The 70,143-nt window shown below is 43.9% G+C and overlaps 1 protein-coding gene across 1 annotated transcript; it reads left to right on the top strand.

Moving 5' to 3' along the window:
* Positions 1–10,674: 10,674 nt before the first annotated feature.
* On the top strand, positions 10,675–40,260 carry ARSF (arylsulfatase F). Its single transcript, XM_059385312.1, has 10 exons — positions 10,675–10,820; positions 19,094–19,243; positions 20,548–20,669; positions 23,165–23,287; positions 25,892–26,315; positions 29,324–29,460; positions 34,532–34,666; positions 36,365–36,527; positions 39,410–39,531; positions 39,893–40,260. Exons 1-10 carry the CDS (start codon positions 10,675–10,677, stop codon positions 40,258–40,260), a joined length of 1,890 nt encoding a protein of 629 aa, XP_059241295.1.
* Positions 40,261–70,143: the final 29,883 nt, after the last annotated feature.

Raw genomic sequence — 70,143 nt, 5'->3', positions numbered from 1 at the left:
CAGAAGCCCAAATATGCATCACTGGTTTGCCCACCTTGAAAAAACTCTTCTGTTAAAATCTGGGTGTGGGGAGGAAGGGGAGAAATGGGTTGTGCAGAACGGTGTAGAGGAGCTTCCTGGGTAGACACGTGCTCCTTGATTTGATATGTATAATTCTTTGAGACAGTAGGAGCTCTGTTGTAACTCTGATTTCCATCTACTTTATAAATAGCTTTTATTTCTTGCTGGTTAGAAAGATCTTTGCACGTGACTAGGACCATCCATGGTGAGTTTACCAATCTTGGGTTGGAGAGATACATTCTTAGAAAATTGAGATGGATATGGCTACAGGTGGTAAATTAAAGACAACAACAGCAACAACAACAACAACAACAACACCATTCTTGCATCTTTCATGCAACCCTTGGGAAATACTCGATATCTTTTGTGAGCAATCTGTGCCCTCCTTAATACCCACCACCGGGCTCACCCAACCTCCTGCTCTTGTCCCCTCCAAAACCTTCAGACTGTTTCTCAGAGTCCACAGTCTCTCATGGTTCACCTCCCCTTCCGATTTCCCCCAACTCCCTTCTCCTCTCCATCTCCCCATGTCCTCCATGCTAGTTGTTATGCTCCACAAATAAGTGAAACCATATGATACTTGACTCTCTCTGCTTGACTTTTGTCACTCAGCATCATCTCTTCCAGTCCCGTCCATGTTGCTACAAAAGTTGGGTATTCATCTTTTCTGATGGAGGCATAATACTCCATAGTGTATATGGACCACATCTTCCTTATCCATTCGTCCGTTGAAGGGCATCTTGGTTCTTTCCACAGTTTGGCGACCGTGGCCATTGCTGTTATGAACATTGGGGCACAGATGGGCCTTCTGTTCACGACATCTGTATCTTTGGGGTAAATACCCAGGAGTGCAATTGCACGTTCATAGGGAAGCTCTATTTTTAATTTTCCATTTGTTTTACTTTATTTAATTTTTTAAAAATTTAAGAACATTATTAGGGTTTTTGAGGGCTTGTTTTTTCTTTGTTTGTTTTTTTGTTTTTGTTTTTGCTTCATGTGATTGTAGATGTTAAAAACCATTTCTGCTTAACTCAGTTATCAATACAATTGTTAGTGGTCTAGAACGCATCAAAATGCATATCCACATATTGTCTGTTCTGACAATGTGTACAAGCGAAAGCTGATATTTTATACAGGCATATTCACTAACGAGAACGAGTTGGATTTTTATTCAGTGAATTCCTCTATCTGTGCGTGAATATTACTGATTCCAGAGTGAGATGGTGTACAGAATCACTTTTCTTCGTGGTTTCTTTCTTTCTTTCTTTCTTTCTTTCTTTCTTTCTTTCTTTATTTCTTTTTCTTTCTTTCTCTTTCTTTTTTTTTTTAACGTTTTAAGAAAACCTTTTAACAAAAGAAACGGATGGAGTTGAAGGAGGAAATTTGTCATTCTACAGAGGGTCATGGAATGACTATTCAGAGCAGCAGGTTAGCTATATTGGGATCTGATGGGTCTAAAGGAACGAGATTAAGGGGTTGCAGATGGGAACAGGGAGGGGGGAGATGACAGTAGGAGAAGCAGGCAGCAGATTTCCAAAGAGGCAGACAGAGTAGTCTGTTTGGCGGATGGGAGGGAGGCCGTGTCTCACTGGAGGTCAGTGTGCAAGAGCCTTTGTTTCCCTACTAGCAGGCTGCGGCCCCCAAGCATGACGTGGGTTTCTCTCCAGTTCTGTCAGCAGTCAAGTCAAAGGAGATCCGGAGGGACCTCTGGATCCTTGGGACCCAGATGTTTCCAGATGGTACCCATTGCAAACCAGGAGCTGCCATCCATGGCTCGGGCACAAACTCACCCAAAATGGTGGGCACTGAGCTGTCTCCAAAAAGATTTTTAATTCAACTCTCATGGCAGTCAGGCATTGCCTGCTTCTGTTTCAGTGAAATCAAACAATCCCAAACTCACCTCCATTGGCATAGGACGCGATCTCAGAGCTGACCGTTTTTTTTTTTTTTTTTTTTTTTTTTTTTTTTTTTTTTTAGGACATTTTCTTCAGGATTACTAGGATGCTTTATTGAGGATTGTGGAATGATTATGGTTTGGAGGGAACAACAGCATAAAGCTAGGTGTCAGCTAAGGTCTTTACTGGTACAGCACCCGGGACATTCTTCCAACACTTTGAGCATCAGAGAAATGGGCCCATGAGCCTTTCTAGCTATCGGACTACTAGATGACATACATGGAGTCTTTTCCTTAAAGCACCCCCATGGTTTTTGGACTACCTAGCACACAAGCACAACATCTGAGACACAACAGAGCTCTGCATCTTCTCCTTGAGGAGGGTTTTTTTGGGTTGGTTTTTATGTTGATAAAGGATGGTCTTATCATGCCTTTCACCACCTGTACTTAATTAGGAAAGAGGACTCCACCAAAAATCCAGTGGGAAGTTTGGCCCCGGACATGGGAGCTGTCAGTTATCAGATCTAAGCCTCTGGATCGACCTTCTGTTCTGGCTCCAGAAAGATTAAGTGGACTGAAAAAACAAGTGCAGGTCTGAATAATTATCTCCGAAGTAAGACACACCAAGGGTTGAGTATTTGAGACACACAAAAACAGTGAGAACATTTAGGAGTCCAAAGACAAGGAGTGGCAATAATATTTAAAAGAATTTTGGGGGTGCCCAGGAGGTTCAGTCAGTGAAGTGTCTGCCTTCAGCTCAGGTCATGATCCCGGGGTCCTGGGATTGAGTCCCACATGGGGCTCCTTGCTCAATGGGGACTTGGCTTCTCCTTCTCTCTCTGCTTCCCCCCCTGCTCATGCTCTCCCTCAAATAAATAAATAAAATCTTAAAATACAAAACAAAGAAACAAACAGAAAAAAAACAAAAACAATGGAACAAGCCTATATCTATCATTTCTGCTTATTGGCAAAATTAATATATATAATACATAAACATTAATGCCATCTATTTTTTAAAGATTTATTTATTTATTTATTTATTTGACAGACAGAGATCACAAGTAGGCAGAGAGGCAGACAGAGAGAGAAGGAGGAAGCAGGCTCCCCGCTGAGCAGACAGCTCGATGTGGGGCTCGATCCCAGGACCCTGATATCATGACCTGAGCTGAGGGCAGAAGCTTAATCCACTAAGCCACCCAGGTCCCCCTAATTTCATGTATTTTTATATAAATATATGTAAATTTATCTATGAAATAGAAATATTTATTTTATATATTTTGTATCTAAAAATATCAGTATATATTATCTATGGAAAATGATAGCATCCCCTAGGTTTACAGGGGTCACTTATACATTTCACCCTTTTTGTCCTTTTAAGCAACATTTTGGGTCTTGGGTGGAGCCCCGTGTTGGCTTCCTCCTCATGGAGAGTCTGCTTCTCCCACTCTGCCTCTGCATCTTCCTGCCGCTCCCTCTACTTGTTCTCAATCTCTCTCTCTCTCTGCCAAATACATACTTAAAATCTGCAAAAAAAACACAAATTAATCACAATATTGGGACAGCGATATTGGCAACAAAGTGTGGCCTCCTCCTCACCCCAAGAACAAAAGTCAGGGGCTCTTCCAGACAAAGTGGAACGCCTGTGAATGCTATTTTAGAAGGCATCTAGATAGGTGTTGGTGGCGGAACACGGATCTTGGCTGAGACCGACTGCTTACTCAGATTTTCTCTAAGCCAAGTGACCTAATGTAGCAGGTGGCAGGTATGTGGGCTTGGAGGATGTGTGGTTTGGCTCTGATCTTGAGTTCATGGTTTTGCCAGCCAGGACACACCAGACATCCACCTCCTGAATGGCCTCCTGGGTCCATCCTTCTTTTCACAGAAGGGACCCGGATCACCCGCTGGCTCCAGTCTACAGAGTTTATCTATTGTGTGTCTATAGGTACATGGGGTGTATATGTTGTATCTACATGTGGAGTGTGCACATGCACGGAGTATATCTACTGTGTGTTTATAGGTATATGGGGTGTACATGTTGTATCTACATGTGGAGAGTATACATGGACAGAGTGTATCTACCATGTGTCTATAGGTACATGGGGTGTACATGTTGTATCTACATGTGGAATGTACACATGTACAGAGTATATCTACAGTGTGTCTATATGTACATAGAGTATCTATATCATATCTGTATGTGGTATAAAAATAGAGTATATATATATGTGATGTGTATATATAATATACATGATATGTACATATATGTGGTATCTATACATGGTATGTAAATGTTATATATGTATATGGCTTATGTAAGTATAAATATGTATATGTACATATATTTTATAGATATATATCATATATAAAGACGAGTCGCTTGTCCTGAGGGCTTTGTAAGCAAATTTATTTCATTCTTTACAGGAACCCTGTGGGGTAGGAGTGGTTATTATCCTCATGTTATAGTTAGCTGAATTTCCCGGATCACTCAGGTATAAGTGGTGAAACTAAGAAATATCCCAGACTCCAAGGTCTTCATACAACATGCTTGTAAACTCTATAAACACCATGATCAAAATGTAGCAATCAAGGGATTTGTCTGCAAGGAAGATGGAATTCTTGAGAAAATACATAAAGATATTTAAAATATCATGCTGTGTGTTAATCATCTTTCAATAAAATTAAATGAATTAAGTAACAAATTAAACACTTTATTAATTTATTTGACAGAGGGAAGATAAGCAGAGAGGAAGGGCAGAGGGAGAGGGAGAAGCAAGACACCCCACTTAGAGGGAGCTCCACTGGGGTCTGAACTTGAGACTTGGTCGAAGAGCATCACCTGAGCTGAACCAGATGCTTAACTGACTGAGCCACTCATGTGTCCCAAGTAAAGAAATTGAAGAAATTAAATAAATTACTAAAGTAACATAAAGTAAATAAAAAAAAATAAGATGACATAAATGAAATAAATTAAATTTAATGATGATTAAATTTAAGATGACATTAATGAAATAAATTAAATTTAAAAATAGGAAACATAAAGTAAATTAATTAAATGAAACAAACTAAATTGAATAAAAGAAACAAAATAAAAGACAAAATGAATACAACAAATAAAAGATAAAATGAAATAAAACGACAATTAACTAAGTAAAATCAAATAAGGGAATTAAAGTAAAATTAATCCATTAAATAAAATGAATTAATTAGATAAAACAAGTAACATCTATAAAATAAATCACAATGAATTAAAATGAATAAATAACAAAATAGATAATAAATTAAATACACAACTTAATTGAATAGATAAAATAAATGGCCTAGCATAAATCAGTAAAATAAGGTCAATAAAATAAATTAGATTCATAAATTCAATAGAACAAGCGCAGCCGAGCCCCCGCTGTGCCCCATGCCCCGTTCCATCTCTCACGCTCACACCAGTGACATGGCTACAACATTTCCTGGGTTATGCAACGAAGGACACAGGTGCTGGTAGACAAGGAGGAGCCTGTCTAGGGACAGAGACTTATCTGCCCGCAGAGAGAGACTGGATGGCCTGCCTGCCTTGGTTTCTGGTGGCCATCCCCCAAAATGGCCCCTGATCCATGGGACTCTTTCTGGGCAGGATGCAGGCACTGCCCACCTCACGGGTCCCACCTTCCCAGATCCTGCGGGGCCACCATTTCTATTTCTGCTAGCCACGAAAGCCTGGCCGACAAAAGTGTTCCTTTCCTGCTCCATTCAAGATTCCAAGATGCCCTGTGTTCTGTCATCACCTGGAACATTCCGTGTGGACTCCTTATGTCCTAACCCTTTACTACCTTAACCTGAGGGACCCTCATGAGAATTCTCACTCCTGGTGTGTTGGGAGAACCAAGCCTTCCCTTCCACCGGGCTTGCTGCTCCCCACCAAAATGCCCCCATGGAAGACAAAGGTTCAACTTTCAAAATCTCCCACATTCTCCAGCAGGTTCTATGTCTAGATGTACATAGGAGATCACTCTCCTCTTAGCAACTTAGCAAATGTCTTCACCAACATGTCGGAGAGGGCTTCCTTTGGATTCTTTCCTTCCTGTTCCTGTTTCAGGAGTTCACTTTGCCTACTGATCATTAAAAATATATTTTTAAATATATGTATATATTTATTTGTTATATATTAGTAGAATATATGCTTATATATCACTAGAATATATAGTATACATATTACTAGAATATATACTTATTATAAGTTACTAAAATATATACTTATTATGTTATTAGAATATATATTTATTATACATATTACTAGATTATTATTTATTATATATTACTACAATATAGATTTATTGTATATTACTGTAATATATCTTTGTAGAGTATTACTATAGTATATATATTCATTATATATATATTACTCCATTATACATTTATTATATATTACTATAATATATATTCTTGTTTTATTATTTTATTTTCTAAAAGATTTTTATTTATTTGACAGAGAGAGAGATCACAAGTAGGCAGAGAGGCAGGTGGACAGAGAGGGGGAAGCAGGCTCCCCGTTGAGCAGAGAGCCCAACGCAGGGCTCTCGTGTGTATTAGGTTATCTAACCAATATGGATGGACACGATAGACACCTGTTGTAAGAAATGTCCCTGCATTCCCAAAACAGAAACTGCACATATAAGCTCCCCCCACACCCCATGGTTTGCAGACAGAGGCTTCCTACAGAAAATTCTGGAGACCCCTCTGGACTCAGCGCCTCTATCCCCAGTGCCTTGGAGCCATAGTTTCGAGCTACGGGAAGGGGTATTGGCCTTGGTTGCATAGGAATCTGGACATGCCAGAGTGTCTTTGGGGCCTTGGACAAGCCCCTGGTTCAGGCTCTGAAGAAGCAGTGACGTGTTGCAGTAAAAATATGAACACGTTTTAAGAGAAAAGAAGAGGTTCTTGAATATGCGCTCCTTCATGTCTAATGGTGTGTGGTCATATTCATCCCCAAAGGAGATGGTATTGGGTGTGAGATGTTATCATCTGCCTTGCTCACAGAGGGTTTTGTCAAGCAATGATGCATGACAGTCATGGGGTCTCCCTTGTGTGACTGTGACCATGAACGATCCTTACTTTTCAGAGAACACACACCTTGTATTTCAGGTCACGTTCCGCCTGGGGGACACAGGTCTGGGCAGTGATAAAGCTGCTGGGCACCCACTGAGAGGTGGACGCTGGTCTTCATCATGACGTCAAATGTGGCCATGGAGGTGGTGTCAAGACGCCACAAGGTACAATTGTACATGAAGTGTATGAGTTACAAGGTACAATTGTAGAAGTGTAGGTACAAGGTCCATATGCAGGAGTATATGAGTTACAAGTAACTAATTAAACAACAAGTGCCCTGGAATGAGATGACTGATACCGTGACAGCAAACAGAGCAAACCAAAACCAGCAAATGGACTCGAACCGGAGGAAACCAAATTTGGAGAAGAACCAAGCACAAACAGCAGTCCAGCTTGGCTTTCCCAAAAGCCATAGAGTTGACCCAAAGACAGCCATGCTGCACCTTTCCTGTGAAAGCCTTTCCCAAGCTCCTGTCCATACAGAGCTCTGGACCACATTAGGTTTGCTGACGCTCACTGCAGACAGATCCTTGTTTGCTCAAATGAGCTGCAACCCTTGAATGGGTCTTTGCTGGTCTTCTTTTAAGTACAAAAGGGGACTTGGTGGACTCATGGTGAGAGGTCATAGACTAGGACCCAGCTTCGTGGTTCTGTCTTGAAGTGACAAGCTGGGAACCTGGGTTTGTATATGGAGGATTTTAGGGGTACTGGGAATGCAGCTGGTGGGGGAGTGCAGCAAAATCTGTCCTTATTCTCATGCACCTGACGTCTGAATGCAACACAATGGTTCATGAGAAGAGCCTCCATGATATTGAGTTCACCAGGCAGGGAACCGTGTATTAAGCCAATGAGGGAGGGGTGGTTAGGGACGGACCTTCTGGTGGTAACATGATGGTAGAGAAGAGCCCAGGGATCCAGAAGGGGGCCGGCCCCTGGACAGCCTTGGAGAGGAGCTAGGTGAATTTTGTGTGTGTGTCTGTGTTGGGGGTAGGTAACAGGCCAGGGTTGAGGGCATGTTGTGGGTCGAATGGGATCCCCCACCCCTAAACCACATGCTGAAACCCTAATTCCCCAGAATGTCATTGTATTTGGACATAGTGTAATCAGCTGTGTTAAGGTCAGGTCATCCTGGAGTCATGTTGGGACATGACCTCGTGTCCCTATAAAAAGGGGGGGGCGGAGATTTGGACACACACATGTGGAGAGAAAGCCATGTAGACATGAAGGCAAAGATAGGACCAGTCAAGGGACACCCAAGACTGCCAGCAGCCTCTGGAAGCTGGGGTGAAGACATAGAACAACCTGTCCCATGAAGCCTCCAGGAGGAACCAGCCCTGCCCCACCTGGATCTCAGTGGCCCTGACCCACTGGGATCTGGAACTCTGTTCTCCAGAGCTGGGCCAGGGCTGTTGTTTTAAGCCACCAAGATTGTGGGCATTTGTAGCAGAAGCTCCAGGAAACTTGCGCACGGTCCATCCCTACATCTGTAAGCTTCCAAAATTCTGTGTCTACTTCTCCCAAATAGAGACAAACTCTATTTTATTTTTGTAGACAGACTACATTTTAATTAAATATATACTTGCTTTGTTTTTCTTTCCCGATCTCTATAACCCTGGGTTTATTCTTTGCACTTGAAGCTGAAAACAAGAAAACCAACAAATTACCAGGATGTGCCCATTCTTACCGTTCTGTTGGATTCTGAAGCAATCGGAGTTTTACTCTGTTGTTTGGACTCATGAAGAGAGTCTTGTAGATTTTTCTGGATTGTCTTGTGTGTATCTTCTTGTCTTTCTGGAATTGTTTTCATCATAGAACTTGTGCATCTTTAAACGTTTATCTTCCACACGCTTCTCTCTTTCTCGTTGACTTGTCATAGATTTCCATCCCACGTTTTGTGGGTTTTCTCTATGGTATTAAGACTGTTGCTGGTTTTAATTCAGTGATGATTTCTCATTATGAAGTATCATTCCTGCTTCTTTGTGGTGCTTCCCTTTGCAGGTGACAAAGTTCCACTGATGACATACATCAGTGGTTTTAGCATGGCTTCTCTGTTTTATGGAGAAATTCCGTCTTGTGGTGTATTCTGAATTTTTAGAAGAACGTCTTTGGTCTGTGTGTTGGATTATAGAGTCTTTCCCAGGGTCGAGGTATTTTCCTTGTATCTGAACTTTGGGCACTGCTTTTCCTGTGCGATCATGTAGCACAAGGCAAGGGGAAAGGTTTCCTTGACTTTGGGGTATGGTGGAGCAGATGGGGTCCATCTTGAAGGAGGTGCTGACCAGGGTTGGGTTCTTGGAAAGTGGGGACTCTGGGCTGTTCCCCAGAGTGGCTCAGATATTGTCTGAGCATGTGGTCCCTCCCCTGCCCCAACGTAGACGCGTCCTGTGGGTGAGTGGCACACGAGCTAATGGGAACTCAACATCCCAACCCGTGACTATGGCACCCATGTTCTTTGGTACCAATGATGCTTTAGTTTCCTCTTTGCCATGATGATCCAACATCCCAGGAAGCCCTGTACCCTTGCTTTGTCCATCTTTGTCCCCTGGCCCTGGGGACCATCACGACCTGTGCTTCATGCCATGTAGTTGGTTATGACACCGCAACCCATCCCTTTGTTGTACATTCCTAAGGCTTTTGGTTAGTTAGTTTTATCAGACTTTCTGTTGACTGTTGGTTTTCTGAGCTGAACATTTCTTTTTTAAATGATAGCAAGAACCCGTTCTTTCTTTCTTGTGCTTATTTTGTTCATTGGGCAGAGCCTCCAATATTGAATTTTAATATTAGTGGAGATTTGGGTCAAAGCCACATTCCTGCCTAGATTTTCATGCATTTGTCTTGGCTATTGGTCTCATTAGCTGGCTCATGTTGGCCATTCACAGGAGTGCACACACACATGTATACACAGAGAGAGGATCACAGAAACATGGCATGCATGTGAACACACGGAGAGACTAACACATGTGTACACAGACACACAACACACAGGCACAAATACATACCCATATAAAGACACACGCAGAAGCATACACAGAGATAGCACATGTGTGCACACAGAGAGACACAGAGGCACACATCTACACACATCCATGCAAAGACGCATATGCACACACATGGACACACACATACATACACCCTTACAAACACACATAAATTATCCCTCTGTAAAGAAGAATGAAACATTCTATCATCAGTTTGGTGAGGTTCTTTTTTTTTTTTTTTTTTAATGGTTGATAGTTATGAATTGTACCGAGTGGTCTAGGCCATCCCTGGCAATGTGACTTTGTCTACTTCCACCTGGCGAAGTCATGTGTCATGTTAATCAGTGTCGTAAATGCTGCCAACTGCTCTGTTATCTCTGCCGTAGCTCACAGGCTGTGGGCTGGGCCTGGCATGACACTAAAGGCCCCCGTTGGATTTGGATTCTGGATAAGCAACAAATGCTTTTCCCCGGCATCAGATCCCCATGCAGTATTTGGGACATATTTGTGCTAAAATGAATACGGGACGTGTTGCTGAAAGTCAAAGTGAGCTGGGGGCATTTATCTGCTACATCTTGAAACCCCACAACAGTGGAATTCAGCCTGTGTGCTAGAGAACCATCTCTACAGTGGCCCTGGTAAGCCTGCATGGACGGGGCTGATGTGCTGGGCAGTGGCTGCAGGAGACATGCCTTTGTGTGGTCTCCAAAGACAGGCATGGCGTTCTCCACCCGATCCGGTTCTGAAAGCCAGGATGGTGGCTGCGGCGACATCATGTGGGGCAATATTTTGAGGTACTAGACTTCTTGCCCAGGCAGTTGTGTGTGGGAGCCAGGACGCAGACTTGTGGGGTTCAGCCTGCTCACCTCTTGTGCCTTTGGGGAGGAATCAAATGCACTTGTCCAGAACCATGATACAGGCAATGCCATCCTACAGGATAGCCTTGAAGGAACTATGCGATCTAAATCATCACATTGTCTTTGCAGTCAATATTTTCCTTTTTTATAATGTAATTGTTGCAAACTCACCAGTCAGCTATAAATCATGGAGCAGCTCTCCTTCCTTGTCAGCTAGAATCCAAGCTTCAGGTGACAAAGTCATGTCCGCAGCATTTCATGATTTACTTCCTCCTATGTTGCAAGAACTTCACCTGGAAAACCTGCATTTTCCGACCTACCTTAGATGCACCTTGTCAGGACTTCAGTCCAAGAGTTACCTTTTCCAAGACGCCCCTTGGAGGATATGAACAGACTTTTCTGCAAAGAAGACATCCAGATGGCCAACAGACACATGAAAACGTGCTCCACATCACTCGGCATCAGGGAAATACAAATCAAATCCACAGTGAGATACCACCTCACACCAGTCAGAATGGCTAAAATTAACAAGTCAGGAAATGACAGATGCTGGCGAGGATGTGGAGAAAGGGGAACCCTTCTACACTGTTGGTGAGAATGCAAGCTGGTGCAACCACTCTGGAAAACAGCATGGATGTTCCTCAAAATGTTGAAAATAGAGCTACCCCATGACCCAGCAATTGCACTACTGGGTATTTACCCTAAAGATACAAACGTAGTGATCTGAAGGGGCATGTGCACCTGAATGTTTATCACAGCAATGTCCACAATAGCCAAACTATGGAAAGAACCTAGATGTCCATCCACAGATGAATGGATCAAGAAGATGTGGTATATATACACAATGGAATACTACGCAGCCATCAAAAGAAATGAAATCTTGCCATTTGCGACGACATGGATGGAACTAGAGCGTATCATGCTTAGCGAAATAAGTTAAGTGGAGAAAGACAACTATCATATGATCTCCCTAATATGAGGAAGTGGAGATGCAACATGGGGGGTTTGGGAGTTAGGCAAAGAATAAATGAAACAAGATGGGATCGGAGGGAGACAAACCATAAGTGACTCTTAATCTCACAAAACAAACTGAGGGTTGCTGGGGGGAGGGGGGTAAGGAGAGGGTGGTGGGGTTATGGACATTGGGGAGGGTATGTGCTATCGTGAGTGCTGTGAAGTGTGTAAACCTGACGATTCACGGACCTGTACCCCTGGAACTAATAATACACTGTATGTTTATAAAAATTTTTTTAAAAATATTTTTAAAAAAGATGCCCCCCTGAGTATCCCAGGTAGAATTCTTTCCATGTTCTCATTGGCATCCTTGTTTCAACTGAGGATGTGTTCAGGGGTTCCTCAGTGATCTTTTATTCTACTTGGTTATTTTCACATTTCTCTCCTATCCAGGAATTGAAAGCTCTCTCTTGATGAACAAGGCATTCTGACTTAGCCTTGTAATCTGATGTCTACAGCAGATATCAAATTCTTCCCTGGCATTGCTAAAACATCATTGAACATCTCCCATTCTGTGGGTTGTCTCATTTGTTGACTGTTTCTATTGCTGTGCAGAAGCTCTTTATCTTGGTGAAGTCCCAAAAGTTCATTTTTTGCTTGCCTTTGGAGATGAGTTTTGAAAGAAGTTGCTGTGGCCAATGGTGAAGAGGTTGCTGCCTATGTTCTCCTCTAGGATTTTGATGGATTCCTGCCTCACACTGAGGTCTTTCATCCATTTTAAGTTTACCTTTGTGTGTGGTGTAAGACAGTGGTCGAGTTTCATTCTTCTACTCATAGCTGATCAGTTTTCTCAGAACTATTTATTGAAGACACTGTCTTTTCTTCATTGTATATTTTTTCCTGTTTTGTAAACATTAGTTGACCATAGAGTTGAGGGTCCATTTCTGGGTTCTCATTCTGTTGCATTGATCTATGGGTCAGTTTTTGTGGCAGTACCGTACTGTCTTGGTGATCATAGCTTTGTAATATAGCTTTAAATCAGGCAGCAGAATGGAGAAGATATTTGCAAATAATGCTACAGAGGAAGGGCTGGCATTCAAGATCTATAAAGAACTCCTCAAACTCCACATAAAAAAAAAATCAAGTCAAAAAATGGGCAGAAGACATGAACAGGCACTTCTCCAAAGAAGACATACAAATGGCTATCAGACACATGAAAAAATGTTCATTATCCTTAGCCCTCAGGGAGATTCAAATCAAAACCACATTGAAGGGATGCCTGGGTGGCTCAGTTGGTTAAGCAGCTGACTTTGGCTCAGGTCACAATCCCAGCATCCTGGCATCGAGTCCCACATTGGGCTCCTTGCTTGGCAGGGAGCCTGCTTCTCCCTCTGTCTCTGCCTGCCACTCTGTCTTCCTGTGCTCACTCTCTCTGACAAATAAATAAATAAAATATTAAACACACACACACACACACACACACACACACACACACACATTGAGATACAACCTTACACCAGTTAGAATGGCCAAAATTAATAAGACAGGAAACAACGTGTGTTGGAGAGGATGTGGAGAAAGGGGAACCCTCTTCCACTGTTGGTGGGAATGCAAGTTGGTGCAGTCACTTTGGAAAACAGTGTGGAGATTCCTTAAGAAATTAAAAATAGAGCTTCCCTATAACCCTGCAATTGCACTACTGGGTATTTACTCCAAAGACACGGAGGTAGTGAAAAGATGGGGCACATGCACCCCAGTGTTCATAGGAGAAGGAGACAAGATGCCCCTCAAAAGGTGAATGAATAAAGAAGATGTGGTCTATAGATACAATGGAATATTACTCAGCCATCAGAAAGGACAAATACCCAACATTTGCATCAACATGAATGGGACTGGAGGAGATTATGCTGAGTGAAACAAGTCAAGCAGAGAAAGACAATTATCATATGGTTTCACTTATTTGTGGAGCATAAGGAATAGCATGGAGGACATTAGGAGAAGGAAGGGGAAAATTAAAGGGGGCAGAAACCAGAGTGGGAGACAAACCATGGAAGACCATGGACTTTGGGAATCAAACTGAGGATTTTGGGAGGGGGAATGGGTGAACCTGGTGGTGGGTATTAAGGAGGGCATGTATTGCATGGAGCACTAGGTGTTATATGCAAACAATGAATCATGGAACACTTAACATCCAAAACTAATGATGTACTGTATGGGGGCTAATATAACAGAATTCTTAAAAATATAAAGTTTAAAATTATAAAAAAGTAAATTATAAAGTTAAAAAAATTATAAAGTTAAAAAACACTTCATTGAACAAACACAATTTTGCTTGTAGGCGGAAGAGTTAGCAGCATCTGGTGGGAGTCTGGCCATTTCCTTCCTCTCTCTCTTCCTTCCTTCCTTCCTTCCTTCCTTTCAAGGCTCCATCCTAGGACCCTGAGATGATGACCCAAGCTGAAGGCAGATGCTTAACCACCTGAGCCACCCAAGTGCCCCTGGCCATTTTTGCACAAGGAATATTCTCAACATGTTCCTCATTGCAAAAATGATGCATCTGTTACATCTTCCCTGAAACTGGGTTATTAGAAAGCAATGCTTTTTTTTTTTTAAAGATTCTATTTATTTATTTGACAGAGAAAGATCACAAGTAGGCAGAGAGAGAGAGAGAGAGGGAAGCAGGCTCCCCGCTGAGCAGAGAGCCTGATGCGGGACTCAATCCCAGGACCCCAAGATCATGACCTGAGCCGAAGGCAGAGGCCTAACCCACTGAGCCACCCAGGCACCCCTAGAAAGCAATGTTTTTATGTCAGAAGGGCAGGATGGAATTTGTTCTTATCTGGCTAACCCAGCTTTCACCTCTAGGGAGGGCAGGAGAACCTGATTCCATGTCACTTGGTAGGGTCTGTGCAGTCCTCAGCATCTGGTCATTTTGAAAGATGAAGATGATGACCCCCTTTTTGGGGGGCACCTGAAATTATCCATGGACATGGTCAGGGAGAGTCATTGAGATGGTTACCTTGTAACAGTGCGTATGTACATGTGAAAGCATGACCGTGACTTCACCCATTAAGAAAGCAAACTTGGGAGTCTAAGGAGTTTAGCAAAGGTCTCCACCATCTGTGGTAAGCAGAAGACTGTTTATCATCTAACTCTACCTCCTATTGGAGGCAACACGCTGTTCCATAAGCACAATCTACCCTCTCAAAAAAAAAATGCCAATGATGACAAGGGAGACATCCTATCAGTTTCTCTTGGAAGATGTGCATCTTCACCAGGACACCAAACCCAACATGACCATGCATGTTTACATGTACTCAAAGTCCTGTTCAAGTGTCCATTAGGGTTTATATCTTAAGATACATGCATGTCTTTCAAGGAGAGTAGCCAAGCACCAAATCATACTTATTTAGGTAAAATCAAGGTTTTCCAACTTATTCCCACAAGCCCTCAATCTGAGGACAGGCTTGATTTCCAGTCATTGTCACTAACGGGATCATTTCTGATGAATACAACTCAGAAAACATGCCCCCAGTCTGGCCAACATCTTGAATCTCATCTTCCAATGGTTTTGTTTTTGGACTTAAAGATGGCTGCTTAAGATAGCGGTGTTGCATTACTAACGATGACTGAGTAAATAGCATTAATCACGACCTGAAACCTCACAGACAGTTGCACTTAGTTGCACTTATTAACATAAAGTGCAGTCAGCAAGTACCAAACATATCAACGTGTGCAGATCATAGGGAAACAAATTACTAGCAGGAAGGCAAGTGTACGTGAGTGAAAAACCTTTCATGGTATGATAACTAAGGGCCCTGAGCAACTCCCAAGAAATTCACCCCATAACACAAAGAAAGATGGGGTGCATAATGAGGGCCCCAGAATCTGGAAGGAGAAGAACCATTGAATGGACACACCAATGAGATATGGAACCAGTTAATGATGGAGCTGACATAAGAATCTGGATTTGGAAACACTTTTATGCCTTATATTTTATTGTTCAGGATGAAAACTTGGTAGACCCTTCGTGGTGCTCATTTGGGAGAATGGGCTCAGAACTTTTCTTTTCTTTTCTTTCTTTTTTTTTTTTTTGGTTATTTTTATACAATTCCCATGGAAACAAAAATGACCTGGGGATCCTCTGTATGTTGGGTCTGATGGTCCAGGATCTGGTATCTAGAGTTGATGGAACCTGGAATAAGACATTCCATTTAAAAAAAAAAAAAAACACAAAAACTATGTTTTGGAGGAAGAGGGCTTTATTATGAGAATCTATGCAGCTAATCCCTAAGCAAACTTCTCTGGTTCGTGTAACTGAGCATTCAGGAGCTTTTCTTTGTCTGTAGGATGACAATTCCTTGGTTCTTCTACACCCAGATTCTTTCATCATGTGGGAGAGTGGCTGTCTCTCTCTGTGCTTCACAGTGGCAACCCGTTTGGGGCATGGTGTTGACAAATACCATGTCGATGAGCCCCTACATGATTTCCCATAGTTGGTCTTATTGAGCAGAATGGAGAAATCATCCTGGGGGTTGGGGAGAGGTTGTATGTTCCCTCCTTTAGTTGGGTGTACAGATCACCCTGGGGCAATGCTAGAGTTCCTTAAGTCATCGGAACCCGGCGTTCCTTCATAGAACAGCTTGATGAATCATTTTGGTGGCAGTCACAGATAGGAATACTCCGTAACTACAGGGAAGGTGCCAAGGGCTTTGCTGACTATGACATTTCCCCATGGGTTTGTGTAAGGAGATGCAAATCAGGGAGGCAAATCAGGTTGCCACATTTTTGTCTCGCAAACCTGAACCATCTGGGTGGGCAGAGTGTTGACCAGCCTCCACATCACAGAGAGAGGTGGTACCAGCAGGGTGATATTTAGCTGATGAGTCCAGGTGGCTTTTGAGCAGAAGCAAGAGGTCTTCAAGACAGCCTTCTGGTTTTGTCTTGGACAGAAAGGTAGACCAAAGCACAGCAGACAGGTGAGTTGAGGAAGCCTTATGAGGATGGATGTTCTTGACTCTTGCTTCTTGTTTAGTTTCTGTTGTCATGGGCAGACTTGGGATTTTGGAAGCCCCTTTGGCTGCCTATTTTCTAGAACCCAGTGGGTCAGTGTAGGCATTGAGAGGTTGATTCCAAACCAGTGTTTGTCTGAATAAGCTTCTCTTCTTTCTCCTTCCTTAGCCAATAGCTCTTCCTCTGTGGTCTCTATCATCTTGCTTTTGACAAACAGATCGATGAAGGAGGGGGTCTGTGTTATGGTCCTAATATTATCTTAAGTACAAACATGAGGGATGGTTTGTAGGCAAAAGATGAGTGCGTGTATGTTTTCTTTCATTGCAATGGATTTTGCTATAGTATCATGAGCTCATCATAGCTCCACCCTGATGTATGATAACGAACTATCCTAAGATCACTGTATGGTGTTGTAGTATTTGTGCTAATCCCAAACCAAAGTACTGGTCCATTCAAGTAACAACCTTTTTTTTTTTTTTGGATGACCCAGATTTATCCCATGTAGACCTTCTGAGTATAAGCCTTCAGGTTTAGCAGCTCCTCGAGACTGTGTAGTCATCCAGATGTGTTTTAAGGTAGGTTTAGGGACAGAGCCAGTTAACTCAAGAGGCAGAGAGAGGTAGGGGGACCCAGGACTGGGCAAAGTAAGAGCTCCTTAAAAACAAAGTAAGAGCAGCAGAGACTTTGATGACGGGAGGTTCGTGTCTTGGCAGATTCTGAAAAAACCAGTTTTAAATGTCAGAAATGGAAATTTGGCTTTGTCATCTCTTGTTACCATGGGGACTAGTGGCGTGAACAAGAAGATAATACCAGTCTGTGTTTTTTTTTTTTTTTTTTTTCCCAGCACATTTTATCTCTGGCCAAGGGAAAAAGGAAGGCTCCCAGCGGTGTGCGATGAAACTCGGGTGAGAGAAACAGTGAGCTATTTTGCAAATGCAGTGGACACTCTAGGGACACCTGGGAATTCAGCTTTATACATAACAGGGATTCAACGTCATGTTTTCTAGCCATAGTTGGTTGTAGATCCACACTGACATTCTGGATTTGGTTAAGTCAATGATAAAAATAGGAGATACATTGGCAACTGATACAAATATGAACTGCAGATTTCCAACATAGTCGTGTTATTTTCAGATGCTGCAGGTTATTTAGTAGCATTGCATGGTGATGCGTGGTAGGTCCATTTGTGGCGGTCACAGCATAACACAGAGTCTCAGCCCATCCCTGTGCTGTGCCCAGTGTGTAACACTGCATGCCCGCTACACTTTAATGACAGAAATAAAAATAAGTGAAATATGGTCAAAATAGGATGTGAGAAAGGCAGTTCAACCCATGTTGGGTAGATGAAAACACACGTGTAATAATCATGATTTGACAACGGGGAAATGTCCTGGGCATATGGGTCTTGCCTTTGAGAAGTTCATAGTCTTGGGGGGGGATATGTTTGGGTACAAGCAAAGAGTTGCTACTCATGTGGCCAACGTTGTTTTCTGAGCATTCACAATGGGTTCTGAGAGCAGACGAAGGTCAGGGACCATTTCTCTTCTTTCCGGAGGACATATTTGAGGTGGGTTTTGAAATACGGATAAAGACAACATGGAAATGTTAGCAGCTAATAGTTCAAGTGTCCAATATTCATTACCCGGCAATGGAGTAGGGATCCAGTAGGAAGGGAATTACCTATTTCTTTGAGAGAATGGGACTCGAGTTGGGACTGACCAGCATCCTGAAGGGGGTCTCTGGATTCCAGAGACCAGAATTCAGTTCTTCACCAAAGTTCTCCCTTCTCCTTTACCCCGGGGTTGCTTTTTCTTTGTTTTGTTTACCATTTGCTGCTGTTGGTGTTTGCTGCTCCAACCAAATGTCCCCTTAGCAAACCTCTACAGCTGCCCACGTGTGAGCTTCATCGGGTGTGAAGGAAAGTCAGCAGGCTCCTTCTTCCAAGGATATGAACTCAGGAGTCTCATTGCTTCTGGCCTAAGAAATGCTTTGTCTCTGAGTAAACGATTTCAGACTTCACCTCCTAGAAAAGAATTTAGTGTATGTGAGTGGGGAACCCAGGAGAAGATCACTTTGAGCCTCATGGACCCCATGCGATAGCAGCAGCCAGTGCTTGGGGAGAGAAATTTGAGAGGCTCTCCTGTTTCTCAGGGAGATGTGCCTGGTTGTTTTCATGAGAAGGGCGCATTGCAAAGGGACGTAGCTCCCAACATCATTGAACAAAATCCATGCTTGTTTTTCAGGAGGCTCTTCATTGCTCTGTCTTGGATATGTGTACTCTTAAATCCATGCTGGTCCCAAGAGGTGCCTGACGATAAGCCTAATGTAGTCCTGATTATGATAGATGACCTTGGGATTGGGGACCTGGGCTGCTTTGGCAATGACACCATGAGGTAAGGTTTCAGACTGAGTTGTGTGATTTCATCTGTTGTCTGGGCTTGGGGGGTTGATGAACGTTTATGACGATATCGTGTGGAAAACCAAACTCATGGGTGGGAAATTGTCTTTACAAGGAGCAAATCATGCTAAAATCAGGCCTGATTGGAGTTGAATCTTGGGTCTGCATTTATCGCTGGTGAAATCTCGAGGGAGTTACTTAACCTCTGTGTCTTGGTTTTCTTTCCTGTCGGTTGAGCGCACAGGTGGGTAGTATACAGGTGGGAGTTCATACGTGCAGAGCATTTGGAGTCAATACCTGACACATAGCGAGCCCTCTGTGATATGCAGTATTATGACACAAGTGACGGTTTTTAAAAAAGATTTATTTATTTTAGAAAGGGGGGGTGCGGGGACAAAGAGAGAATCTCAAGCAGACTTTCCACTGAGCATGGAGTCCAACGAGAGCTTGATCCCATGCCCATGAGATCATGACCTGAGCCAAAACCAAGAGTCTCCTGCTCAACCAAGCCCCCCAGGTGACCCCAATAAGTGATGATTTTTATGCATACTTTTACTTGGTGGAACTGGTCATTTTGTGCTTCCTAATTTTTGAAGCCTTTTAAGGTGATATCCTTCCATTTTAAGAGTGGGTCCTCCGAAAGAATCAAAAACCATAGGGCCAACAGAGTCAGAGCTCTGTGGTAGGTGGCAGAGGCCATTGACGTGTGTCACCGTCACACTTGACGTGTGAACCCTGTACTTGAACAATTCCATTTTGTTCGATCACTTCTGTCACGACGAAAGCTAGGTCTTTATTTGCATCCAGGCAAGGGATTGTGCTGTAGAAATCTATCTGATGGTCTCCAACCTCCAGGCGTCTTTACAGGGAATGACAAGGCAGGGGTTGCGAACTTGGTCTAGGACATCTCTCTACGGAACACGTGCATCGAACTTTTCCTTGTGTCTGTAAGTAGGTAGGCATAACTAAAGTCCGTAAGTCATTCGCCTTAATGAATCAGTCCACAGGCACTAAGTTTTTTTAATATATATTTTAGAAGCCAGGGCCATATATTCATTAGACACCATATCGCAGCAGCAAATTATATCAACCTTCCAAGAGACAGCCACAGTCTAAAACCTCAGCTGTATTTTTTTCCATGATGTGAGGAGAAAAAGGAAATAGGGCTCTGCGTGCGGTGACTTATTCGGCTGTTCCGAGCTCTGGGAATCATCATCAACAGCCATGTTGGTTTCTGCCTTTGTCTGTCTCTTTCTTCCTCCTCCTCCACTCTGCAATCCCCTTTCTGTCTCTTTCCAGGACACCAAACATTGACCGCCTAGCCCGGGAAGGTGTGAAGCTGAATCAACACATCTCTGCAGCCCCCATGTGCACCCCAAGCCGGGCTGCCTTCCTCACGGGAAGATACCCCATCCGATCAGGTGCGTAGATGGACATGCTTGTTTTATGGTCTGTGGGCACATCAGGATTCAAGGAAATGAAAATGTGGCTAGTCGATTTTTTTAAAAAATTGCCCCCCAAACGTGCACACGCGCACACACACACACACACACACACACACACACACACTGGTCCTTGTATTCACAACTGCAGATGTCTGCATGGAAACCACTGTTACCCTCGTTGGCCCAAGCCATCCCTGGAGATGCCTCTGTCCATTCATCTCACCCTGATGGTTTATCCTGACTGTTCCATGATCGGGAGTAGGCAGGACTTTCCCTCCCAGGGCAAGAATGGCAAGCTGTTTTGGAAGGAACTAATTAACAGGATGCATCTGCACTAATTGGGGGTATCAAGACGAGGACCTGCCAAAAGGTTTCCAACGGTTATCACACACCTAAGGATTATATGGTTGTAATATGTTTTGTTTATTCATCTCTTGATTAACCAACCGTTGGGTTGTTTCTGGCTTTAGGCTCTTATGAATAGTTCTGCTGTGTCGCTGCCAGTACACGTTTTTGACTCAACACTTTTCGGTTCTTTTGGATTCAATACAATACAATACAATACTGGAATGGGTGGGCCATGCAGTTATATATTCAAAGGTGGTCAGGCCGGCCGTGATTTATGGACACATAGTCTATAGTTTAAGAGGAAGCAGAGCATATAATTCCTAGGTGAATGATGTCCAGTGCTTACGTCCAATTCTTAGTCAAGCTTGAGAAGCCCGTTGTTGAGCTTGTTTTACGTTGTCGCATAATGTTTTACATCCCATGAGGTTGACAATATCTTGCTTAGCTTGTGTTAAGATGAATCAGGTCCAGTTGTTTTTTTTTTTTTTTTTCTTATGATAAACTTATAGGTGATTTGACTCTTCTTTTTTTCTTCTGTGCTACTCACTTTATGTAAAACTAGCTTCCCTAACATTATGAAGGAGATGGTTTCATGCAGAGGACATGGTTGCCAAATCCAACTTGGAAGACTTTTTCTCTTGCCTTCTTGTATATGGTATTTAAACAATGGGAGCTCCCTCTCTGAAAGTCTCCTACTGAATTGCCTTTCTTAGTTTCATATGGAATTTCTCATTCTTTTCACCCACTCTGTCCTGTCTTATTCAATTTCCTCTACACTCCTGGGTATTGCTTCAAGGTTGGGCCGCCATTTTGGAAGGACGCCAGGATAGGTCGGTTTACAGAGTTCTTCAGGCTGGATTGCTCCAATATTTTCCATACACCCAGAAATCTTCGGTTACTAGCAGTGAGACTGGTAAAAGTGCCTCTTTTTTTGCTTTTCTCCAGAGAACAGCCCGAGGCTATTCTGGGCTTCTTCAGTTAATGGATCCTTCAGAAACTGGTTTGCATTCTTCTGCTTCTTCTCTGTAAAATGTAGATCTTAGACTTGTTTGACATGTCCTCATCTACCTGCCACCTAGATTTGTCACTAGTGATGTTCATGAGTGAGCGGTTTTCTTATTGCTCTATTTTTGGTAAGGAATGGAGAGGTTCAAAAACTAGGTGCCTGGTCTTGCCAAAGGCCCCAGTGTCAGGTTTTTGACAGACATTTGGCTTATCTACCTTTTGTACAAATACAACTAAAATCTATTGTCAGAAAAAAGAATCCATTGTAGAAACAATAGGCTTTGAAGTTTTCACAAGGTTTCATTTTTTGGCTCCTTTTCTAATACGGTGATTTCCCAACCAAGGGCAGCTTGTGTTTGTTGTTCAATCACCAGTATCTATTGAACAGATATCTTGTGTCATCGTAAACATGCTGGAGTCTATGTGTAGACTGTTATTTGAATGATGTGTTTGTGCATGTCTGATAATGTTGTGTGCATGCAAATGTGTAAAGAGGTCTGTAGTGGAGACCAGTGTGCGTTCTGTTTGGGAAACACAATTTTCCTCCCCTGTGTGATGATTTTCTGTTCCTCACATGTTACATCTGTACCTTCCAGCTCCTGAACCCTCTATAACTCACTTCCCCTTCATGGTGGATGGATCTTAAAAATGTATCTTAAAAAAAAAAAAAAGTCTTTTGAAAAATGTCTATACCCTGCATCTGTCACCCAACTCAAGATAAGGAACATTTCGGTTGCCTCAGAAAGTTTCCTTTGACCCCTTCCAGGATGTCCCCCTGGGTTAGCTCCTTCTTTCACCACTCCCACAGCTCAAAGAAGAGTCAATTCAGATTTTAAAAACTGTGCTGCTCCCTTTGGTAATGATTAAGTCCACATTTAGTCTCCCGATGGCGTTGCAGTGGAATGGTAACGAACGGTTTCCAATTGCATTGCACATTGATGGAATCATTGATGATTTACAGGCAGAAGGGATGTCTGAGAGGATCCCATCTCCCTAATTTGTCCCTAAGAGAAGAACAGTTCCACCCTAAGTAGATGATGATGGGCATTTACTCACTGTATATGTGTGTTCTGTTGTTTTTTGTTTGTTTGTTTGTTCTGTTTTTCCATCCCACTTAGGAATGGTCTCTAACACAAAGAACCGTGTCATCATCACACTTGGAGCCCCTGCCGGACTCCCTCGTAACGAGACGACGTTTGCAGCCTTACTGAAGAAGCAAGGGTACAGCACTGCAATAATAGGTAAGAAGTGGCCTAAGGCGTGACTTATTTATTATAAAAACAATAATATGTGTTGTTCTATCCTTTTTTTCAAGATTTATTTATTTATTTGAGAGAGCACGAGTGGGAGGGGCAGAGAGAAAGGGAGAAGTAATCCAAAGTGGGCTGCACTGAGCGCAGAACCGATTTGGGCTCCTTCTCACGACCCTGAGATTGTAACCTGAGCAGAAATGAAGACTCTGATGTTTAGCCGACTGCACCATCCCCACACCGTATGTTCTCTACTTGGCATGGTTTCCTTGGAATCCCTTTATTTCAAAATAAGCATGCATCTTAGCTATGGCAGAGAAGACCTTCTGAGTGAGGTAGGCTCTACAGCTGCCATTTCATTAACTACCTCTGACCTTTCTCTTTCCAACACTAATCTGTTTAATATATTATATGGTCTTTTTCAAGTAAACATGTCCCCCATGTCCTACAGAACCCTCTTTCATTGTTGTGTTTTGTTCACCTGGGACCCTCTATTATAATGACCCTCTCCACTGAACACACACACACACACACACACACACACACACACACACACATGCTCACTCCTTCCTAAATGGTGCATGTTTATCCTTTTCATACATACTTCAGGCACCACAGAAGATCCTTTCCCACCTCAACACCAGGCCTTGCCCGATGGCCACCCCATGTTTTTCTATACAGACCTCTACTATTCAATGATGGTCTTGCTCTATTATCCTCTGCAAACTCTGAAATCCTTCACCTCATTGACCATGTATGATTTTAAGAAATGTGATGAGCTCTCTAAAGAGCACACAAATAGCTTGATGCATCATTAACTTCTTATGGGGTCAACTTTGGACTCCATCTAAATGTCTACACCCCATAGCCATCATCCAAATAGAATAAAATGCATCTGAAAAAAAAATGTCTTTTGAAAAATGTCTACACCCTGTATCTGTCACCTAAATCAAGATAAGGAGCACTTTGGTTGCCTCAGAAAGTTTCTATTGACCCCTTCCAGGATGTCCCCATGGGTTAGCTCCTTTTTTCACCACTTCCACAGCTCAAGAGAGTCAATGAAGAGGAAAAAACCGGGCTGCTCCCTTGGGCAATGATTAAGTCCGCATTTAGTCTCCCGGTAATGGTATGGTAATGATCAGGATTCTTAGTTAATTGCATTGCACATTGATGGAATCATTGGAAACTTGCAGGCAGAAGGGGCGTCTGAGAATAACCCAGTTCCCTAATTTCAAAGATGAGGAAATTGCTTCTTCCCAACACTGAGAGACACATGAGACATTTGAATGCAAATGTTGCACAATAAGATCAAATTTGTCAGCCTCTCTGTGCTTGTGTATTTTCTCAAGATAAGTTGTCTGGTCCACCTAATTATTTCATTAAAATGGAACCATGGATATGGTACAGATGTCTTTTTTTTTCTCACTGCCAAAGATGACAGATGTCAACCAATGATGACCCATTGGAACCTAAACCTACTGTCCCCATTTGAGAGTCTGGGTTTCAACTGGCATGAAATAAGATGCTGTTTGAAATCAAGCTTTATAACCAATTTGACATTGACAAGAGAAGACAATCTTAGTGGAGGTGCAGGATGGAAAAACCTGGGTCATAGCCTTGCCTCTCTTCTGTTTACCCCCTCAGTTACTCAGAGATGTGAGTACTTGTAGTCCTAACTCCACACAGGGAACTATTAATGTTTCAGTGGATACACGTGATCATTGTCTCTTAGAGTCCACATGTCAACAGGATGCCCATGCCCATGGGTGTTTTTGTTACTGTTCAAGGTGTGGCAAGTTGTATCAAATAAAGTTTAGTGAACTTTAGTGGGAGACCTAAGATTTCCATCCAGTGAGCTATCCAACTATCCTTCATCCATGCTTGGTTCATCTATCATTCACCCATCTCTAACTTCTATCTATCTATCATCTATCTATCTATTTATCTATCTGCTATCATCTGTCTTTATTATCTATATAGCCATCTATCCATCCATGCACACATCCTCTCATTCATCTATGTATCTGTCTATCCACCTGTGTATACATATATGCATGCCCCATCTATATTCCATTGCTTATTTGTATCAGTCTATCTATCTAGTTATCATCTGTCTATCTACCTACCTACGTACCTCTCTACCTACCTATCTATCCACCATCCCTGTTGTCCATCCATCTTATCCATACATATCTCATTATCTAATATCATGTACCGACCTACCTACTCACCTATCTATCCACACCTGTAATCTGCCCTGATCTGTCATGCATTTATCTTAGTTGCTATGATGTATTTCCTTCTGTGAATGAGAAGCGGCCCAGTTCACATCCTGGCTACAAACTCACAGTTGTATTTTTCCTTCCTTTATCTTCCATTCTTTCTGGTCACTCACAACCCGATCTCAACACATATTTCTGTGAGCTAACGAAGAGCAAAAGAGGGGTCGGGTGCTGACCTCGGATGCTTAGGCAGAAGGAAACTATTTGCTGTTCTATTTTTGTGCACAAGTCACTTGTTCTGAATGAAGAGTGCTCATGGGATCTTCATGCTGTGCCGGTGTACTATGCTTAATTTGTCTCTTTGTCATTTCAGGCAAATGGCATCAAGGCTTAAACTGTCAGTCCCGACATGACCAGTGCCATCATCCAAACCATTATGGCTTTGATTACTTCTATGGCATGCCTTTCACTCTCACTGACCCCTGCTGGCCAGATCCCTCCCGTGACACAGAATTAGCCATCGAAAGCAAAATCTGGTTTTGTGTGCAGCTGGTCGCCATTGCTGCCCTCACTCTTATCTTGGCGAAACTGTGTCACTTGATCGCTCTTCCCTGGTTCTTCATCCTCTCTTTCATTCTTTTTATTTTTCTGCTGGGCTACTTTTGGTTCTCCAGTTACACGTCTCCTCTGTACTGGGATTGCCTCCTCATACGACAGCACGACATCACTGAGCAGCCCATGAAGGCAGAGCGAACTGGTTCCATCATGGTGAAGGAGGCAATTTCGTTTATGGAAAGGTAAAAGTGATTTACAATTGACAAAAGAAAAAAAAATCCATGAATCTTAATGGATTTAAGATAATATTTTCAAGAGAGGAGTGTTTTAAAAACATAACACAGTGAAAACTTTTTCAAAAATGAGAGAGGATTGGAAAAATGCTGAATTAAGAAATGGACTACTAGTATCTAGGTCTAGACAGTACAATACAGGATATTTTGGAGGCAAGCTGGACTCTTCAAGCAGTAGCTAAGGAAGGCTACCTCGTTCGAGTTCTTATTATTAAAATCACAATTTCTCCATTAGCCTTGAAATTCATATTTGGTCAGACCGAGCAGGTAGACTCACACAAAGCTCAAGATTACAAATCTGGCTTGTTAATTTATAATACATGTACATGTATACGTATTGATATACGTACTGTCTGCATAAAAATGTGCAATGGGAAATGTATTTGCCAGGAAACCAGATAGTAGAATAAGTTGGTCACGGCACTGTTTTCCTATTTGGAAAGAAAGTTCCTTGAGAAATTAAAACCAGGGGGCTTATCATTGATCATGAGCTATGTAAGGGATGTTATTCAGCTGAGATCAGTGGTGATCATTATAAAGCCCATTGCATCCAAAACATAATCCCTGGAAACTTTCTGAAGGAGTCACATTTATGGGTCTCTAGCTCTTGCATTTTTTTTTAAAGACTGTGAACACATTTTTTATTCACCATTTTAACATTGCCCAAGGCTTTACTGTGACTCATCCCCATCCTGGGGATTCCTCCTAGACTTCAAGGAGACGTTCGCATTTAGGGATAACAACAGATGTACAAGCACATGATAAGAAATAAGCTAATGGTCCTAAATCCAGGTGCTATCAATCCGAATTGTAGGGACTTTCCAATATGTCAGAGAAGCCGTACTTGAGAACGTACATTAACTGAGTCTTCAAACGTGACCTAGAAGAAGATGAGAAGAGGTGCCAGGCTTACTGGCTCAAGCTCAAGCACAAGGAAAATAGGTCCTCAGCTAAGGACTGCATGCGATGCAAATGCCACTCTGAAAAATTTCTGCTCTGGTGAGATATCAAAATGAAAAGGACGGGGGAAAAACAAATTTAAAAAATGGTTATACCGTGGTGAGCTGGGTTGAGCAGTGTCCCTCCAATGTTGATGTCTACCTAGAGTCTCAGAATGTGATCTTATTTGGGAATAGGGTCTTTGGAGGTGTTGTTTGTGATATTGAGATCATCTTGGGGTAGGGGATCTGTAAGCCAGTGTGTGTTTGGGCGGCAGGTGGAGCAGTTTGGTGGTGTAAAGAATCTTGGGCAACCTGTAAGTAGCTTTGTCTTCACCTTGTACCACAGTAGGCACAATACAAATTTAGACTTAGAGAGATTAAACCGTCTTTGCATTGTGGTTTCTCTTAGGGCAAACTCCTCATCCCCTGGAAACATCCTTTATGTGCAGAGCTGCAGATGCTTTGCAAGGGGACACATTAAGATGTTATGAGGTGACATCATTATGTCAAAAGATCTAGATGAGCGATCCTGTTACATTCTGTGAGCCAGTTCAAGTCTGAAGATGCCTGCATATGTTGCTTACTGTTTACATTAGTACATCAGGAACAAATACGGGGGTGTGACAAAGTGCTTCCATTGCCAAGAGCTATGTTGAGTTTCAGAAGGTCTCTATGGTCCACCATGGCACCATGTGGAAAGGGAATGGGGACTCTGAATATTCGGAAGCTACTCTGTGGATTATTGAAGTTGCCACGAGCAACATTCGCCTGCAGGTTCGTGGATGGTAGAAGTTGCTTTTATCGGGCTTCTCAGTGTGTGAGTTTCCTGTGGCTCCTGGGAGAGACTTCCGCAAGCAGGAGTGGCTTAGGGCAACACAGACTTACTATTTTATGGTGCTAGAGGTCAGGAATCTGAATCTCATCCTACATGACTACAACAGAGGCATTGAAAGGACTGGCTCATTATGAAGGTTTTAGGGAAGAGTCTGTTTCTTGTCCCAGGCTGGAGGGGCTGCAGGGTTTCCTTGACCTCCTGCCCACCCTGTTTTTTGCTCATATTGGGGACCCTATTACAAGGACACTTGTGATTGCATTGAATCCACAGCCAGATTTCAGGATTATCTTTCCATCTCCGGGTCTTGAACTTAATCCCATCTCCAGATTCCCTTTTGTGATGTAAAACAACATCTGTATCATCTCAATCCTCAGTATCCTATGCAAACCATCCTTTTTCTTGAAGGACACCATTTCTTAGATCCTGCCCGCCCCCCCCCCGCCCCTCCAAGATGACGTCTCCACTAATTACATCTCTAAAGACCCTATTCTCAAACGAGATCCCATTCTGAGCCTCTGGGTAGGCAGCAGTTTTGGTGGGATGCCATTCCCACCAGTTGGGATGACCCAACTTTTTTTTTTTTTTTCATGTTTTCCCCATTCTTTATGCAGTCATATGTCATCAGAGCAGACATTTTCCAAGGAGTGTCATCTGTGGCATGTCCTACCCTGGTTAGCTGATAACCTATGTTCCCTATGGGTTGTCAGGGCTCGAAGTGGGTCATACGCATTTCCTTTGTCTTCCCAGGAGACCTGAAGGTGTGCAGGCAGCTTGCCAAGACATGTCTGTCCATGCTTGCTTGGGGGTTGTGAAAGACTCAGAGTTTTTAAGAAACCACTCCCAAGCCACCATCCCTTCGGTCTTTTGGGTGTGACTCTGGACTGAGACTTTATCAGTCGTGGGAATAGTGTTCTGGGCAAGGCTGGATGGGCTTGTGAGCTCCCTTGGGACAGGTGAGGTCACTCAGGAATTAAACCCTCCCACATAAGTCCTGGGGAGCAGTCCAGATGCTGGTATCTACCCCAGCCAGGATGCTTTCTCCAAGAGGCAGCCTTGTGCATGCATCCCATGTCCTGGGGTGTGTATAGCATGGATGGACACTGGGTCTGTGTGACCCAAATGATGTGGTTCCCCTTCGCAGCCTTTGCAGACTCATAGTAGACTGATTGTTGTCTCCCCAGAAACCGTGAAGGACCTTTCCTCCTTGTTTTTTCCTTTCTGCATGCGCACGTGCCTCTCCCCACGACGACCGAGTTCATCGGCACCAGCCAGCACGGCTTATATGGGGACAATGTACAGGAGATGGACTCCATGGTGGGTAAGTAGCAGGACCTATGGACCGTGGAACTCTGTGCTTTGATAGTTCAGGACACACCAGGCACGGTCCCCCCCCCAGGCAGCCCCAACGGTGTAGAAGGTGGAAGCCCACAACGAAGTCAGCACAAAACCACACTCAGTGCTTGTCCTGTGCATGGGAGTCTCCGAGTTTCCAGGATATGTGTATGAGTGAGCAAATCAGACTCAAGTTTTCTGAGCAGGAAGACAGAAAAGCACATGCAGCTGGCCTTGTGCGTGGGCGGGACGGAAGCTTTGGGTTATAATCATCTTCCGATGGAGGATGTTGGCATGGAATAGACTTTAGCAAGCACAAAGAGGCGTTAGCAATCAAACCTGAAAGGGGCACCTGGCTGGCTCAGTAGGCTTCAACACCTGATTCTTGGTTTTAACTCAGGTCATGATCTGGACATCCTGAGATCGAGCCCTGCCTTGGGCTGTGTGCCCAGCGTGAAATCTGTTTCTCCTTCTCCCTCTGCTCCTCCCCATGCTTTTTCAATCTCACTCTTTCCCTCCCTCCCTCTCTTGAATAAATAAATAAAATCTTCATAAAAAAAAAAAAAAAAGAATTCAAGCCCGACCAGAGGGAAGCCAATGAAATATCATGAATTCTCAGTCTTAGAGAAAACATTTTAAAAATATATATATTTTTATTTTTTTAAGATTTTAATTATTTATTCAAGAAAGGGGAGAGACAGAGAGAAAGGGAGACAGAGAGAGAGAGACCAGGGGAAAGGAGAAACAGAACAGAGAGCTGAGCAGAGAGCCTGATCATAGGACCCCAAGATCATGACCAGCGCCGAAGGCCAACACTCAGCTGACTGAGCTACCCAGGTGCCTCTAAGAATTATTTTACATGTAAATAGTATTTAATGAAATATAGCACATAGGAAGGCATGTCCTTGGCTTAAGTGGGTGTAAGTGTGGGTTCCCTGGGTGTGGGGTGCGTGGGTGTGAGCACGAAAAACACGCAGACAAAGAACAAAACCAGAAGCTAAGACCTAGCCCCAAGTCTTGGGAATTGCTGTTGTCCTTGTTAGGAAGTTTTGTTAGAAAGTTGATTTGGTTCCTGGTTGGGGTATCAGATGGATGAATTTAACAGTTAAGCAGTGGGATCTGTTGATTGCATGAACCTTTTGATGCGTGGGGCATGCCCTCTTCCAAGTGTGTTCTGGAGGGATCCCCATGAGTGTTCTAAGAGTGGGAACCCTACTCAGCATTGTCATTCCCCTTGGCAGTCGAGGAAATAAAGGTGCAAGATACTAGGGTCTTGGTCAAGGTTCCAGGACAGCTCTGGGGGAACCAAGATCAGAACCTACTCACTCCTATTTGCTAGCTCAACAGCTGCTGGTGTAGGGTCGGGCTTTACAGACAGAGATGAGGAAACCTGGCTGGGTCCTTCTGAACCAACCCATAACCCCTCGGACTCCTACAGGCTGACATTTCCCAGGTGTTGGGAAAGCTAGGGCAACTCCTTCCCCGCCACCCTCCACCTGGCTTCCTGCTTCTGCAAACCCAGGTAGAAGCTTCCAATGCAAATGGCATCCCTGACCCAACCCAGGGGAAATTCTCTGGTGCCTAACTAGGCATGCATCCAAAATGAGTCTCTGAGAATTCCCTTAGCTCAGAGCAGGTTCCTCCAGAACGGGACGAGAGAGTGAGCGCCCAGTGTGAGGCAGACGGATGAACCATGAGACCAGGAGGACAGGCTTGGCTGGACCCGTTTGTAGGAAAGTGATGATGGCTAAGATTAAATTTGGGACCAGGTGTGTAAGGGAAACAGGTGCCCTTGGCTGCTCCCCTGAGCAGGGCAGCAGAGACCCAGGAGAGGGCCAAAGTGTCTGAGAACTTTTGTGCACTCGCAAATACCAAGACACATGCATCTTGAAAATGTAAGTAGATGAGATGAATATGAGACATTGATTTCTAGGGTCACCGAAATCTCTAGGGTTTGCAACACAGACAATTACATTGTTTACTGGTGGCGAGTCACTTTGAGAGAGATTTAAAAATTAATTAGGTAGTGGCCATGGCAATGGTCAGCACCTGTCTAGCATCAACTGAAGCATGTGTATGTGTATGTCTGTTTTTATAGTATACAGTATCTAGAATATATCACATTTGTGTAGATGTTTGTATTATACAGTATCTAGAATATAATATATAACATTTGTGTAGATGTTTGTATTATACAGTATCTAGAATATAATATATAACATTTGTGTAGATGTTTGTATTATACAGTAGCTAGAATATATAACAAATATATATTTGTGTAGATGTTTGTACTATACAGTATCTACAATATATAACAAATACATAATATATTTGTGTAGATGTTTATATTATACAGTACCTAGAATATAATACAGTATCTAGAATATATAATATTTGTATATATATTTGTATTATATAGCATCTACGAGATATTGTATATATATTTTATTATATGACATATATTATTATATGACATATAAGACAAATATTATTATATAATGAACACAATATATGTAATACAGAATAAATATAAAATCCTATATATAACACATAATAAATGTATAATATATAAAATATATAATAATATAATAAACAATATAAATTTATGTAATATATTATATATAATAGAAATTCAATGATTATAAATATATAACATTGATAAATGTTTATATAATCTATTTTAGTTGATGCTAGAAATATACATATTTGTAATAAAAATTTATTTTTATATAAAGGTATTAAACATTTCCATGCTCACCACATAATTTTTTTTAAATCTCTTGAAATACTAGGGATAGAAACATCTCAAACTAACTTGGTAACTGTAAAGGATGTGATTATCTAAACTGTACAGAGTCTAATAAAATAAATATGTATAGTTTTTGCATGTTATAATTACAATTATGATATATCATGCATAGTATATAATATAGTTACATTATTAGTTTATATTATTAATATATTATCAGTATATTACTATTAGTATATTCTCATGTATTATGTTATATAATTATGTGTTATATGCAATAGAATTAATTGTTCATATTACATATTACAGACATATAATAATAGTTTTATTATACTTTCTAGAGTTCTCAAGATAAACAACTATGTCCATTAACAGTATCAAATTAGGGTCTTCATCTAACTACATGTATATTTAGGTTTTCTGTTAATTTCTTTGATCAGGGAATCCTAAAAAATGAGTTATAATAATAATGAGAGAAAACCCCTTCTTTTGTAGCCAATGTTAGTGCAACAGTTCAGTATTTTACCCTTGAGCATAAGGTTGGTCAATGCTTTTAACTGGCTCTATTCTCAATGTTTTGAGAGATTTTTAAAACATTATTAATTGGGGGGCACCTGGGTGGCTCAGTGGGTTAAGGTCTGGCTCTTGGTTTCAGCTCAGGTCATGATCTCAGGGGTTGAGCCCTGCATTGGGTCCTGAGCTCAGTGTGGAGTCTAGTTGAGAGTCTCTCTCTCTTTCCCTCTGCCCCATATATAATATAATATATAATATAAAATATAATAATATACTCATATACATATATCATTAGTAATAGTATATCATGTTCTATATCATATATGTACATATATCATTAGCATATGATATTATTAATAGCATGCCATATTAATATATACTATAGCAATAATATACATAATAATATAGGGCCTGAGATAATACATCTGTTGACATAATTATGTAGTATAGTCCTAGGACAGAATTAGAGTAATATTATAATTAGTTTATTATGCATACACATACATATATATCCTACAAATTTCTCTGCTAGAAATATGCACCAAAAGTAATACATTTTCTTTATGTTAAAAATAACCCATTTCAACATACAGTAGGTGATAAGGTATCATTTATAGCAGCTCCAATATCAAAAATCAATATAGAGGGGCGGCTGGGTGGCTCAGTGGGTTAAGCCTCTGCCTTTGGCTCAGGACATGATCTCAGGGTCCTGGGATGGAGCCCCACATTGGGCTCCCTGCTCAGTGGGGAGCCTGCTTCTCTCTCTCCCTCTGCTTCCTGCTCCTCTTGTTCCCTCTGTGTCAAATAAATCAATAAAATATTTTTTAAAAATCAAACTTAAAACACTAAACTACATGCAGAAGATTTGACTTTCAGATCAGAGAAGCAGAAGCAGGTGGCCCTGGAGACCGTCCACGGAGGAGGAGAACGTAGAGGGGAGGAAATTAACTCAGAGTGACAGGGGTTGAATATCACAGGCCAGGTCGGTGTTGGGGGGTTGCATCATGCTCCCCCCAAAGAAAGGCCCACATCTTAACTCCTGGAATCTGTGGAAGTGACAGTATGTGGAAATAGGGCCTCTGTTGATGGGATCAAGTTACAGTGAAGTCTTTAGGGTCGGTCCTAATGCTGTGGGGCACGTGCGTTTGCAAGAAGTCAAGAAGCAGGAGCATAGACGTACGCAGACGACCTGCCTACATGGGAACACGGATGACCAGAGCACGGGAACGCAGAGCCACTAAGACGCATGGAAGTCATGACAGAGGCAGAGATCTCAACCCTTCCAGAAATACCAGAAGCGTGTTTCTTAAACACTCATCTGATGCTCCTTGAAAACGGAAGAACTGTTAGCAACAATATAACAAGCTTTCACCTTTTGATAAAGGAGTCTAAATCAAGAACAGAACAATGAAACCCCCACATGAAAAATCAGCAAACGCCCGATATAACTAATAAGTTAAAAGTATCAATGCTCGTGTCCATATAACACAGTAAAAGATAAATACGATTACCAGGCAGTAATAATGTAACAATGGAAATTAGTAAAATAGTAAAGAACGAATCCATTTTTCACTCCCTGTTTAGCATAATTACCTGTCCAACGCGAGACGCTGATGAGGAGTTCAGAAAACATGAGTCTTCTTGAGCTCACACACTACCCACGAGAAGCAGGGGACATCATGGATGAAAGGCAGTTTTGCAGTGAAATGGGTCACAAGTCGGACTGGCGTTATAGCCCGAAGCTCATGAAGACATTCATAACACGAGTCCCTTCTCCCCCTTTTTATGGTTTCAGGCAAGATTCTCGACGCCATCGACTTTTTTAGTCTGAGGAATCACACCCTTGTCTACTTTACATCAGACCACGGGGGACACTTGGAGGCTCGGGTGGGCCATTCCCAACGTGGAGGGTGGAACGGAATATACAAAGGTAAGGAGTGGGAATTGGGAGTGGGGTCCAGTTGTGAATAAGCTCTCCTGGGCTCACGATCTTGGGCATCCATGAAGGGAATGGATAAATGTGTGACAAAGCGGGCAAGTGTCTTTTATTTGACTCTGGGTAAAATGGAGTGTGTAACCGATGATACGTTTTGGGGGAGGCTGGCCCCTCAGGGCTGGTGTTTGGCTGAGGGCGTATCTAGAAAGCTACCTCCCTGGTGACCCCATGAGATGTTAAAGCATTAACGTACTCACGTGACTTTGAATCGAGTATCGACCTACTCACCGATTCCCTGTACAAGACTGTTGATAGAAGATTGAGTGTGGTAGATAGAGTACAGAGGACAAGGAAGCTGGGGGGCTCGCTTGCGAGGATATGGCTGGGCACGCAAAGCAGCAAGCCTGTGTCTGGTTTTATAATTAAATGCCCAGATATCAGCCCCATGTCCTGGTGTGACTCTTAGTGCATGAATACATGTTCCATTGGCCACCATGTTGGACTGGTCGATGGTATGCATCCTAATGTGGAATTATTATCTGGAAAGTGTTCGGTGTGCGTAATTCTATCTATTGGAAGAGATATCATCATTTTTTTTTCCAGAGAAAAATAAAATATTCATGCTTTCCCACTGAACGCAAAACAACTGAGCTTATTTTTACATGAATAATGAGAATACAGACTGAGTAGGAAATAATGATTTTTGCATGAATGGGTACTGTCTCCCTCAGTCTGACCACAGGGCATGAGGCATGAATGTCTGCTGTTGGGGGGCTTTTACAAGTAAAGTAAATTCTTAAGAAAACAAATAAATCCCATAAGGTAAAGTGTTCTTATTGAAACTCTATTTTTACCTAGTCAGACATCTTTTTAAAAAAAATCTTCATTTCTCCATGCGCTTGATTGAAATTCCACTTTAATTTAATGAGCCAATAAAACTCCATTAAGACCATAGGATGGCCATTCCTCCTGGTTCCCTCAAGGCAACACTGCTTTAGACCTGTCGTGTTGGGGTCACTGTTGCCTTCTGGGTCCATGCTCTATAATGCTTTGGTTTGGGATAATAAATGAGCATATACCCATACTATTGTATTCAGTTTGTTTTCAGGGTGCTGGATTCAGTAGTGAACAAAATCGAAGAATCAGTGCTTTCAATACAGTTTAGTGGAGGGAAAAAGAGAATAAGTAAATTTAAGTAAATAAATAAATTAATAATAATAAGTAAATTTAAGAAAATTCAAATTTTCCACACCAGGATAAAAGAGAATAAGTAAATTCTATGATATTTTGAGGATAGTAAAAATCTAAAACAAAACAAAACACAAAAGCTTCTGGGAGGGGGGCATTGTCATTCTAAAGGACATCTATAAGCAGGGCTGACTGAGGAAATAGTGTGCAAACGTGTGAAGGTGGCGGGGGACATGGCAGGTGTATTTGTGAGGTTACAGCGTTGCAGGCAGACCAAAAAAAGCCTGTAGAAATGTCCCAAATAGAATACGATTAGCTACTTGATCAAAATTCTACCAGCAGCCCAGGACAAAGTAAATCCACGGACATGTACTGCTGACCCCCATCAGGACTCTTTAAGGGGTGGGCTCTGAGCACATGGTCTGTGTTGATACTCATTTACCTGTCTAAGCAGTCTTGCTACCGTGACCATTTTAACTGGTCCTCTGTTGCCTTGCCTCGTAGGTGGGAAAGGTATGGGCGGCTGGGAAGGTGGAATCCGTGTTCCGGGACTTATCCGCTGGCCGGGAAGACTGCCGGCTGGGAAAGTGATCGAGGAACCTACAAGTTTAATGGACATGTTCCCCACACTAGCGGCCGTCTCCGGAGGCATGGTCCCTCAGGACAGGTGATGTCACACCCCCTGTTCTCATCATCTTTGTTCTCAGAGCATTCAGGACCAAGGTAGCGAAGTCTGTCTTAATGGGTTGGACGTTGTCCCCAATACCTAGGGAAGTTTAGCTTTGTTTATGTCTACTGTAGAAGATCGGGAAGGTGGACGTGAAGGTAAGGCATTCCATGGGCCCTTGGAACACTGATGTGACTTTTTTGAATTCGAGCAAGAGGACACTCTTCAGATGGGGTGGCACCATTCCCTGGGAGTGACTGACCAAGGCAGGCTTCCAGGTGACTTCTTCACAGTTCATTCTAATGGCTTCTACCCCCTGACACGTGTCCCTTGTAAGCCCAAAGACTGATTCCCGTGTGTCCTTCTTATACGAGGGACCTTGTCTCTTTCAGAAGCAAACGAAATGGATCCCAAAGCAAATTAGAAACAGCAGCAAAGAAAGATCTCAGTGTTTTTTTCTAACCTCCTTTTTAGCGAATCTTGGAATTTATTGAGAATTTACATAAAATAATAACAGAATGCAAGTCCCTTCTACTAAGAAGCGTATTTATCAATTTTGGCTTAATGGCCCATTTTAGAAAATAGTAATATTAGTGGAAATGTAGTTTTCTTTTAACTGAGCCAATCGTAGCCATAAAAATAACTTTCTACTCTATCACTGGGGTTCACTAACTCTGGGACATGGCCATCGTCTAAATATTAAACTCACAAAGGTTATGCAGAATTACAATCTAAAGAAATATTGTCTGCTAAGCTCTGATTAAGATTTTGCTTCATAGAACTGATCTGGTTTTCAGTTTTCTTTTCTTTTCTTCTTTTTTTTCTTTCTTTCCAGAATTAGCTCTAAAAATGTCCTATTTTTATTCCGTGTGCTTTTCTATTTTTCAATGGAAAACTGATGTGAGGGAATCCAGAAGATTCTAAACACACACTTGGTTCTATGATTGAAGCCACATTGGCCATTTGTGTAGAGGTCTTTGCGTAGACATCAATGGTTTATTTCTTTGTGATAAATGCCCAAGAGTGGGAAATCCGGGTCATATTATTCATATGTGCCAATATATTGCTAATATCTATTTATGAGAAACTTGTTGGATTGACTTTCAAAATGGCTGCCCCATCTGGCGTTCCCACCACCGACACGTAAGATTTCCAGTTGCTCTACATCTTTGGTCACACTTGGTATGGTCACTCTTTTCCATCTTAACCATTATAATAATTGTGTAGTTGAACGTCATGCTGGTGTTCATTTGTGCTTCCTTAATGACTAAGGATATTGGACATTCTCCTTTTACTGGCCACCCTTGTCATTTTTCATGAACTATCTATTCAAACTGTCTTCAAACCGTCTGCCCATTTTTATTTTTAAATTGGGGATTTCATTGTCTTATTGTTGAATGGTCAGAGCTCTTTATATATTGCGAACACAAGTTCAGTTCCTTATCAGATCTGTGTTTTGTCAATCATATTTTCCATTCTGCATCTCACCTTCATTCTCTTACATTATTATTTGAAAAGCAGAGGTTTTCAATTTTGATAAGGGTCAATTTGCCCGTTTTCTTTTATAGATTATGATTTTTGTAACCCATCTAAAAACTATTTTTCTATTCAAAGGTCACACGGATTTCCTATTTCTTCTGGTGGTTTCTTTACTTTCAGGTTTTACATTTAGACATATGGTCCATATTGAGTTAACTTTTTATATGGTGTGAGATAACGGTTCAGAATTATTATTATTATTTTTTTTTTTTTGCTATTTAGGTATTCAGTTATTCTAGTGCCTTTTAAGGAAAGACTGTCCTTCCTCAGCTGGATTACCTTGGACATTTGTTGAAAATCAACTGATTGATATATCCACTGGTCTGTTTCTTGGACTCTCTCATTTCACTGATTCATATGCCCACCCTTATGACCATATGATGCTGGCTTGAATACTCTTGCTTGATTTTGGAATTATTTAGTTGAACCTTCAAACTTCTTTCTTCTTTTTCAAAATTATTTAACCTATTCCAGATTGCTCTCACATGTCAATTTTAGAATACATTTCTCACTTTCTCCGAAAAAACCTTCTGGGGTTTTGGTTGAGATTACATTAAATCTATGAACTGCTTGTTGAAAATCAAGATCTTAACCATGTGGAGTCTTCCAATCTATGAACATTGTTTATCTTCTTTATTAGTTCTGTTCTCAGATGTTTTATGGCTTCAGGACACAAAATGTTAATATTAGAAAAAAGTATATCCCTTGATATTTCATGTTTTGTGATGTAGTAAATGGTATTTTTTTAAAAAATGTATGTCCTGGTTGTTCACTGCTAAGATTCAGAAATAAAATTCTATACTGGTGAACTTACCAAACTTAATTAGTTCCACTAGCTTTTTAAGGGGTTGTCAACACAGGTAGTCATTGTGTCTGAGAATAAAGACAATGTTATTTCTTTTACCATCATTTTTAGGATGGTATGACATCTATCATTGTATTTTTTATTATGAACCAGGTCTTATTTTTTCTAATGAGGGAGAAGATCTGTTTTCTAATATAACTTAAAAAGCATCAGATTTGTTTCCCATCTTTTTTTTTTTTTTTTTTTTTTTTTTTTTTTTTTTTGTTGGTTTTTTTTTTTTTTGTTTTTTTTTTATTTTTTTTTTCTTTTTGCATTTTTTTTTTTTTTTTTTTTAATTTTTTATTTTTGATAAACATATATTTTTATCCCCAGGGGTACAGGCATGAGAATGTAATGTACCTGACAGTGTGCACAGATTTCCAGAACAGTCAGCACGCTATTCTCTGGGCCCAGGAAATGTCATGGAATGCGCAGACCATCCCTCCAACAGCCCCCTGGCCAACCTCCCTCACCTGACATCCTTTGTGTGTGTCCACAGGGTGATCGATGGCCGGAACCTCATGCCTTTGCTTCAGGGTGAAGTGCAACGCTCAGCACACGAGTTCCTGTTCCACTACTGTGGAGCGTTCCTCCATGCTGTACGCTGGCACCCCAAGGATAGTGAGTACACCAGCCCCTATTTCCTGCAGATACCAAGGTCATGGTCACTCATGACCACTGAAAATACCTTCTTGAAAAACTTTCCAAGAACCATCATCTTTAGAAAGGCAGGGGGAGGTCTTGAAGAAATAGGCATTTTTGAGAAGCAGAACGAATGGGTTCTTCCAAGAGTACTTAAAATTCTACTAGCAGATTCTGATTTCTTAGTATTGTTCTAAGGATTGCATGATATTTAGCATTAACGTATGGGCAAAGAGAATGATCAGGTAGAAGAACACAAGATCTTCTTCTGAACTTCTTTTGAACACAAGGTCAGTTGGCACAGGAGTTGTATTTCTCTGACGTGTCTTTTCTGGTCTAGGTGAGGCAGTGTGGAAGGTACATTACGTGACACCCGTGTTTCAGCCGCCGGGAGCTCAGGCCTGCTATGAGACTCTCTATTGCCAATGCTCAGGCAACCTGGTCACCTACCACGACCCTCCTCTGGTCTTCGACATCACCAGGGACCCCTCCGAGTCCATACCTCTGACACGGGACACAGAGCCCTTGTTTGACGTCGTGATCCGAACAGTGGCCAATGCCGTGAAGGAACACAAAAGAAGCATCATTCCCGTCCAGCAGCAGTTGTCCGAATTGAATTATAACAACCCGTGGCTGAAGCCTTGCTGTGGTGTGTTCCCCTTCTGTCTGTGTGACAAGGAGCGGAACATCTCAGTTGTGGAACCGTAAGGAGAAGCAAGGATTGAGAGCAGGCAACCCACCTGAGCAGATGTCGACATCTGCGAAATTTCAAGGAAGGAGTTGAAGAGCCAATGGGTTTCTTTACAGCTCCAGATCACTATGTGCCCATTGGTTGTGACACTGTTAACTTCTTTTTCTTTTCTGCTCTTGGTGAGATGTGTGTGTCTAAACCTGTCTTCTGGGGTTAGGAGACAAGCATTCACATGGGCTCTGTTGCTCTCCAAAGCAAACTCTCCATGTCAGGTCCTCTGTGCATCTAACTCATTGGTTGGGAAAGGGAAAAGGCCTACCATTAAAGCATAATCATTGAAATTACAATGGTTTTGAATTGAATAACTGAAATCCTTTCCATCTGGAAAATTGAATAATGGACAAATAATAATGGATGAAATCATAGTGCATTGAAAGGAAGTAGTCAAAAGTGGCCCTTAAGCCCACCAAAAGGATTTCTTTTCATTCACAGAAACTCAGTTGAGAATGGGATCTCAAAAACTTGGGTGGGATCCCCATGTGGATTTTTCCCATGAGGATGAGCTAGAGCTTTGATGGAGTCTCTTCCGTCCTCCGTCCTTCACAGCCATGATGTGGGTACAACTCCTTGTGTGAGTTTGCTAGGGCTGCTTTCGCAGATCGCCACGAGTGCGGTGGCTCCAAACACAGAGATTCATTCTCTCTCAGTGCTGGAACCTGGAAGTCCAAAATCAAAGCATCATCGAGACCATGCTCCCTCTGAAGCTCTGGGTAGAATCCTTCACTGCTTGGATCTGTCCCAACTTCTGGTGGTAGCCAGGAACCCATGGTGTCCCTTGGCTTGTAGATACACCACCCTAGTCCCTATGTCCATCTTCTTGGGACCTTCTTCCTTTCCTGTGTGCTCACCCCCATATTTCCCTCTCTTTATAAGGACACCTGTCATTGGATTAGTAGGACGTCATCCTAACATCTGCAAAGACCCTATTTCCAAATAAGGAAACATTCACAGGTAACAGGGTTTAGGACGTCAGCATATGCTTTTGGGGGTAGACCATTCAGTCCACAACACTCCTACACAAGCAATAACTATCTGTAAATTGTTCTGTAACTTGTTCAGCAGAACAGGGCTTGTGTTGTTGGGTTAATATCAGACCCCTGACCATCCTACTGCCAAGTATCCATGCTTAACTCTAGGACACAAATAGCCATTAATATTGGATACTGAGCAAGGATTTTGTTGTTCTCCTAAGTGATTCCGGGGAAACCATCTTGGACCTTATTCATCTATAAGAGGATTATTTATAAAAAGGCTGATTCATGTCTCCAACACTCATTTTCCTAGAGTTTCGAACCCATTCTTATTTTACGATACAGCTAATGAGAAGTTTCATTTTACGTTTAGGATGTCACGGAAGATCATTAGAGAATTTTAGCCCGAGAAAGGTCTTCTGAGACTTTCTCACCAAGCCCCTTAGTTTATGGGTGAAGGGGACAGAGTGTGCAATGAAGAAGGGGATTGACCAAGAAAGGCCACATCGGTGAGTGAGAAGGATGACCCACTCTAGACTGCAAGTTGATGACCCCTGGATTCAAGAGTCCTCTTATATCCCAGCTCTGTCCCTTCCATGTTCCCAAGTCACCTGTTGCCCTGAAGGCTCTAGGAAAAAGCAAGCCACGTCCAGCTGAAGATACACTTTCCATTCTGCGCCTTGGTGTCCTGGGAACAGCTGTGGTTCTCACCACCCCGGTGTCTTTGGGCCACTTCCTGCTTTAGGGGGTCCATCTGCAAAATGCCAAAACAACTGGACCTCCATCACAGCACTTTTGTGAAGACTCATGGAGATGACTCCTACAAAAGGCTTAGCACATGGACTCCTACTGAGCACTAGATAGTATTTGCTTTTCCATGAGCTGTTTTGAAGATACTTTTAACATTTTTGGGTTAAAGTATGAGGTATGTCTGGGATGTCTGGGTGGCTCAGTGGGTTAAGCCTCTGCCTTTGTGTCAGGTCATGATCTCAGGGTCCTGGAATGGAGTCCCATGTTGGGCTCCCTGCTCAGCGGGGAGTCTTCTTTTCCCTCTCCCTCTGCCCCTCTCCCTGCTCGAGTACACACACTCTCTCTATCTCTGTCTGAAATAAGTAAATAAAATATTTTAAATGTGGGGTGCCTGGGTGGCTCAGTGGGTTAAGCCTCTGCTTTCGGCTCAGGTCATGATCTCAGGGTCCTGGGATAGAGTCCCGCATCGGGTTCTCTGCTCAATGGGAGCCTACTTCCTCCTCTCTCTCTGCCTGCCTCTCTGCCTCCTTGTGATCTCTCTCTTTCTCTCTGTCAAATAAATAAATAAAATCTAAAATATATATATATATATTTTAAATGTAAGGTATGACAGATCAAAATGGCGCACGCCTTGACCATTGGTCAAAATGGCGATGGATTAACCATTGACCCAAAATGGAGTTATAAATCATAAAATTCTCTCTACAGGGGTGCCTGACTGGCTCAGTCAGTTGAGTGTCTGACTCCTCCTTTCGACTTAGGTCATGATCTCTGGGTCCTGGGATTGAGCCCCAGGTTGGGCTCCATGCTCAGCAGGGAGTCTGCTAGAGAGTCTCTCTCTCTCTCTACCTCTGCCCCCTCCCCAGCGTGTTTTCTCTTTTTCTCTCTCTAAAATAAATAAATAAATCTTTTAAAAAAGATAAAATAAAATTCTCTCCAGATAATATGACTTTAAAGTGTGTGTGTGTGTTTTTTTAAAGTTGGTTTTATGCAGGCGATGCTTCCTTTTCAATATTGCTGTAAAATGCTCTAAAAAATATTTTACATATAAAAAATTTCCTTCCTTCCCACCGCCCTTAATACCTAATAATCTAAGCTTTATTGAGCGTTTGATGGTTTTACTCATTAGATTAATTTAACCACTAGGGGGCACACGAATATAGCTTTGTGCATCCCAAGAAACAACTTTATAAATGTAAATGTAAAAAATAATAATAATAAATAAATAAAGGTAGCATATGTTTAAACTCCATTCCTGAAAAGGGAATTTTCAAAGGACACACTTTTCAATGTATCAGCTCCGACGGGATCAAGAAATTCACCCCCACTGTTCTGTGCATCTTAAGGGGCAATTATGTTACATACTCCCCTCAAATTGATGGGATTATAAGGCCATCACCTAAATTTTCTGGTAGGAATCACAGAAAGCATAAGTTAAAGCAAAACACACAATCACAGAGAAAGAAAATACTCCACGTGCATAAATTATCTGGGTTTTTCTAAGCGCAATAATATGTTGATTCCAAGTAGAGTCTGTGATGTGTTTTGCTGGTTCCTCCTGACTATGGTGATGCATTAATCAGACGCCTAGAAGAATCCAGAGAAACGTGGAGCCCAGATGCATCATTTCTCCCGTCTGGAGACTCTCTTACTCAAGAGATGGGGGAAAGCATGATAACTCAAGGGGGGATACGCACACGTATAGTCCCAATATGTTTTGCTGCACTCAGCGTCTACACTCCCGATCTGGGTAAAATGTGTCTAAACGTTTAAAACACTGTGTTTTACGATCCAGATCGCTCGTGAAATGTGACTCTGGATGCTGGTGGGTTTCAGACCCTTGGAGGTAGCGTTATGTAACCTCTGGTACTCAACGCCAGTGTCCTGCCAGAGCGAGTGTCCAGGACAGAGCGAGCTGCCCAGAAACAGCCTAAATATTCAAGAAGGACAATCAAGTGGGGCGTCTGGGTTCCTCAGGGAGGGGCTTCTGGGGTGAGGGACAGTTGGTCAACCACCTCTGGATGGTGTCAAGGTGACAATGGATATTTTCCAGGGGCGTTCTGTGGGATGGGCGTCAGGATAGAAAATATGGATTTCTGACTTGGAGAGCTTGCTGCCGCCTCCCTAGGCATGTTCTGTGCAATTTTCTACGGCATTTAAATAAGAGTCAAGTAAAACTTCCACTAGGGAAATGCAAATATCTCCCATACCTCCCTCCCCGGGATCCTTTCTTAACTGTAAGGAAATCCCTGCTTCCTTTTAGTAGAATATTAATAAGTGATCCAGACGCCCTATTACCCTGGAAAGCCAAATTGAAGTCTCTGCCTAAGGGACCCTTTCAGACAGCTAATTGTCAAAAAAAAAAAAAAAATGCACAATTTGCATGTTTGCAAAGACAGGCTTTGTGCATCTGAACCTACTGTTGTGGGTTCTCAGTCTGAGCCGTAACTACGTGCGCAAGTTCAGTCTAGGGCGTCCTGTTTTGGGGTCAAGACGGGCTGTGTCATTTGAGGGGCACCATGTGGAATGAAAACCCTGGGTTCTGTCTTTCAAAATCCTTATGGGTGTGGGAATGACGACGGCAGAGTGTTAGGACATGTGTGGTCATCGCTGGGGAGAGGGGCTTCCCTGTGGGAGCATAGGTGACCATCAGGAAGCCCGCCCTGATTGCAGGTGATTTCCCCTGCAAGTCTTCTCCAGGACCTGCCCTGGCACTCTGGAATGAGCTTCGGTCCTTATCAAAAGCATCTCTGACATTTGAGGTGGGACCAGGTGTGTGCAACGCCGCCGTACCCAATGCTCTTGATGTTTAAGATAAGAACTATATTTAGGCTGACGCTCAGGGTGGGAAGGAGCTGACATTGCAAAGACCCAGGGTGGAGGAAAGGCATGCAGCTAGGGTTTATGACCCCAGATGGGTGGCTTCCAGCCGCTGCCTTCAGGCCTGCGTGAAATGGAGAAAACATGGTTGAGGTCCCTCACAGTAGTTTAAAGGAGCAGGGAAGGCCTGGTTGGATTTAAGGAGGGCGGGGCTTTATCTGGCCACCAGCCTGGCTGCTGTGGGGGCTGAGCCATGAGAGGTAGGAGATAAGACACAGGACACAGGCACAGGAGGGGAGATGGTGGAGACAGCAGGATGTGTGGTCGATGACAGTGGTCTCACCCACAGGACTGGTATTAGAGATGGCAAAGGAGCCGGGGTTTCCAATGTAAACCACCAGTAGAAGGAACCCAACTTGCTGTTGGTTGGTTTGAGGGGAGGAATGCAAAGGAAAGAAAGATGCTTATTGCAAATGACTTCCTGCTGTCGCTGGAGGGATACTGGCACCATTTGCAAAGATGGCGGCTAGAGGGACAGATGTACAAGGGGAAAGCCCCGAGTCTGAGGTGGGGCCACCAAATGTCCAGCACCAAAGAGACGGGACATGGTGAGGACTGGATGAGAGGCACCATTGGTCTGGGGATGAGAAGGGGAACTCCCTGGTTTTGTTCCCTCTCACAGTCAAAAGCCAAGGAAGAGAGAGACTCGTTCCCATTCTACATGGCATAGACTTGCCTGCTTTGTAGGTGAGCCCAAGAGAGACCATGTGGGGATCCCTCCCGAAGGGGGATTTGTAGAACACCGATGTTGTCCAGCAGGGACAGGAATAAAAGAACAAGCCTGCTAGTGTGAATGAAATCATTTCAAAGTCCCACTTGCCCCCAGATGAAGGGCCACTCTTTCCATGATCGTGATGACGGTGGTTTGAATCTGTAAATTCACAAACTCTACGCTCGCTTGGGAAAAGCTCTCACGTTGAAGAAGTCATATTGACCGCCTCTGAATTCCCTTTTCCCTATGGGTCTCTTTTTCCTTCTTTCTGGTAAAGGGAGGAGATTCTACCCTGACTGTTTAACTTTGCCCATGAAGCACCTCTGGTGGGTAGAAAGTGGGGTGTCCCATCCGTTCCCGTCTCTGTGCAATGCTATGGCTTTCCCTGGAGCCAGAGATGGCAAGACAGGCAGGATGTGGCAGAGACGGCAACAGCTCTGGGGAACAATTTTCTTAGGCCAGGAAACCAAGACTCAGCTGGACACCCACACACCTTTGAGAGGCCAGGCACTCACAGTTCCATTTCCAAACAGGTGCCCAGTCTTCCTTCACCCAGGAGGGATGCCTGCAAAAAAGAGAACAAGGAAATGGGTGTTGCTAAAAACTTAGAGACCAAGAGATCCAGGATATGTCCGTAGGAGTGTCCTGGGGCAGCTGTAGCAAATGACCCGAGACGAGGTGTCTTAAAACCACAGGAATGCATCCTCCTCCAGCTCTGGAGACCAGAAGTCTGAGATCCAGGCGGGGCAGGGCTCCTGAGATCCAGGCTGGCACAGGGTAATGCTCCCTCCAGAGCCTCCAAGGACGGTCCTTCCTGTGTCTTCCAGCTTCTGGGGCTCCAGACATCCCTGGGCTGGTGGCCGCATCCGTCCCCTCTCTGCCTCCGTCCTCACGTGGCTTCTCCTCCCCGAATCTCCTCTTCTGTCTCTTATAAAGATAGTGTCATTGGATTTAGGGTCCACTGTAAACCAAAATGACCTCATTTCGAGATCCTTAACTTCATTCCATTTATAAAAGTCTTTTTTCTTTTTTCTTTTTTTTCCAAATAAGGTCTGTTTGAAAAGTTCAGGGGTGACGACTTAAACATATATTTTAGGAGTCATCATTTAAACGATGAAAGTTTCCGTATTAGGTATCTGCCCAGTGGCCAGTTGGATTATACTGGGTTTCCAGGTGTTTCTGAGGGTCAAAAGGGCACAGATCACAAACTGCTATTCCTGAACCCACCATTTGGGTGTTTTAACAATATTTAAAAGTCTCTACCCTTCTTTAATGATTCTTTATCCTAAATAGCTGGGAATCGACGGTTACTGGTTTGACTTGAGTCTTGGATGAATTTGAGGAAAAGTCAGAAGTTGTGAAAACCTCACGACCTCCTGCCAACTCACCAGACACCTTTTATGCTTCAGAACCAGCAAGAGAAATATAATTTCCGAGGGAGCAGAATTCCATGTCCGTGTCGACGTCAATGGAAAAAGGAGCCGGTTGGAAACGGGTAGAAACAGGAAGGCAGAGAAAGTTTCAGGATTTTATTTCATTAAACACAAAGCTTGCTGATGCTGACCTAAAGGAAAGCACATTTCTTTGTCTTCTTTCTCCTTCTTCTTCTCCTCCTCCTCCTCTTCCTCTTCTTCTTCTTTTGTAAAGGAAATAATTTTACAACTTGGAGGAAATGGATTGATACTGACAATAGAAGAGTAGCTGAATGTATAAAATGGCTATTTCTAGGGAAACTCTGAAATGGTTCTTTGGAATACCTCATCTTGGATGTTATGTTAACCTGAGTTGTACAGATGTGTAAGCCCAGAAGATACGTGAGGGCCCATGTTTCATGCAGATGCACAAAAGTTTGGGTACAAAGAAGCAGGCCTAGGGAACCCAGGGTAGTTCAGTTGGTTAAGCATCTGCCTTCAAGTCAGGTCCCCATCCCAGGGATCGAGTGCCACGTCAGGATCCTTGCTCAGCGGAGAGTCTGCTTCTCTCTCTGCCTCTGCCATTGCCCCTGCTTGTGCTCTCTCTCTGTTAAGTAAATAAATAAATAAAATCTTTAAAAACAAAACAAAACAAACAAAAAAAAAAACAATCAAACAAAAAACCACAATGAATCTAACCTATGTCTACCATTTCTTCTTATTGGCAAAATTAAATAAACACCCTTGGTTCTTGTGTCCGTCCAGGTTTGCCAATGCTTTGTATACAGCCAACTGCAATTCTAGGGGAAGCATTTTATCTTGCCCTTCATGGGTCATAGGTGCTTTTTAAGAGCCATGTGGAAATTCCACTCCCATGGAAAAAAAAAAATGTCTTCCACTATAAGCCCCACTAGTGCTTTTGAAATGGTGGGATCAGCCCAGAGTCTAAACTCTTTTTAGCTTTCTAAACATGACTCGTGGAGTTGAAATATTAACGGAAATTGTTAAAATGTTGGAAAAATTCTGAACAGATGGATATACCATAAACCATAAGGCATCACTGACCCTTAACAAAAGCAGAGAGCGTAATTTTTTAAATTGATGTTGAAACTATAATTGGGTCACATACGCACACACAAACCTATGGCAAATCTTATTTATACCCAACAAATGTTAAGTTCATCATTGCCTCTCTCTTGCTGATGCATATCCCAGATCTTGTTACCGTGCATGAAATCTAGACTCACTTGTTGTTTTTTTTTTTTTTTTTTGCAGAGTTACATGGAATCATTTATTAAATCCAAATGGAATCAGAGCTTAGCAGGCTTCATTGCCAAAGGGCTCTGATCACTTCCTGCCGAGAAAGGCATGTGGACTCCTTGCAAGTGCCTGCTACACAGCACCTGCTGCTGAAAACCTGGTGGCTGCTTGCGTTCACATTATGACATCCATACAATGCTGGGGACAGGGATGAAACCGTGGAGATGCATAGGTAGGTGATAGATGAAGGTAGGTAGATAGATAGATAATAGAAAGATGGATGGATAGATAGATACATAGAGAGATAGGATGGATGGATGGATGATGGATGAATGGCTAGGGATACCAGATGCATGGATGGATAGGTAGATGAGAGATAGAGAGATAGATCTGATGGATAGGTGGATGGACAGATAGATAGATAATAGGTCGATATGGATGGACAGATGGATGTATGGCGGATAGACAGATATGACAGATAGATATGACACATGATGGATAGATAGATATGATAGATGATAGATAGATGGATGGATAGGTGAACGGATGGATAGAGAGATGGGTAGACAGATGGAAGGAAGCATGGATGGATGGATGGATGGACAGATGGAGAGATGGATGGATGGATATGTAGATAGGATAGGACAGATGGATGGATGGATAGATAGATAGATATGAAGGATAGATAGATGATAGATAGATGATACATAGATAGATACATGGAATGGATGGATACATAGATGATAGATAGAGGAATGGATAGTTGGATGGATGGATGGATGGATTGGTGGATGATGGATGCACAGATTGAAGGTTGATAGAAGAGAGATAGAGGTCATGGCTACATAATAGATAGTAAATTATACATACATTCATGTGCAGGTATTTTATGGCTTCATCATTCAGTTTTCTCACTTACTTGAATCCAAACTTACACAGACACGTCAGGTAGTATAAAAATGTCAGAGAACCATTTTTTTCTGGAGTGAGATCTCGTTCTATGGCGTATAAAAGACTGTTATCCAAGGGTGGTTTCTTAACTTGATTAATAATTCTGAAAACAGGTCTCATTGATTTGTGGAGCCTTTCACCAAGAATTTTTGGATGTTAAGTCAGACTGTCAGTTGCTAAAATGGCCCGAATGAACTTTCTGAAAGTTGGCGACAATGTTCCGTCCGTGTGAGGCAGGGTAATGTGGGGGGACAGAAATATTTTATTGCCATTAAACAGTTTGGAGAGGTTCAAATATCAGCAAACCTCTCCATGTATCATCAGTCATTTTTAAGGTGACATTGTCCTGCTTGGGACCCATGCATGTGAACCTTGTATATGTTCCCAGCAAATCTTCCTCTATTTGTTTGCAGACTTGCTTCCTGTGTGAAACCGAGGACAGTTGGAAACTCAGATGATCTTTCAAGGTTCTTCTGCCTGGGCATGAGGGGAGCAGTGCTCCTTCTCCTGGATAGGGTTGCGTGATTGCTTGTTATGCAAAGTCCCAGGACACCCCATGCAAATGACGGGCAGGCTCCAATCATTTTGAAAACAACAAGAAGCAACCCCCCATTTCCAAATCCTCCTCAGAGGGGTGGTCCTTGACAGTGGAGCCTGGGGGGAGGAGAAGGAATTTCACAGAGAGCTTTTCTGACTCAGAATGTGCAAAAAACATCTCAAGAAAGATAAAAGGGCATAAAACAGAGCATCCAGCAGGCAGCTGGAACCTGAGAGTGAATGCCTGCTTCGGGAAGGGGCCCTCCCCTTAACACCAGTCCACTGGCACCCCCTGATGCCTCCCGCCAGCGTCCTTGTCCACCTCTCCCAGAAAATCATGGAGAAACACCCAAAGTTCCCTCGGGCCCTAAATTAGGACAGGCACGCCCATGATTGCCACAAAGTGAGAGGAATTTCCCTGATGAGTCAGGACGGAAAAAAATAATTTGGGGCTTTCCATCTGCTCTCCTGAGGAACAGGGAGAATCTAGTTATCGGACTATGGGGATTTATTTTCTGTCTAGTGGGAGGCCTGGGGTGTGTTGGATTTTTAAATGTAGCTGCCCATGGAGATGGACCTTCCTGCCTCCCCCTCTCTTTGTCTTGTTTCTTTGTCTCTTTGTGTATCTCATTGTCTATCAAATGTAGACATTTGGTCTCTGCAGCTCATCAGGGTGGCTCACACCTGGCTTTGGGGAGGGAGCTCCCCATGCATTTTGCAGATCTGAGCTCCCCTCCATGGGAACTCCATCTCCACCTCAGGAGGTGGAGGAATTGCATTTATTTATGCAAAGACCCTGGGGGTCTCCCAGGAGGGATGGAAACCAGCCAGCTGCAGAGCAGGGAACACAAAGATCCCTGACCCAATCCCATTCCTCTTCAAGACCCCTTCCACAGGACCTTTCCTCCCAAGCATCCAGGAATTCAGTCTTGCTCCGGGTGGTGAGGGGGGCAGGCTGGTTTCTGTGCCGCCGTGCATCCACCAAGATGGCACGATCAGCTGCGAGTTCGAGAATGGGTTGATCCGAGGGTTTTTGTTTTGCTGAGCATCAGGCTGAAGGGGACGCATGTCTTTTCTCCCTGTGATGTTTGGAATAGTCTCACCGTTGCAAGGAGGGGCGTTCAGAGACTGTAGGACTGTCCAGCACCCACCATTGAAGTGTGCCGACAGTCTTTAGAATTATTTGTATAATTTTAGGGGACCCGGGACACCTGCCTTCTCCATCCCTTAGTATCCTACGTGGGGGTTCATGGTGTTCAGGCATTTTAAGCTCCGGTATTGCGTCTTCACTCTGGGTGAGGCTTGGCTGCCTGTTTTTCTCACTACAGTGAAAATGGCGGATAGGTCTAGCTTGTTGGCAAAGACGTTCGGCTTTTTATTTTCCTCAATCCAGGTCGGGAGGGAGGCTGCTGGGGTTCGGGGCTGGTCATCCCCAAATGTGCCAGCTCTAAATTAAAATTGGTTAGGTCACTGCCAGTGCACACGGGGATCCCATCTGTGGCCTGGATGCAGGAGAGAAGTGTGCGCTGGGGAAGGTGGCCGCCCAGTGCCTAGATGTGGGGAGGTGTCCTGATGTCTGGACGCGAAAGAAAGCAGGGCCGACCAGGCTACACACACAATGCTTGTGTTTTTTCTCCGGATTTGGTGTCCCAGCCCAATCTTGATTGCCCTGTGGATTCCTGACCAATGTGTTACTTCTTTGTATGAAGGGGACAGAAGTGGCTGCCTTCAGTCACCTCTGTCTGTGGGGCTCCTGTGTCTATAATCTCCATTCGTATAGGATTAACCTGAAGTCTCTCTTCCTCCTGTCTGTGTGTCTGCCGTCCATTTCCGTACAAGACCCCTCAAGGCTCCTGGCTTTCCACTTTATTTCTCTTAGATCTTCCAAACTGGGAACGCATAAGCCTTATCTGGAAGAACACAAAGTTTTTCTCAAAACCTGTGGTTTCAGGGAGTGACCTCTACTTTTCATTCTATGTTTTCATTTTGGAGAAGGGATGGAAGCAGCCAGTGTTCTGTGCAGCAGGAGAGCTGGTGTTCCCCGGGGTGTGTTGCAGGGTCAGTGATGAGGGGAATTAGGAAGGTCGCTGGCATTCAGGGCAGCCCATAGACACCATTGAGTGGACCCAGCTTTCTAGCTCGGTTGAGGCTGTTTGGCCTGAAACTGTTTCACTAGGTCAGTGAAAGCCACGTAGGGGGAACATAGATGATATGAAACACTTGTCTGCTGGGTGAGAAAATCCAATAGGGACTCTTGTTACCAGCAGACAGACTCTGCTCAGATTTATGTTTATTTAAACTTATCCTCGTACACAGTGCTTGCTGTGAAAAATAAAATGGTCTAACACATGCAGAATGAGAAAAGTAAATTTTCAAATTCAAAGGCACACAGAAGAATTAAGTATCATGTATATCATGATCTAAAGGTGACTGCAAACCTGCAGAGGCAGGGAAAGCTTTCCTTAAGTACCTAAAAACAGAGCATACAAGTTTTCCCTTTTGTAAAAAGAAATCTGCATTTGCAGAGATGACTTTTACCAGAAAGACAGTTAATTCTGGAGACATTTTTTATTTCGAAAGGGAGTCCTACATGTATATCAAGACAATGTTATTTATCACACACTTTTTCCCCACCCTTCTCATAACTTGCCTCTTCCTACAGGAAGCCCAAACTCCTTTTCCTTTTTTTAGTCTAAGTTGCTACACAAACCCTAATCACCCGACCTCCTCCTTCAGCTCTATCTTTCTTTGTGAAGTCCCACAGGCACATAAGTATAGAATTAAAGCTAGTTGTTCTCTTATGAGTCTATTATCAGTTTAATTTGCGGGCCTCAGGTACAGAACTTAACAGGGTGAAGGAAAAATACTTTCCTTCCCGTATGACTGGTTTGTAGAAGCATCACCCCATTCTCTGCCTCTGTCTTCATAAGCACCTCTCAAGATCTGTGTCTTCTCCTCTTCTTCGAAGGACACCAGCCATTGGATTCAGGGTATATGTTACTCCAGGATGGCCTCAATGTTAACCAGCAATGATCCTCTTTCCAGGGAAAGTCATGTTTGAAGAGGGGACACCGTTCAGCCCATAACAGCGCGCAAGGGCCCATCTCGTATCATGTTCTGCGAGAAGATGGGAAGGAGGTATGAGGAGGTCAGTGGGTCCAGAAGCAAGAACTGGGATGAATTCCCTGCTGATGGGTGTGGCCTTTCCTGGAAGTATGTGACCAAGGTTACCTATTACATGTGTTGGGAGAAGGTCGATGGTCAAAGAGTCTTGATGTTTTCAGAGAACAGAAGGTTGAAACCACAGTGGGAAGGTGGGGTAGTTTGAGGCTCTGGTTTGGGGTTAGGGCCCCCACTATGCTAATTGTGGTAGGGAAACGCTTCCCAGGCCCAGGGGAGTCTCTGGCACTTGGAATCCCCAAAGATGCCCATTTTCTTGTTAGGCATTTGGATAGACAATGGCTCACGGACTTAAAATTGGGGAGAATCCTTCAAATGCTGGGCCACGAGATTGACTCTGGAGAGGTAGGTCACAAGAAGAGAGTTCCTAATAAAGACAGATCCAGCAAGGGAGGCTAGGCTTTGGAGAGTGATCTATTCAAATAGGAGCATGTTTCACTCCCTTTGGGCAGGGGCTGGTCACCTCACCGACTCGTAGGAGGAATGTCACTTCCTAGCACAAGGCGATAAGCAACGCGGCATGACTATGGCGTCCGCAAGTCAAATCATCCTACAAGGACAGATTTTGTGGCTCAGGCTGTTTCGTGTGCACGTTCCGACCAACCCATGGCGTCTCACGTGTCTTCTCCGTGATACCCATCCTAATAGGTTTGGGGAGATCCTTCACTGGGGTTTCATGCACCTGTTGGACACGCGTGCACCTTGCTCACGTGAGCTGCACACGGGTGAGCGGTGTGGGGCAAGGTCACCACACTGTCAGCTGACATGGGTTATAGGATCTGCTCCCAGATTGGCTTGCTTTTCCGGCCACCTGGAAGGGAGGCTCTCGATGGACGAGACGTGTGGAAAACGAGCTACCTAGACTTTTCTGAACATTCAAGCATGTGTTCTGTTTCAAGAGTAATTTCCTCTTTACACTTTACAAAAATAAACATACATATCTATATTTTTCTACTTAAGGATCCATGTATACAAGCTTCAACATCTTTGTGGGAACAGGCTGTGTCTATGCAATGGTCGTGGTCCTCGTGGGTCCTCATGGGCCCTCATGTGGACAGCAAAGACTTTGTCAGAAATCAGAGGCAGGGGCGCATGCTTGGCCCTGTCCATGGAACGTGAGACCCTCGACCTCAGGGTTGTGAGTTTGAGTCTCATGCTGTGGGTAGAGATGACTTTAAAAAATCTATAAACACACACACACACACACACACACAAAGAAATCAGTGGGAAACTGGGATGTGTGTGTCTTCTGCGAAAACCACAATCACGTCCAATGACTGTGTCCTTTGTCATGCTTTTGGAAGTGACTGATACCGGCACTCATGAAATATCAGCCGTCTGGGCCCGTGAAGAAATATTCACAGGTGTTCAAGCTGACTTGAGCTATGTGGCTCCCCATCCATCTCAAAGCCTCAGAAGCTTTGTTGGAGGCTCAGAGGTCTCCGAGGGAGACGTCTGGCTCATTGGCTTCTTGGACTCCCAGACGTGAATCTGTCTTGAAGCTGATGCCGTCCGTGGTGGCTCGCGTGAGGCTGGGAATCATCCCCCGGTAGAACCTGGCAGGTGTTCCTCTCAGCCTGTTCTCCCAATGTCTGTAAAAAACAAGGCCGTCTCAGGCGTCCCTAGCAGCATGATCTGGTTGATTCTACGGCGAAAAGCAACTTACGGAATGCACAGACCGTGGGGCGAAGCCAGTTCCTTGGGGACGTCAGGAAGTACGTTGAAATTGCAGATACGATCGTGTTTGCCATGACGAGGTGTGTTGCGTGGAACTCCAGGGGAGCGGTACGGAGGCCTGTCAAGGGGAGATTGGACAAATCAGAACAGAGATATTCAACACGCAAGCCCAGAGGCTTTGCTCGTGTGTGAATATGGAGGCTGACCGGGTCCTTCCAGCACATGCGTCAGGAGACGGGATTCGGATAGAAGTCTGCAGAGCTACTGCAGAGGACTTAGGTGACGGGGAACGGAGGCCAGAACACTGGGCGGGATCTGCCAGGTGTGTGACAGGTGACAGCTCTCCAGGAGGGAGAAAAAGGGAGTGGGTTCAGGCTGCTAGTAAGGGATGGCAAGTAACACAGCTTGGAAAGGCAAACATAGGCCACTGAGAATAGGGACCAGGGGACACTTCGCGAAAGATGCATAGATACGCTGAGGGACTCTTGAAGATGAGCTTGTGGAGGAGTCCGCCGATGTCATCTGTGCTGTGCAGAGACTCCGAGGTGAAAGGGAGGAGGCAGGTGCGTCCTGGCTAGGGGCTGCTGGCTCAGGAGGAAACTCCTAGCAGCTCATGCAAAGCAGGACATCCTTTGAGGTCAGTCAGGAGAGCATATTTTACAGGCTGGGGTTGATCCTAAGGAGGAAAAACCGGAGACACTTAAGGGACCTTGGTAGTCACTGATTCAAATCCTGGATATTTGGGGTTGATGGCTTCAGGGGCTGGGGGAGCTGTGTGGGGAGCTTGCTTGCCGGTCATGGGTCCGAGCTCTGTCTGTCCTTCTGATGTGGCCATGGCCCATTTGGATATTTGGGTCTCTCCACGGAAAGGATCTGGGAGCATTTGTCGGGAGTGTTGGTCATGGACGGGTCCGAGCTCAAGGAATTTTCTTTCTCTTCTGTTATCTGTCGAGTTCTTCCGTGTCCAGCATCCACTGGGATTTCTGTGCTGGGAAGAATCAGCTGTGTCTGTGCACAGTGGTCTGGCTGGCTTCGTGAGCAAACCTCCAAGCGAGCAGGTTCCTGGGGATTTGTGCGAGTCTGTCTTGGGGTGCACGCTCTCTGTTGCTGGCATCGGGCTGGGGTATCCCCCAGGAGGGTGCACGAGACAAACCTTGTCTCCCAGTTCAGTGACTATGTCTGGGCTCCCAAACACTGGAGTGGTATCTCACGAAACTCCAGCTGGAGACATCTCCCCGGAGGCTGAAAAATTCCCTTAGCCAGTATCATTTTTAATGCAAACCATCTGCTTGAACAGAAAAAAAAAAAAAAAAAAAAAAACAGAAGGGGGAAAAAGAAAGGGAATCATGACCTCAGTTTGGTGCACAACAGACGATTCTCTGGTTTTTCAGCAAGAGGCAGAGCACTAATTAATTTTAAAAATGCTGACCTCTTTCGAATTATTTTAGTCCTTGAGATGAAAACCATCTGTCATGATCGTGTGTGTTTTTACCCTTCTATAGGCTTGAAACTCTGGGTGTTTTTGGAAGGCTTCTGTACCTCTCGAAGCCTCAAATACCTCATGGTGAGCGAGCGTTTTAGGTTACTTTGCCCAGGACCGACAGAACAAAGACACGCATTGTGAGTGGGAGAGAGGCAGGGGCGGGTTTTAGGGAGAAGAGGCCACAGACCGAACGAGCAGGGCTGGGAGAAGTGAATAAAAGTGTATCCAGCGTGTAATTTCGTTCCAGAGCCGGCCAACATAGGCAAATTATACGACCCGAGTCAGCCCGAGCTCAGACCCAGGAAATGGGGGAGGAGACCAGATGAACAGGAAGGTGTGCAAATATAGGGACTTCAGGGGTGTGTTTGTGTGCATCTGTGTGTCTGGGTCCATAAGCAACCATTCGCTGGTCCTCAAAGAGAATATTGACAAAAACACAATATTGATTTGGAACACTTGGGTAGATCAGTTCTTTGAGCGTCTGACTTGATCTCAGCTCAGGTCTGACTGCACGGGGCTCCACGCTGAAGGGGACAACCTACTGAAAAATAAAATAAAAACGGGAAGCCCAGGTGACTCAGTTTAGTTGAGCGTTGACTCTTGGGTTTGGCTCAGGTCATGATCTCAGGGTGGTGAGATCGAACCCCGTGTGGGGCTCTGTGCTCAGCGGGAAATCTCCTCGTCCGTTTCGCTCCCCCTCTGTCCTATCCCCCTGCTTTCTCTTCCTCTCTCTAACGATAAATTAAAGATAAAAAAATACATAAAATAAAAAATAAATTAAAACAAGGATATTGATTCAAAATACAATTAGGTTGGAATCAAGGTTGACTCAATCTTAGGTTTGCCCGTCAAATGTGTTCTGGGGGGAAAAAAAAAGGTGGAGAAATTTCAGCATCAGATGAAAAGATTAAAAACAGAGCTCCAACCGTGGGTCCATGCCCTTTGCTGGCCAGGTTCCTTTGGGTCAATGCCATCCCGTAGTCGCCGTATCTTTCTTACAAGTGGCTCAGAGACAAGAACGTCACAGAGTCCTTTGTGCCTATGCGTTATTCACCTCCCGTTTCTGCACCTTTTGTGGATTTTCTCAACAGCATCCGCAGACTTGGTGAGCGAGAAACATGCATGACCATGAAAGGCATAAGGAGGGAAAACGGGTCTTGATAACACGCGATAAGTTATGACTCAGTGTCTTCGACGCTGTCATAGTCAGGGGCTGAGCTCCGCAGGTCACATCACCAGGTCTGAAGAATTAGAAAGTCACCCACGTCTTGTCAGCAGCAGATAAAGCCCAGACACCGTGACCTCAAGCGCGCTGTGAGTAGTCAGCGTCTTTGCAGAACAAGGCACTCGGACACATAATGAGGTCATGGGTGGTTTTCCCAGAATCGGTTTTGGGATACATGGTGGGGGGAGGAAATGTGGCCGCAGGAATCCGTGAAAGATTTGAAAATGTCAACATCAAAGCCAAAAGCAGTCGGAGCTGTAAACATCCACTTCCATTACATGCCGCCTGGAAATGTGGGTCCTTCCAGAGTGGACGAGGAAGATAAATCACTTACAGCGAAGTTTAGCCGAGATTTGGGAAAAAAGCCACGCTCGGCCAAGATTGCAAAACGCGCTTTTATTCTATCGTAAAGAAATGCTGTCACAACTTAATGGTCGGAAAATCTCTAGGGTGATATCACATGGAGAAAGGACAAGAAATACGGATGTGAGGGTTGATGAATCACTTCGGCAACTTTAACTGAGTTTACCAGAGAATTTAAAAGAAAAAAAAAAAAAAATCACCACCTCACTTTGAGGATATAGATGCAGCCCATGCCCCTTCGGTGACATTGTTGCAACATGGAGAACACAGTCAAGGCGCATGGTATCATATATACGGTAGAGTCCACCTGACCAGACCGAGGGCGACTGCACATATACTACGGTATGTACGGCAGAGTCCCACTCAACGGAGGGCTGGAGCTGGGCATATGCTACCGTATATACGGTAGAGTCCACACCACCTGGAGACCTGGAGCTGGGCATATGCTACCGTATATTCGGTAGAGTCCACGCCTCCTGGAGTTCTGGAGCTGGGCATATGCTACCGTATATATGGTAGAGCCCATATTACCTGGAGTTCTGGGGCTGGGCATATACTACCGTATATACGGTAGAATCCACACCGTCTGGAGTTCTGGGGCTGGGCATATGCTACCGTATATACGGTAGAGCCCACAGCACCTGGAGTTCTGCAGCTGGGCATATGCTACCATATATACGGTAGAGTCCATATTACCTGGAGGTTTGAGCTGGGCATATATTACCATATATACGGCACAGCCCCTTCCCCTGGAGGACTGGGACTGGACAGGTACTGTCATATACAGGGTAGAAATAGACCCTTGTGGGTAATGACACTGTGGACGCCATGCTTGCACCCGTCCACCAGAGATGTTACTGCCTTGTCCACACGGTCCCCCACCCCCACCCCCATGCAGTCGCATGGCAGACCCCACTTACTCACGGTGAAAACACGGCCCCAGAACAGTCCAGGCATCCAGTCTTGATCCCATAATTCTGAATGCACGGGGACTCCTATCCCCGCAACTTCCTTGGGCATGGCATTGAGTTGCATTTCTGCCCAGGGTACCTCTTCCTCACCTGGGGGAATGCCCTGGGACTAGGGGTGACGGCTGGTTGCCTCTGCTTACCTTTGCCTTGGTCACGGTTCTGCAGAGAAACCGAGCCAATAGGATACATAGGCATGTGCAGGCGTATCTTAAGGAATTGCCTCATGCAATCATTTGTGGGGCCAGCCACTGTGAAATCTGTAGGGTACGCCTGCCAGCCAGAGTAGGGGTTGGTGTTGCCATCTGGGGTCAGGATCTGCGAAGCGGCAGGCTGGGAGCTGTGGTACAATCTCCTTTTCTTAAGAAGAGCCCAATTTGTTTTTTTTTTCTTTTTCCTTTCCTTCCTCCTCTTTATTTTTTGCTTAAAGTCTTCAACTGATTGGACCAGGCCCACCCACCTTGTGGAGAATTATCTAGTTTATTAAAAGTCAGTTGATTGTAGCTGTTCATCCCTTTGGCAAGACACCAGCCCAACAACACTGCGACTAGCATTTGACCCAACAGCTGGGCTCCACAGCTTTCCCAAGTTGGGGTAATGCTAACCAGCACACCTTGCAGCGGTCAATTCCATGCACTGAGATGGAGGACTGGAGCAGAGCAGGGGATGGGAAGGTGTGTAGACTGCACACACGTTTGGGGAGACATGGTTCTGTGTGTGTCTGCATGAGACTGGTTCAGGAAGAGACGAGGAGTAGAGCAGATGGCCTTCTCTGATGTGGGTGGGCCGTATCCAATCAGTTGAAGGAGGTCCAACTATGTCAAAAAGGCAGACCTCGACCAAATAGGACTTGCTCCTGCCAGGCTGCTTTTGAACCAGTTTTCCTGCCTCCGGCGTGTACGTGTGTTGAGCCTGCTGGCTTTGGGATGAGAACGGCACCCACGGGTAGCAATCGTGGGGCACCATCTTGCCAAAGTACCCTACAAATCTTGGGTCTTGTGAGCTTCCCAAACTGCATCAGCCAATTTCTTATAATCAGTCTCTCAGTCTGTAGATATGTGTGTGCTTATATATATGTGCATATATGGAACATTACACGTATAATTACATATTGTCCATGTATATATTCGTTATAAACATTAAGTGTAATTAATAGGATGCACATGCGTGTGTATTTATGTATAAAATTTACATGTTTCTATATAGTATGTATATATATAGTTATAAACATTAAATATAGCTGATAGGGTGTATGTGTATTTAGAATATGTACATATATAACGTAATGTTTATTATAGTATGTATGCATCTTAGTTATAAACGTTAAATTTAACTGATAGCATATATGTATCTGTACATAAATATGTAGAATCTGAAAATAAATATAAATACATAAGTATATTGATATCTATTTATATATGTATATATGTTTATATTTTATATATGTATATATGCTTATGAATATTTATATATGTGGATTTAAAACCCATAGAGTGTGTGCATGTGCATAATAGGAAGGTGTGTGTTTATATCTCATCTATTTCTCTGTATCTAAAAATAATGAATCATTACTTCCAGGGAAACGTTAGCATGCAAGAATCCTTCTGCTGAGCCGTTTACCAAAAAACAAAACAAAACAAAAAACCTCTCTGTCTAAAAATAATGAATTATTCCTTCTACTGATCCCTCCACAAAGAATCCTACTGGGAAGATTAGCCAACGTTCCTTGTGCTAGGGTCTGTAAAAAGAAACCCTATTCCGCCTTGCAGCTCCCATAGGTCCCACCGGGGGTGGCCTGGGAAGCCGGATTTCCTTACTATTGTCCTCGTTTTGCAAGAGAAAAGGCTGAGGCCCTATTATCCAGCGAGGGGCTGGAGCCCGACAGAGCCTGCGCTCTGCCCCCGAAGGCAGGGGATCAGTCAACATTCACGTGCTCCCTGCAAGGTCTGTCTAGACTTGGTTCCCGTTTCCCACAAATCCTGCCCTTTTTGTTTTGCAAGCAAAGAGTTCAGGGGCGCTCGGCTTCGATGCTGGGGAACGGGAAGCAAAATAAGGGGCACGGCTTTTCTGGAGGCCTAAAATCGTGCTCTGGGAGGATCTCTGTGCATCCCCAAAAGTCAGCCAACCTGCAGGAAGGCACTCTTCCCCAGTGACATAGGGGATCACCCAGGAATGCATGTGCGAGAGAACCCCATTGGACTGGGTTCCTGCAGCACATGGGGACTGGTTTCTTGGAGTTGACCTCATGGGGACCTCCCAGGCAGCCCCCTCGAGGGGCAGGAAGAGAAGCATCCTGTCCTTGACCCCCTAGGAAATCCTATAGCCTGTCGCCTGCTGGGCCTAGGGGAAAGACATTTGTTATTTGCACATTGCGAGCAAAATAAGGTGTGTTTTAAAAGTCTATCCAAGCATTAGGCTGCACACTGGGCATGAAGCCTACTTAAAAAAAAAAAAAAAAGAAATATATATATATATATATATATATAATTTTTTTTTAATAAATTAAAGTATATCTAAGCAAAGAACACACATTTCCTAGCCACAGCGCATAAGGGAACTCAGCACCTCCACTTCCAAGGTGAGCTACATCTTTTGCAAAAATTTGAGCATGGCACACACACCCAGAAACCCAAATGCAAATATCCAAAGAAAAGAAAAAGCACTTTTTAAAAAAAATGATTTTCAGAGGGATTTTCAGCTTACAGGAAAAAAAATAAAATAAAATAAAATAAGCAGGAAGTCCAGAGGGTGTTCTATACCCCACCGCCTCCAGGGTTTGCACGATTGTAAACAGCTTGAATTAATGGGACACATTTGTTACCACGATGGAGGCCAGGGTGATACATTATTGAATTAATGGGACACATTTGTTACCGCGAATGAGGCCCGGGTGATACGTTATTGTTACGGGGCATCCGCCCTTAGCAGGGTTGGTGGGATATGCTACGGAAGCTGTGGGTGGTGTGGATTTTGTTACTGTAACCACTTTGGCAAATGGAATGTTCTGGGTCCATTGTTACTGTAACCACTTTGGCAAAGTGTTCTAAGGTTCCTTGTTACTGTAACCACTGCAGATAGTCATTGATCTACAGGGAGGCAACCAGAATGGACTGATGATTCTGGACGGCATCACATCGCATGATCGACCGACCCCGTCTCATGCCCCACAGGGTCGGGTTTAGGAGACAAAACATCATGTAGCTCCTCATTCCTTCCCGCTCTGGCACTCACCCTGAAACAGAGAGCCACCTGATCTTTGTGAAATTAATTATTTTTGCAAAAATTATTATTATTTTTTTTTTGCAATAGAATTTATCTAGACATAGTTTGAGATGCGCCGGAAAGTGCCGAGATGCGTTTGCACCCATGTCCGCGAACTTGGGTGGGGTGCGTTTGTCAAAGCTACAAACCCGGCGTGGGTTTTACAACATTACTCGTAATTCAATCGCGGACTTCAGTCGGACGTTACCGGTTTTTCCACGGGTGTCCTCTCTCTGCTCCAGGATCCAGCTCAGGGTCCTGCAGCGGAGTGGGGCGGGGGGGCGGGGGACAGGCTTTTTTCTGGACCCTCCAAAGTTCTGCAGCTGGGGCTCTCCGAAATGACAGATGACCTGGAGGGAATCAGACAGGGAGGGATCAGGGTGCCTCCCCCCCACACACAGAGGGGCAGAGCTTGGAGTGAGCTTAGAGCATCTCTAAGCTGAGGTGGGCACTTGGGTATGAGGCGTGGTAATAAAAGAGTTTGCAGAGACGCCCAAGACGGAGGCCGAGTTGCCAACTTCCAGGGCTGGTCAGGGGTAGAGCGGGAAACACGTGCAGTAAGGTGTGTGCTCGGGCAGCTCTATCTGGGGCACCCGCTTTCTGCCCTCTTTGGGGCCATAAAACCTTCTCCCCGAGAGGGATTCGCAGTCGAGCTCATTTTGCAAAAATGTCTGCTGTACCTTGGCCAAAGGGACCCTACCTTCCCAGGGGCGTCTTTCTGCCTCTGTCTCTGCTCAGTGGACTCCAGCTCACAGCCACGCAGACGGCCAAGGCACCATTTGCAGTGAACTCTGGTCTCCTAATTCCCCACATCCTTTATTTGCCTGTTGACCTCTCCTAGGATCTGCACTGCATGCGTGCAAATGCCTGGTATGATTTCTACGACCTGTGGCCTCCAAAGCCCTCCAGCCTTGGGTATGGTCGCCCTGGCACATGTTCCCTTTTCCTTTCCTTTCCTATGATTTCTCACAAGGTAGGGACGCCTGGGTGGCTCAGTCAGTTGAGCATCTGCCTTTACTTCAGGTCAGGATCTCAGGGTCCTGGGATCGAGTCCCGCATCAGGCTCCCCGGTCGACGGGGCGTCTGCCTCTCCCTCTCACTTCTGCTCTGCACTCGCTCTCTCGACCAAATAAACAGACAAAATCTTAACAAGAAAAAGTAAATGAAATTAAACTAAAAGGTATTTAGCAGGATGGTTATTTCCGTGGAAAGCTAAACCAAAAGAAAAGTCAATCAGTGTGTACAATAATGCCTGGTTTGTGTGCAACAGTGACCAGGACATGTGTCTACGCATACTTATCTGTGAGGTCGTAGGTGGATGTGAGGGTGTGTACACGGACATGAGGGTGTGATCCCGCGTGACCTCGGTGGGTTTATGATGGAAACGCCCTCGGGAAAGTAGGTGCGGAACGTCTTCCTCGGATATTTTCTCGGCTTTATCGAGTTCAGCGACAATTGTGCAGAAGGAAAACGCACCTGTGTAATACGGGAGCTCTGGAAAGTTCCATACCCGGAGCCGAAATTCATAAGTGTTTCCAAGTCGGCATGGACTTGGTTCCTGTCATCATTTTCCAAATGTGACGTTTCGTTTAAAAACCCGTAGCGCCCGTCCCTGTTTGACTTTCAAACACAAGCACACGTCCAAATAAACGAAGACGTAGTAAAAACGTGGTTCTCTGCGAACACCGTTTATCCTTGTCGGACAGACATGGCAGATGATTTTCCAGGTTGCGTTTCTATGAATCACTTTTGCGTTTGGTGCATGGAACTTGGGAATCCAGAGCGATCAACCGTACCCACTGCCAATTCGTCTTGTAATTGTATTATCATGGCTCCCACCTCTTAGGATTTCCTTCCTTCCTTCCTTGAATGGCTTCACTGAAAACATCTAATTTGTAGACCCTTATGGCGAGTGCAACCTTTTGCTCCAAGTCAAATGGAGAATGAGGATGCTGAAGAAGAGATCCAAAGACCCAATGAATTAATGGGGAGGGAGTTTTGTGAGTTATTCAGAAGGTCTCTGATCTATGATGGTTCCACTTAAGATGGTTCGAATGTATGATGGTGCGAAAGCAATCCGCATTTGGTAGAAAGTGCGCTTGGGACGTTGAATTGAGACATTTTCTGGGGTTAGGGACGTGGCGTACCATCTTCTCTCGTGACGCTGGACAGCGAGCCGCAGCTCCCAGCAGCCACACAATTGTAAGGCCCAACAACCCACACACTGGCGACCATTCTGCACCCACACAACCCCTCCGTGTTCCTTTCAGTACAGGATTCAGTGAGTTGCATGAGATCATCCACAAGTTAGTATCAAAGAGTCTTTGTGTCAGATGACTTTGCCCAATGGTAGCTACCATGAGTGTTGAGAACAGGGGTCAGGCAGGTTATGATGTCTGGGAGGTTCTGAGTTTTAAGTGCATTTTGACTTAGGATATTTTCAGTTCACAATGGGTTTATCAGGATGTCATCCCAATGGTCTGGTAAGTGGAGGAAGGTGTGTACTTCTGTAAAGAATATGTTTTCGTGGATGAAGCTCTATCCCATCCATGTCTTCCCAAGATCAATCATGTAGGGGTGCACCTGCAATCCTATGTCACCTATATCATCCCAGGAAGACGGGTGTGGCTGTCCCCTGAGGACTGGCTGCTAGGACACAGAGCAATAAACAGAAACCATGTGCCCATCCTTTGTCATGTGACACCGCACAGATCAACTCATCTCTTGCGATTTTAGCTTTTTGAGCTGCGAAACAAGATTGAACTGGTTCGTCTTGGCTTCCCTTGTGAAATTCTCTGAGTTCTACATAAGAAAGAGCAAGATAATCCATTTGTTTTTAGTCATGCAGACAGATTTTCCTCCGTTGTATTCCTCGTGTCCAGCAAAAATTTGGGAATGCGATGTGGGACTTTCAAAGGTTATTCAAGGTGAATTTTGACTCCAGTGCCAGAAAGGATGATTCACTTTTCAGAAATGTTGGATGACTCAGTCGTCACTAGCTTTTAAGGAAGGAGTAAGAGTCTGTTTTTATACAGCAGAATGCCTGCTAAATGCCATTTTTGAATGAGAAATGGCAGGTCATGGCAGATCTAAATTTCATGAAATAATACCCAGGTAGAAACAGGTGTAAATTTGAAAGGAGACAAGAAGAAGTAACCTTGAGGAATGCTATATCCAGTGAAACAGATCTGCTAATGAGAGAACGAAATCCAGCCTGAGAACTCAAGTGACCCTTTGGAACCATTGACTCAAATGCAAGACATCAATTCGTTAATGATCAGTAATGACTCACATGTGAAGGGCTACGAATTTTAAACATCTGTCATGTAACATGTTCTCATCCCCTGAATCGAGGCTTCTGGCCATGAATAAGCAAGTCGCAGTTATGGCTCAGCCACCGGCTTGACGTGATGCGTGTTAATGAATGAAAGGAATGAGAAATATTCTAGCATATTCCATATTTTATGATTTATTATTTTTTACTCTCATGACTTTATCTTGGCCCCAATTACCCTGTAGCCTGACCTCATTCTTGCCTTGAAATATGACAGTATGCTTTATCTTCTATAGCCGCTAATTGCTCCATTCCAAAGGCATTATTGAGGAAAGACAGGGAAAATATAAATAAGAATATTTCACATGCCTGCCAAGTATCTATCATTTTTCTTCCTCTTTTTCTTTTTTTTTTTTTTTAACCAATCTGTCCTTGCCTGATGGAATCACTCTTCATGTCCCTAATCACAATGCCATTTCACCCAGAACATCAGTATAAGGACGCCCAAAGGCTCTTGGAGGAGGGACACTTTTAAGAGGTCCATTTTGGTAGTTGGGTTGTCTGAACATGTTCAGAAACTGAGTCACGGCATGAAATTGTCCCCTTGCCAGGGACCCTGCAGGTAATTCCAGCAACTGTCCCATCTTTGGCTTAACCAATGAACACAGGAGCAAGAGATAGTAGGAGTAGAGCTTGACTCTGTTTAAAAACAAAAAAATATGGTGCATGGCCTTGGAGACATAGACTTGACCTCAGCTGGGCAGGGTGTGCCCTCCTCTGGGCAGGGTTACGCATGAACTCCCAACCTGGTCTTGACAGATTTCTTCTTCTTTGTTCCATTTCACTAGATTCTTTGGATGACACATTCTCTCTTTCTGGATGTGTTCATACCTGCCTTCAGGTTTGGCTGTGCTTTTTGTGTCACACTGTCTCCTTGAGGTGAAGATCTCTATCCCCTTCTGTTCTGATTTATCACAGTTTACATGTTCTATCTTCCAACAGTTCCTTTCCAGGTACCACGTGTCCCTGGAGATTGCCCACATGACAATCTCCAAAAGAACAAATAAATACATGAATGTTCAGTTTGATTCTAAATGACAACCATAGGGGCCATGATTATATGTTTAGGGAAGACCATCTTTGAGTTGGTGGTGGTTGCGATTGTCTGTCCAGGAAGAAGAGGTTGTGATTGATTAAGGGTGGTCATGATCATCTGTGTTCAGTGAGGACAGTCTCGGAATGTTTGGTGGTGGTCATGACCATCTATGTCTAGGGAGTATAGTCTATGACAGATTGGTGGTAGTTATGGTCATCTGTGTACAGGAAGAATGGTCTATGACTAATGGGTGGTGGTTGAGATTGTCCTTCCAGGGAGAAGAATCTATGACTGATTACTCACGGTTGAGATCACCTCTGACCAGGGAAAACAATTTATGATCATGATGGTGAGCCCTGATTGTCTCTGATTGTCTCTGTCCAGGGGTCCCCTTCAATGACCAAGATAGTGGGTGGTGATCATTTTATTCCTAGTTTTATTAGAACAGGAGTTTGAAATGTAACATTTTGTACATCAGTCTCTGGTCCAAAAATGTCTTGCTGTCTAAGAGACCCATTATTTCCTGGCAGAGTGGACTCCTGGGAAAAGCTAAACAGAGAGTAGGTCAAACTTCTTCTGGGAGTCCTGTACTCCCACCTCCTGCAAACTTGCTGCCACCAAAAGTCATCCTTCTGGCATCCCCTGCCCACGTGAGATGCTTACTGTGTCTATACTGCCAAGAAGATCTTCCATGTTCTAGAAATGCTTCCCTTCCTTCCCCGGGTCAAACGGTACATGTCCCACTGACTCTTTTCTTGAGAACCTTGACTCTTGAGCAATGACCGCATTGATGGCACAAATGGTCTTACTAATGGTCTTGGGGGCTTCTAAGTCATTATCTAAAGTTTACATGTATACTTGCCTTTAATATCGGAAATTTGATTGCCTTGGCCAGTTGACATACAAGGCTTAACAAAGGACCAGGGACCCATTTGAAGTTCTCCTGGAATGCCTCCATGCTGATCCTGATAATCCCACCCCCGACACCCATGGTCCAGTCTGATTAGCTGGATTGAGGGGGGAGCTTCTTCTATGCATGTTTGGAAAGGTCTAAATTTTGTTGAAGACATTAGATTCATTCCTCTCTCTCTCTCTCTCTCTTTCCATCCCTTTATTGTTTTTAAAGTTTTATTTATCTATTTTTAGTGAAAGAGGTGGACACTCAGGAAATAGTCAAGAAGCCCAGGTGGGATAGTGGAGGAAATCTGGGTGACCAAGCAAGGCTCTTGGGCAGTAGGATCACTGGATGTGGTCATAAAGTTCTATCCATGAGTACTTGTAACACTGGTTTTGATGCTTAACATTCAGGTAGTAGAGGAAGATATGGTGGCCACCATGTATCGGGGAGCCAAGTTGGGCACAATGGGACCAGAGGAAGTCCTTTGGGGAACACCACAGGTGGTGGGTAAGGTTTTCCAAGAACCCCAGAGGTCCCATCTATGAGGGAAAGCAAACAATCATTCCATGTTGCTACTTTGACTAAATATTTGGACACGCAACCTGGAGGGAACTTGACATTTGAGCACATACCCATACCTATAATTCTGTTTCACATTTAAGTCAGTTTATGGGACGTGCTCTTAGCAGAGCAGATATTGTGAAAGTTTTCATGCCCATCTTTTGTTGCCGACAGAGAATGGAACCGAAAGAGAAAAGTAGTGAAAGATGTCAGACTAGTGTTTTTTAGAAAATTCATCTTAGAACCATTATTATTGTTCCACTTGAAATGAAGTATTATAGCAAAAAAGTAGAAAAAAGTAGAAAAAAGTCCATCTGTGGAAAGGTCCAGTCTTTGTTTTTGAACGAGGAAACTTCTATGTGAACTGTCTGGTGCTTTCTTTCATGAGTGCTCTTTGGACACATGGAGGATTGCGCATACACCATCTCATGGCGGGCTTTGGGCGGCCTTGTCCACACTGCCAGCTCGGATATGCCACTATGTGTTGCACTGTACAGCCACAGGGCTGGTGGTGAAGGTGATTCACGCAGGAGGAGAAAGATCATGCCCATTCCTGGAGGTCCTGCAGAAGGAATGCTTCCTTGATCTGACCCCACCTTCACCAACAGAAGAAGCCACTTCCTAACCCTTAGGGATTAGCCAAAGGAGAGGAGGCCAGGTGGAGGGGCTCCCCCTGGAGAAGTAAATCCATCCCCCCCCTCCCCACGTGGAAGCAAAGCTTCCCCTAGTACAGCCCCGGGGATCTGTTGGGAATGTCTTAACTTTTGAAGTTGGGCAACGGAGAGATCACCAGCCCCAAAGTGCTGATACGGTTGCCTGGAATTCACTTGCGTTCCATTTTGTTTACAATGGGAGTTTGCTGCCCAGGGCCTTCAAAGCCCACATGTGGGCCCGGCCCCCTAAGAGCCAGCAAGCCCGGATCTCTGAGGGCTGAGCAAATGGCCCTGTGGGGCACGCAGGGTGATGACAGCTGCTTTGTGTACTTGGCCAGAAACAAAAGGGGATACCAAGAGGATCACAAATGGTCAGAAGGAGGAGGAGGGGCAGGGGGATTTACACAGTGCTGTGGGGGCTTTGATGTGGGGACAGGCTCCTCTGGGTTCTGTCTGCCAGACACATTTATGGAGGAATTAGGAAGAAAGCAGAAAGTCCCCGTGGGGTTTCCATGGTACCTGGTCTATGGTGACACTTTGGTTGTAAGCTCTCTCCCTCTGTCCCAAGCCAGCACCAACGGGGCAGGCGGCAGAGAGATAGTCCGTGGTAAAAAGGCCACAGGGCTAAACGTGGTTCCTGACGTGCAGAGAGAGTTTGACAGAGAATGAAATTGCCATTTGGGGCTTGTCCTGAGACTGCTGCCGATGTCAGGGTACGGACCCTTTGCAGCAAACCCAATGGGCTTATTTGGTGTGGTGTGGTGTGAAGGTACAGGGCAACATGTACGCAGCAAGCACCAGAAATGCATTGGATGCAGATGTGATGCCCTTCAGCAGGTCAATGTATAACAAAACTGGGGTACCCCCAGACGATAGACTATGACTCGGGGTTAAGAAAAACTGAATGATCCAACCACAAAAACACATGGAAGAAACCTACATGCACATCACTAAGGGCAGGAAGCTAATCTACAAAGGTTTTAGACCCCATGGTTTCAGCTCTAGGACCTTCTGGACGAGACAAAACTGTAGAGATAGTAAAAAGATGAGGGGGTCATCTGCGACCAGGGGAACGGAGGGATGAACAGGTGGGGCACAGAGGGTTTTCAGAGCAGTGAAACTACTCTGTATGACACCATAATGGTGCATACTTGTCATTGTACCTTTGCCCAAACCCATAGAATGGACACCCCCAAGGATAAACTTGAATTTACGCTAAGGTGTGCATCTGGGTGGTGATGACTTTGGATGTGGTCTCATCAGGGGTACCACGTGCACCCTCTGCTGTGGGTACAGGGGGACAGGGAGGGGTCCATGAAGAATCTGCATGTGCTTCTCAATTCTGTTGTGAACCTAAACCTACTCTAACAACATCTTACTTTTGACCTTGCTTCCCTTGCCTTTGGAGACATGTCTAGCAAGAAGTGGCTGTGGCTGAGGTCAAAGAGGTTGCTGACTGTGGTCTCCTCAAGGATTTTGATGGATTCCTTTCTCACATTGAGATCTTTCATCCATTTTGAGTCTATTTTTCTGGGTGGTGTAAGGAGATGGTCTGGTTTCATTCTTCTGCATGTGGCTGTCCAGTGTTCCCAACACCATTTGTTGAAGAGACTGTCTTTTTTCCATTGGACATTCTTTCCCGCTTTGTGGAAGATTAGTTGACCATATAGTTGAGGGTTCATTTCTGAGGTCTCTATTCTGTTCCATTGATCTATGTGTCTGTTTTAA

Source organism: Mustela nigripes, chromosome X (genome assembly GCF_022355385.1).
Source record: "Mustela nigripes isolate SB6536 chromosome X, MUSNIG.SB6536, whole genome shotgun sequence".
Classification (NCBI taxonomy): domain Eukaryota; kingdom Metazoa; phylum Chordata; class Mammalia; order Carnivora; family Mustelidae; genus Mustela; species Mustela nigripes.
This window is presented reverse-complemented; position numbering and strand designations above follow the sequence as displayed.

Bases quoted from the DNA above. Each gene is read 5' to 3' on its own strand.
- ARSF (XM_059385312.1), top strand. From the start codon at position 10,675: ATGGACGGGGCTGATGTGCTGGGCAGTGGCTGCAGGAGACATGCCTTT. The intron at 19,244-20,547 runs GTAAGGTTTCAG...GTCTCTTTCCAG, and splicing joins TTTGGCAATGACACCATGAG to GACACCAAACATTGACCGCC. The intron at 26,316-29,323 runs GTAAAAGTGATT...TTGTCTCCCCAG, and splicing joins GCAATTTCGTTTATGGAAAG to AAACCGTGAAGGACCTTTCC.